The sequence below is a fragment of the Dasypus novemcinctus genome, chromosome 18 (assembly GCF_030445035.2).
Source record: "Dasypus novemcinctus isolate mDasNov1 chromosome 18, mDasNov1.1.hap2, whole genome shotgun sequence".
Lineage (NCBI taxonomy): Eukaryota > Metazoa > Chordata > Mammalia > Cingulata > Dasypodidae > Dasypus > Dasypus novemcinctus.
This window is the reverse complement of record NC_080690.1, coordinates 53,585,161-53,657,249: the sequence shown is the minus strand read 5'-3', so window position 1 is coordinate 53,657,249 and position 72,089 is coordinate 53,585,161. Positions and strand designations below refer to the sequence as shown.

Below are 72,089 nucleotides of genomic sequence, written 5' to 3'. Positions count from 1 at the left end.
GAACTAACACCAGTCTTGCTGAAACGCTTCCAAAAAATCAAAACAGAAGCAACATTGCCTAACTCATTCTATGATGCCAATATTACTCTAGTACCAAAGCCAAACAAAGACACCACAAGAAAGGAAAATTACAGACCAATCTCTCTAATGAACCTAATGAACCTAGAAAATGAACCTAATGAACCTAGAAAATCCTCAACAAAAATACTTGCTAATTGTATTCAACAACACATTAAGTAAATTATACACCATGACCAAGTGGGATTCATTCCTAGTATGCAGGATGGTTCAACATAAGAAAATCAATTAATGTAATACACAATATAAAGAGATTGAAGGAAAAAAATCACATGATCATATCTATAGAAGCAGAAAAAGCATTTAACAAAAATACAGCACCCTTTCTTGATAAAAACACTGCAAAAGATTGGAATAGAAGGAAATTTTCTGAACATGATAAAGGCTGTATATGAAAAACCCACAGCTGACATCATTTACAATGGTGAAATCCTAAAATCTTTCCCTCTAAGATCAGGAAAAAGACAAAGATGCCCACTATCACCCCTTCTATTTAACATTGTGTTAGAAGTACTTGCTCAAGCACTGAGGCAAGAACCAGATATGGAAGGCATCCAAATTGGAAAGGAAGAAGTCAAAATTTCATTATTTGCAGATGACATGATCCTATACATAGAAAACCCTAAGAAGTCTACAACAAAACTTCTAGAACTCATAAATGAGCTCAGTAAAGTTGCAGGTTATAAGGTCAATGGGCAAAAATCAGTAGCATTTCTGAACACCAATAATGAGCAATCCCAGGAGGAATCAAGAAACAAATAACATTTACAATAGTATATTTAAAAATCAAATACCTAGGAATAAATTTAACTAAAGATGTAAAAGACTTATACTGAGAGAACTACACAATACTGTTCAAGGAAATCAAAGAAGAGCTAAATAAATGGAAGAATATTCCCTGTTCATGGATAGGAAGACTAAATATTATTAAGATGTCTACCCTACCAAAACTGATCTACACATTCAATACAATCCCAATAAAAATCAATACAGCATTCTTTTATTTTAAAGATTTATTTTATTTATTTCTCTCCCCTTCCCTCCTGCCCCAGTTGTCTGTTCTCTGTGTCTGTTTGCTGTGTGTTGTTCTTTGTCTGCTTCCATTGTTGTCAGCAGCATGGGAATCTGTGTTTCTTTTTGTTGCATCATCTTGTTGTGTCAGCTCTCTGTGTGTGTGGTGCCATTCCTGGACAGGCTGCACTTCTTTCATGCTGGGCAGCTCTCCTAATGGGGCACACTCCTTGCGCTTGGGGCTCCCCTACACGGGGGTCACCCCTGTGTGGCAGGGCACTCCTTGAACACATCAGCACTACATGTGGGCCAGCTCCACATGAGTCAAGGAGGCCTGGGGATTGAACTGCAGACCTCCCATGTGGTAGACAGACACCCTATCCACTGGGCCAAGTCTACTTCCCAATATAGCATTCTTTAACGAACTAAAAAATTAGCTATGAAATTTATTTGGAAAGGAAAGAGGCCCTGAATATCCAAAAACATACTGAAAAAGAAAAATGAAATTGGAGGAATCACACTACCTGACTTCAAAACATACTACAAAGCTACAGTAGTGAAAACGTCATGGTAGTGGCACAAGGATAGACACACTGACCAATGGAACCGAATTGAAAGTTCTGATTTAGATCCTCATATATACAGTCAAATAATATTCAACAAGGCCACCAAACCCACTCAACTGGGAGAGAATGGCCTCTTCAACAAATTGTGCCTGGAGAACTGGATATCCATATGTAAAAAGTGACACCTTACTCACACCTTATACAAAAATCAACTGAAGATGGATCAAAGACCTAAATATAAGAGCCAAGACCATAAAGACTTTGGAAAGCAATGTAGGGAAGCATCTACAGGACCTTGTAATAGGAAATGGTTTCATGAACTTCACACCCAAAGCATGAGGAGCAAAAGAATAAATAGATAAATGGGACTTCCTCAAAATTAAAGCCTCCTGCACCTCAAAGGAGTTTGTCAAGAAAGTGAAAAGAGAGCCAACACAATGGGAGAAAATATTTGGTAACCATATATCTGATAGGAGATATATCCTGCATATATAAAGAACTCCTATATCTTGAAAATAAAAAGACAACAACTCATTTTAAAAATGGGGAAAAGATTTGAACAGACACTTCTCCAAAGAAGAAATACAAATGGCTAAAAAGGACATGAAAAAATGCTCAAAATCACTAGCTATTAGGGAAATACAAATCAAAACTATAATGAGATACCATCTTACTCCTATAAAATTGGCAGCTATGAAAAAAACAGAAAACTACAAATGCTGGAGAGGATGTGGAGGAATGGGAACACTCATCCACTGCCACTGCTGGTGGGAATGCAGAAGGATCCAGCCATTCTGGAGGACAGTTTGGTGATTTCTCAAAAAACTAGCTATTGATTTGCCATATGACCCAGCAATTCCACTTCTGGGTATATACCCAGTAGAACTGAAAACAAGGACACCAACCAATATATGCACACCAATGTTCATAGCAGCACTATTCACTATTGCCAAAAGTTGGAACCAACCCAAATGCTCATCAGCAGATGAATGGATAAATAAAATGTGGTATATACATACAATGGAATACTACTCAGCTAAAGAATGAATACAGTACAAACACAAGTGATAACATGGATGAATCTTGAGAACCTTATGTTGAGTAAAGCAACCCAGGCATTGAAGAACTAATTCTGCATGACCTCACTAATATGAAATAAGTAAACCAAGCTGTCTTAGAGAGCTAGCAACTGGATGATAGGCTTAAAAGAATTTGGGGGGTAGAGGAAGGTTTTGAGCTGACACCTACCTGGGTGAAATCTATAATAAGCTGGAGGTAAGTATTTGTACAGGGAAGGGATACAATGGGGGCATAGGGATACCTTTGGGTAGGGCTTTGCAGGCTTGAGGGGGGCTAGGGATGGGATGATAGGTAAGATGGGATGGGATGATGGGTAAGATGGCCCAAAAATTTGGGGGGAGGGTGATGGCACATTTGAACATAGGAGATTGTCAGGTATGTGGTTGAAAGTATAAAGTTGAGAAAAACTTTTCAAAAATATAATAAGGAAGGTTACCTGTTTAAGATGCTTAAAGGGGAGAATCTGACACAGGGAAGGCTTCTAGGGAGTGTGTGAGTGCTCATTTTGTCACAGTGGGTTATATCATTGGATGGAGACCCATACAATGAGAGTGAAGGTATACCCACATCCTGGGGAGGACTTATGTTCTCAAATAGAGGGAAATATATCTCTCGAGAGAATTGGTGTCTCCCAATGGGTTAGGGCAGTTGAGCACGTGAAGCCCTCAACATTGTATCTCTGAATATGGCCCTTCAAGTAATGAAGATTGATTGTCACTGTGGGCCCCAAGGGGAGGGGGAAAGAGGTATTGAATAGATGGAATCACTGTAACTGTGGGGCAATGGAAGTGTTCCACAAGATTATGCAAAGATGGACATAGAACATGTTAAATTACACCAGAAATATATAAAAGCCTATAGGCTAAAATGTAAACCATAAGGTAAAACGTAAGATAACTAAAAATTTAGAAAATTATATAGTCTAAAATATAAACCATGATGTAAACCCAAGTGTAACCATGTTTGAAAGCTATTGTCTCAATATCTGTACATCACTTGCAACAAATAAAATATGAACAGGTAAAAAGATCATTGCTGAGGAAGGGACAAATTGTTTGATGTTGGATATGTGGGAATACCGTATATTGTATATATGAATTACTATGATCTAAAACTTTTGTGAAGACAAACTTAATAATTTTTTAAAAAAGAAAAAGAAAGGATGTAGGCACTGAGGAAGAAATGGAAGAAATTGCCTTGCCACTGTACATACAAGGCAACACTTATTGCAGTGATAGAAGGCAAAACATCAAAAACGAAGCTTTTTCATTTTTAAATTTTTTGATACCCAATTTATTTTTACTTTAATTTTTCTAAAGTAGTATGTATTCTATATCTAACTTTTAAACCCATCACTATATTCCATTTTACTATTAATGGAACCTGGTGATATATTAGGCTTCAATTTCAAAGAAGTTTTGGACCACAGAGAGGTTCAACTATGGCAGGGTGGAATACTGGTGTGGGGTGTTATTGATGGGGGGCACATGGCTGGGAGGGATTTCTCCAGGGCATGTATATAAGGTATATAAAAATGCTCATTTATTTGTTGGGTATTTTCATAGTAGTTACAGTTACAAATGACAACTGAGGAAGTGCTGAGTTCCTAGCCAGGGGAGCTCTATCACATTCCCCAATGGAACACAACAATCCCCCAAGTGCAATGGCTAAGACAAATAAAGAAGGATGGTCCAACAATGACTCATTGATACTAATGACTATGCTTGTGAGCCTGTGCATCTGAAATAAGAGCTAGGCTTAGAGCTGCACGGTGCCTAAGAGTTACCTCCTGAGAGCCTCCATGTTGCTCAAATGTGGCCACTCTCTAAGCCAAACTCAGCATGTAAATGCATTACCTTTCCCACTGTGTGGGACATGACTCCCGGGGATTAACCTCTCTGTTGCCAAGGGATTACTACCAAATACCAGCAGGTGATGTAACTAGAAAATGACCTTGAATAAATGGGTCAACTCAGACCAGCAGACTATCTCAGGCTACATGCAATATCAGGTGTTAAAAATGCTTTTTTACCTTGAATAAAAGGAAAAATGGAAAGGACAAATGAGTTTATATGGCTATGAGTCTCCAAAAAAGATTTGGGAGGTCATCAGAGGGGTCGCCTTTACACCATGCCTAAGCAAGGTCCCAGAGACAGCCAAAGTAGATACAAGCTACAGAGACCCATAGGTTCTATGGTCATGGCAGATGGAGTTCAGTGCCATGTCAGTTGGCCCTACTTTGGAGTTTGTGTTCCTGAGTGTGATGGAGTTGGACTGAGATGTGATCTTTGTTCACAAGCCTCTCCTGTTACTTTTACTGGGCCTATGGCTGGCACTGGGGTTTGGTGTATACTCACGGGACCTGAATCTCTGGACTGTCCATGTGATAGCCAGGCCCTGAGCCTCAACAGACTTGCAACTCCTACCCTTTGGTTTATTGGACTTACCCCAGCCAGCTAACAGGGAGGTGAAGAAGGTCAAGCACCACACCAGGGAGCCAAGAGTGCCTACAACTGCAAGCAGGAGAATTGTATCCATCACCCATGTAGAATCTAAGCCCCCTCTCGATACAGAGGTGGAGTGGACATAACCATCCCAGGGTCCACAGGCTGGAAGAATAAAGTATGGATTAGAGTGGACTTACTGATATTCTATCCTGGAACTCTTGTGACTAGTAATGGAAGAAAATGTAGCATTGATGTCAAGAAAATAGCCACAGTAGCTGCTAAGGACAGGAACAGGGAAGAAGAGACATGATGTGGGGGCATTTTCAGGACTTGGAGTTGTCCTGGGTGGTACTGCAGGGGCAGTTGCTGGACATTGTATGTCCTGTCATGGCCCATTGGGTGGACTGGGGGAAAGTGTAAACAATAATGTAAACCATTATCCATGTTGTGCAGCAGTGCTCTAAAATGTATTCTGGTTATACTGTAATTTATTTAAACAGTGCCCTATTTGTAGATGCTTTTCCCATGAAAAAGTACAGTAATGAAATTCCTGAAAAATACTATTTGTGCACGTGTGGAAATTTTTCCTTTGGACCAGATAAGTAGATGCTGAGTTGCAGTGTTATGAGCTATGTGTGTTTTAAACTTCACAAGATACAGATCCCCAGCTATAATCCTAAGCAGACCAATATGAGCTTACAGGTTTATGTTACCAACTCTTCCTTGTCTAGTTCATTTTCTTCAAGTCCATCTGTGATAGTTTGAAGTGTATGGACCCCAGAAAAGCATGTTCTTAAAGCTAAAGCATGTTCTTAAAGCTAATCCATTTCTATGGATATAAACCTATTGCAAGTAGGGCCTTTGCTTAGATAACTTCAGTTAAGATGTGGCTCAGGGTGGGTCTTAATTCTCTTACTGGAGTCCTTTATAATCAGGGGAGAGAGAGAGGGAGAGAGGGAGAGAGGGAGAGAGGGAGAGAGGGAGAGAGGGAGCGCGCCTTGGAAGCAAGAAGCTGAAAGCAAAGAAACCCAGAAGAGAAGATGCTGGCATGAGCCTTGCCTTGTGACAGAGGAGTCCAGAATTGCTGGCAGCCAGTCTTCAGGAAGAAAGTATTGCCTGATTTGGACATTTTTCTCAGCCTCAAAACTGTAAGCTTGTGTGGCAGTTTGAGATTATTTATGAATCCCCAAAAACAGGGAAAAATTATTTTTGTAAACTGGTCTGTTCCTCTGAGTGTGATACCCTTTGATTGTATTAAATTCCAAGGTTTTAAGTTTATTTTATAAAAGATTAAGGCTTTGATTCAATCACATCAGTAGGGCATGACTCAGAGTTAAGTCACCACCCCCTTAATGGGCTGATATAAATGGACACTCACTCAAGAAGACACATGGTGGAGAGAGAGAACAATAGACAAGAGAGGAGAGAACTTGGTCATTTCGATCCTGCCTGCCATGTGTCAGAAAGAAGTCTCAATCAGCTAAAGCTTTGTGGACAGATGGGCCATTTGCCTGATAGTTTACAGCAAGACCTTGGGAAGACAGGTAAGACTGATAGAGGAAGCCCTGAGAGACAAGCCCAAATGGGGAGCCTGAACTCTCCTGGAGATCAGCAATCATCTTGTGCTTTAACATGTGGCAACTGACTTTGGTGAGAAAGCAACCTTGAGTTGAACTCTTTAGGGCCTTATACCTGTAAACTTTTATCCCAAATAAATACCCTTTATAAAAGTCAACAAATTTCTGGTACTTTGCATCAGCACTTCTTTGACTGACCAATACAACTTGTAAGTTAATAAATTCAAACAGTAAAAGCCAACCAGTTCTGGTATACTTCTGGTATACTGCTTCCAACAGCCTAGCAAACTAGAACACCATCTTATTGAGTCATAGTTATGTAAATATAAAATGGCACAGTGTCCAGTGTCAATAACTTTTGAAAAAAAATATGCAGTCATGTAATAACTACTGAAATCAAGAACATTTCCATCACTCTAACAAATTAGCTTATATCCCTTTGCAATCAATCTTTCTCTGTCCCTCCAGTCCCTGGCAATCATTGATATGATTTCTGTTAACTTACAGTGTGCATTTTCTAGAATTCATATGAAAAAAATCTTATAGGTCATCATGGATTCTTTCACTTATAATGCTTTTAATATTTGTTCTTTTTTTATATATCAATTGTACATTTCTTTTTATTGCTGAGTAGTCTATGTGGACATACTACAATGTATTCATCTACTTACCTCTTGATAAACTTTAGGCTGTTTCCAGTTTGAGGCTATTCTGAATAAAATGCCCATATATATTCATAAACAATTCTTTCTGAGAACATATTTTTTCATTTCTCTTGGGTAAATACTTGGGTGAGGATGCAGTCAATGTTTAAAGATTTGAATACATTTGGTTTGTTTTCCTTAAGTTTATATGTTGTAATTGTCTCCTGGGGTATAATTATTTAGAGGTATGTTGATTTCTTAACTCTTAAAGAGAACTGATTTTTAAAAAAATAATTTAGTAAATTCAGCATTAAAAAAAAATAGTGGTAAGTCTCCATATATACACATGAAATCTCTTTGAACATAAAAAGGATCTCTCCTCAGAATTAAGTGCCTGCTGCAGCATTAGATTGTACTGCTGGATCATGGGAACAAGTGGTTTAACCTCTTTGAGCCCCATGTCCTCATCCATAAAATAAAGACATTAGCAAACACTTATATGATACTAAGTGCCAGGCATACCTCTTCTTTTTTTGTTAACTTTCTTAACAAAGAGCCTATAAGCTGATGGTCATATCTTAGTTGGAACAAAAATTTTTGGTGGTCCCTGGCAGGAGGGAACTTGAGATAGAAACTAAACAGTAAAAGCTGATTATAACATTCACCTGATCCCCTAAGAGACAGATATGAGGACTCAGAGGTCCCAAAATGCAGAAAATTGAGAGAAACCATGATGGGCATCTACTGGGATATTACTTTCACAGTCCTTGTCCCAGTTATCTGTTTGCATTTGTTTGTATGACTTCTTTATGAATGCCTGTCTCCTTCACTAGGAACTTACTGGGATTTTGTTCCTTACTGGACTAGCATAGTTCCCAGAACATATTAAATGTTAGACAGCATTATTTGAATAAATAAATATTGAATACTTGCTTGGTAAAAGCAAGGGTGATTCAGTTCCAACGTGAAGGAGAGCTTCCAGAGAAGAAACATATTCTCTCATTCTTTCTCTCAAAGTGCCCATTTTTCCCTGTCCCCTCCCCACCCCCAAAGGAGTCAGTTATGACTAGGTAACTATAATATGGGCTTAAGCACAGGAACCTGCAGAGTGTCCATATACTCATTCAACAAATAATCCTGAGCCCTACTGTGTATTAAGCCCTGTGCTGTTGCCTGGGGAAGAGCACTGTGAGTGGATGTTAACAATCATGGTGCCTGCCATCAAGAAGTCTCAGTCAGATGGGGAAGCAGAAATTCAATACATAAACATTAATTTGGAAACAGGAAGTAGGTAGAACTCTGAATGAAACAAAACAAATGTTAACTGTGACATATACTACTTTAAATTTGTATTCAGGGAAAATCTGAGTAGGTGCCATACTGAGGCATGTTTCAGGTAGAAGGACTGTACTACAAAGCACCTGGACAGGAATAGGCTCGGCTCACCTGAGGAACGTGAATGAGAGCCCTGTGGTGCAGTGTGCCTGGTAGAGAAGCAAGGGATGAAGCCAGGAATTGCCCCGGCCCACGGGACGGCAACGAGGGCTCGAAACCTGCCGAGAAAGAATGGTGGGACAAGAGACACGAAGAACGACAGCAAGACAGGGTTCTGATCAAGCTGCGAATTTTATTGAGGGAACAAAGCATATATACTCTTGGGAAGGGGAAGGGCAGTGGGTGGAGGTGGAAGCTAGGGATTGGCTACTTCTGTTGCTGAGGTAGAAGGTGGACTTCAGTTTCACGTCTTGCGCCTGCACACTATCTTATCAGTCTGGGCAGTGGTGGGAAACGGAGAACAAAGGAGCAGGGAGGGAGAAGAACAAGGAAGTGACAGGGCAGATTTGAGTTCTGCCATGATGTGGGACCCGCCATGTTGTGGTGAACTAATTATAGTTTACTCAAATGAGAAAGTTGGCTCCTCTCTGGCAGCTGTGCTGCAGGCTCTGCTGAGTTCGGCGTGTACTTTATTTTGACTGCTCCCAACAAGGAATCAGGTCATGTAGGATCCTATAAACTGGCATGAGGAGTCTGAATGTTATTCTGAGCCTGATGGGAAGCTGCAGGATGAGTTCATTGCTCAGAACAAGGCACAGGATGATGATGTCTGTAAGCAGGTGCTGAGTTGTCAGGACCTTTCCAGGTGATGGAATGGCAATTCAGAAAAAGAAGGCAGTGTGGACAACATGATCAGCACTTATCCAGATGTTGTTTAAGCTTCAAGAGCCTGGATGTGACTTTGACCCTATCAGGCGGGCTAGTGGAAAAGTCTGTACTGAACTCCAAGGGGCTCTGTTCTGGGGCCCTGAATCCTTGGCAAAAGAACAAATGGCTGATACTGTGGATGCCATTGTGGGTGGCAGACTATGTGTCAGAACATTTTCACTTTTAGGCACTGATGTGCTGATAAATATTTAGCAATAGACTTTCTGGTACAAAAAGAGCCTGTTGATAATATTTGCTGATTTCCTGGTTATATTCTTTCCTGGCTAATTCTAAGCTACCAACATGATGTCATTGAACAGTGAACTCAGAAATTGGAACAGATGTACAGTAGTATACCAGTATACAGTATTTCTACCATATAGATACAGTAGACATAAATAATCTCAAGAGTGTAGATAACGGTAAAATCAAGAAGTAATGTGCTTTGTGTATTTATTATCTCTGTTTTTAATATTTATGTAATTGTAAGTTTATATAGTTTAATTTTTAATAATGGCTATATTTAACAACTCGTTCACAAAATACCTCAACCTGTAGCAATAAGCTCTCACAAACCAGTATTGATCAATGGCAGGATATCAAGCTTCCAGGTGACAAAAGGCCTACTTAAAATAACTTCAACAAAAAAAGAAAACCATGTATTGGTTCCTAAAGTCAAAGTCCACAGGAATTTACACCATTAGACAAGAGATTCTTCCACAGATCTTTCCTTGATAATCCTATCTCTATTCCTGGATTCTGTTGAGATGTTTGAAGAGAGATCCATGAGTCACTTGCCAGATCTCTTCCACACTAGGAAAAGATTGTCCAGCCACACCTTTGGAATTCTCTTCAGTGCACATTTTTCTAACAATGCATCCCATAATTTTAACATCTTTTGCAATTTGGAAATTTCCCAAATCGTCAAGACTTGAGTCCTTTTTGCTTAACAGTTCTTCTCTCGAATTTTCACTTTGCCTCTTGCACTTTACTATGAGTGGCAAGAAGAAACCAGGCTGCCCTTTCAACACTTTGTTTAGAAATCTCCTCAGCTAAATATCCAAATTCATTGCTTACCTGGTCTGCTTTCCACACAACTCAGGGACACAAACAAGGCTTTTTATCATTACATAAAAGTGGTTTCCTCTAGTTTCCAATAACATGTTAGTCATGACAATTAGTAATCTAAAATTATTAAATGAATAAATAAATCCTATATAGTTTCCTCCTTGGAGAGACAGCTTTCATAATTCTATAAAAGCAAAAATTGAAGAAGCAAAAATGGACAAAATAGTAATGACAGAAACTACCTATAACTGAATGTACAGAAACAGGTAAAATATATACTTGAGGGTACTACGTGCTATGATGTGGTAGGGCATTTGAAACTCCAGTGGAGGTGATGCTTTCCCACCCAAATTCAAATTGCCAAATGTATCTGAAGATGAAGTAAAAAGCTTGAATAAATCCCTTATCAAAGTGACACTTAGACAACAGTAATTAGGTTCCAAGGTCTCAGATCAGAGGGATTCAGAGCTGAGTGTACAAACAGTGTTGGCCAAAATTTCCAATTCTATTTACACTGTTCTAACTTCCTAGATAATCGTATAGGATCAAATTTATAAGACAAAAGAATTCTTTCTTAAGACATATATTCAGATTTAAAGTAAGGTGTTAGTAAATAGACTCAAGCAAAGTTTGAAAACAAACAATTTTAAAGAAAGATGTTTTGTTTCAGGAATACAACAGATAGTCATGATTAGTAAATAGATCAGCCTATTCCATAATATCAAAATTTAAAGAAAGATGAAGCATGGTTTTGTGAATAATGGTGAACATGCTTTTGATGGTACTTGGCTGTTACTCCACGTAACGTTTCCTGGTGAAATAGGAATCAATGGATATTCCTTAAATCTAATGATGACTATTGACTAACAAAACCATGTAACCAAAAAATAACAAACCATGTCAATAAAATTTAAGAGCTGGTCTTGTTTAAAGGTGGTCAAGACTCTAGCATATTACAGTAAGATAATATGATGTGAATTGAATATAATAGAAATAAAGTCATGTATGTATGGTGAAAATATGAATGAATAGCTAGAACACCTAAAATAATCTATCAAATGAAGCAGAATTAATGAAATAGTTTGGCCAGTTTTCTAAATAAAAGATACATATAGGGGAGTGGGTGTAGCTCAGTGGTTGAGCACCTTCTTTGCATGTATGAGGTCATGGGTTCAATCCCTAGTACCTCCGGGAAAAAAAACAAATAAAACTTAAAAAAATATATGCTCCCCATAGGGAATATAGGAATATATCCACGTTGACTGTGACATTACCAAATATTGTTTATACATTACCAAAACTTTTCCATCATCCCAAATAGAGGTGCTGTACATTTTAAGCCTTAACTCCCTATTCCCAGCCCTACCCCATCCCCCATATTCTACATTCTGATGCTGAGTTTGCTTATTCTAATTATTTCATATCAGTGAAGTCACTCAATATTTGTCCTTTACTGCCTACCTGATTTCTTTTTTTCTCTTTTTTGTTTTCTATCTTTTTTTAAAATTTACACCTACCTTATTTCATTCATCATGATACCTTGAAAGGTCATCCATATTGTCACATGTATTAGGAATTCATTCTTTTTACAGTTGAATAATATTCCATTATGTTTATATGCAACATTCTGTTTATCAGTTCATCAGTTGATGGACACTGGGGTTGCTTTCATCTTTTGGCAATTGTGAATAATGCTGCTATGAACACTGGTGTGCAAATATATGTTTGAGTCCCTGCTTTCAATTCTTTTGGGTGTATACCTAGAAGTGAGATGGCCAGGTCATACGGTAATTTTATACTTAGCTTTCTAAGGAACTGAGAAACTGTCATCCACAGTGCCTGCACCATTTTACTTTCCCAACATCAGTGAACGAATGCTGCTATTTCCCCACAGCCTCGCCAACATAATTTTCTTTTTTAAAAAATAGTAGCCATTTCAGTGGGTGTGAAATGGTATCTCTGTGGTTTTGATTTGCATTTCCCTGATGGCTAATGATATTAAACAACTTTTCATGTACTTTTTGGCCCTTTGTACATCTTCATTGGAGAAATGTCTATTCAGGTATTTTGCCCATTTTTAAATTGGGTTGCCTTTTTGTTGTTAAGTTGAAGAATTTCTTTATATACTCTGGATATTAATTTTTTTTGGACATATGCTTTCTAAGTATTTTCTCCCACTGTGAAGGTTGTTTTGCTTTCATCATAAAGGACTTTGAGGAACAAAATATTTTAATTTTGATAAGGTCCCATATCTGTTTTTTCTTTTGTTACTTGTGCTTTGGGTGTAAAGTCTAAGAAACCATTACCTGACATGAGGTCCTGAAGTTGCTTCCCTATATTTTCTTCCAGGAGTTTTATAGTTCTGGCTCTTATATTTAGGTCTTTGCTTCATTTTGAGTTGCTTTTTGTATATGGTGTAAAGTAGGGGTCCACCTTCTTTTTTTTTTTCAAAAGGAGATCCAGTTTTCCCAGCATCATTTGTGAAAGAGACTCTTCTTTCCCAATTGAATGGTATTTGCTATCTTGTCAAAAATCAGCTGGCCATATTTGTGAGGATTGATTTCTGAACTCTCAATTTGATTCAACTGTCTTCGTACCAGTATCATGCCGTTTTTATTAGTATGGCTTTGTAATAAGTTTTAAAATCAGTAAGTGTGAATTCTCCAACTTTATTCTTTCTTTTCAATATTGCTTTGGCTATTTGGAGCCCCTTACCCTCCCACATAAATTTGATTGACTTTTCCATTTCTGCAAAGAAGGTTGTTGGAATTTTGAGTGGAACTGTATTGAATCTGTAAGTCCTTTTGGGTAAAATTGACATATTAACAATATTTAGCCTCCCAATCCATGAACACAGAATGTCTTTCCATTTAGGTAGGTCTTTGATTTCCTTTAGCAATGTCTTGTAGTTTTCTGTGTACAAGTCCTTTACATTCTTGGTTAGATTTATTCCTAGATATTTAAGTCTTTTAGTTGCTAATATAAATGAAATCTTTTGTCTTGAGTTCTTCTGACTGTTCATTACTAGTGTAGAGAAACACTACTGATTTTTGCATGCTGATTTTGTATCCTGCCACTTTACTGAAGTCATTTATTAGCTCTAGGAGCTTTGTTGTAGATTTTTCAGGATTTTCTCTGTATAGGATCATGTCATCTGCAAATTGGGAAAGTTTTACTTCTTTTATTTACAATTTCATTTTATTTCTCTTTCTTGCCTAATTCTTCTGGATAGAATCTCCAGTATGATGTTGAAAAACAATGGTAGCAGTGATCATCCTTGTCTTGTTCCTGATCTTACAGAGAAATCTTTTAGTCTTTCACTATTACTTAGCTGTTAGCTGTGGACTTTTCATATATGCCCTTTTTCATGTTGAGTTTCCTTCTATTCCTAGTTTTCTCATTGTTTTTAGCAAGAGGTCCTGGATTTTGTCAGATTCCTTTTCTACATCAATTGAGATGGTCATGAGGTTTTTTCTCCTTTCATTCAGTTAATGTGGTATATTACATTGATTGATATTCTTATGTTGAACCACCCTTGCATACCTGGGATAAATCTCACTCGACCAAGGTGATTAATTCTTTAAATGTGCTGTTGGATTTTTGCAGCTGTATTAATAAAAGATAATGGTCTATAATTTTCTTTTATTGTAGTATATTTATCTGGTTTTCATATGAGAGTGGGTGTTGGCATCATAGAATGAGTTAGATAGTCTTCCTTCCTCTTCAATTTTTTTGGAAGAATTCAAGCAGAATTCTTCTTGGAATGTTTAGTAAAATTCACCTGTAAAGACATCTGGTCCTGGGCTTTCTTTGTTAAGAGGTTTTGATTACAGATTCAATTTGTTTACTAGTTATTTTTTTGTTAACTTCTATTTCTTCTTGAGTTAGTGTAGGTATTTGTGTGTTTCTAGGAATTTGTCCATTCATCTAGGTTATCTAATTTATTGGCAATGGTTTTTCATAGTATCCTTTTCTGGTCCTTTTTATTTCAGTGGGATCAGTATTTCCCTGATCAGTAAAATCATTTCTGATTTTAATCATTTGGGTCCTCTCTCTTTTTTCTTCATCAGTCTAGCTAAAGGTTTGCCAATTTTATTGACATTTTCAAAGAAACTACTTTTGGTTTTATTGATTCTATCTTTTTTTTAATACTCTATTTCATTTATTTCTGGTCTAATCTTTGTTATTTCCTTCCTTCTGTTCCCTTTGGGTTTAATTTGCTCTTTCTTTTCTAGTTCTTCCAGTTTTAAAGTTAGGTTTATGATTTGAAATCTTTCTTCTTTTATAATGTAAACATTAAGAGCTATAAATTTCCCTCTCAGTGCAGCCTTGGCTACATCCCATAAGTTTCAGTATGTTGTATTTTTTTTTCCTCATCTGAGTTTACTCCCTCATCTATTTCCTCATTTTTTGCTCATTGTCTTTTTTCTTTAAGAGGCTCTGGGAACTGAACCCAGAACCTCTGATGTGGGAGGGGGAGCTCAACTGCTTGACTCACACCCACTCTTGATCATTTTGTTTTTCTCATTGTCTGCTCATTGTTTTGCTTGTTATCTGCTCATTGTTTTTGCTCATTGCTTATTATTTTTGCTCATTGTCTACTCATTGTTTTGTTTTCTTTAGGAGGCACCAGGAACCAAACCTGGGACCTCCTGTATGGGAGGCAGGCACTCAAATGCTTGAACTACATTCGCTCCCTGTTGTAGTTTAATTTTCATTGGCCTCAAGAAATTTTCTAAATTTCCTTGTGATTTCATCTCTAAGGCAATGGGTTTTTAAAGAATATGTAGTTTAATTTCCATATATTTGTGAATTTTCCTTTTCTCCCTCTGTTATTGATTTTGAGCTTTATTCTGTTGTGGTTGGAGAGGATGTATTGTATGATTTCAATACTTTTCAATTTATTGAGGCTTGTTTTGTAACCTAAGATATGTTTTATTCTGGAGAATGATATGTACTTGAGAAAAACATGTATTCTATTGTTGTTGGGTGAATTTTTCTATATATGTCAATTATGTCTAGTTGCTTGTAGCAGTTTAACATTATTGATGAATTCCAAAAAGAAATATTGGATTATGTTTGTAAACTGGTCTTTTCCTCTGGTCATATTAATTATGTTGGATTCATAGGTTTACTTCATTAAGTAATTACATAAATCTCTTGTGCCAGTAGGGCATTATGTCCCCACCCTTTGGTGGGTGGGGACTCACAGATAAAAGGCATGGCAAAGGACAGAGTTGAGGGTTCTTAATGTTGGAGTTTTTGATGTTGGAGTTTAATGCTGAAGCTGGAGCCCAAACCCTGAACCCAGAGAGAAGCAAGACCCTTGAAGGGAGGAACTCAGGAAACCTGAACCCTCACAGATGTTGGCAGCCATCTTGCTCCACCATGTGAAAATAGACTTTGGCAAGGGAAGTAACTTATGCTTTATGGCCCAGTATCTGAAAGTTCCTACCCCAAATCAATACCCATTATAAAAACCAACCAATTTCTGGTATTTTGCATCACAACCCATTGCTTTAAAGTGCTATTCAAGTCTTGTATTTCCTTATTGATCTTCTGTCTAGATGTTGGATCTATTATTGAAAGTGGTGTACTAAAGTCTCCTATTATTGATATAGAATTGTTAAATTCTCCCTTGAAATTTGTCAGTATTTGCATTACAAATTTTGGGGTTCTGCTGTTAGATGCAAATATATCTTTAACTGTTATGTTTTCTTGTTGAATTGCCCCCTTCATCAATATATAATAACTGTCATTATCCCTTATATCTGTTTTTGACTTAAAGTCTATTTTATCTGATATTAGCTCTCTTTGATAACTATTTGCATAGTATATTTTTTCCATCTTTCCACTTTCAACATACTTGTATCTTTGAATTTAAGGTGAGTCTTTTGTATGCAGCATATAATTGAGTCACACTTTTTTATCCATTCTGCCAATCTCTGCCTTTTGATTACAGAGTTTAATCCATTTACATTTGAAGTCGCTATGGATAATGCAGGACTGTCTTCTGCCATTTTGCTATAAGTTTTATACATTTTTTATCCCTTATTCTTCCATTAATTCCTACTTTCATATTTACTGGATCTTTTTTGTATTATACCTTATTGAATCCCTTCTCATTTCTATCTGGATATATTTTTCATATATTTTCTTTGTGGTTACCATGGAGCTAAAATTTAACATCCTAAACCTATAACAATCATATTTCATTTGATACCAGCTTAACTTCAGTAGTATATGCATGTGCTGTTCCTATACCCTTCCATCCCACCTTTTTGTACTTGTTTACAAATCATATCTTTGTACATTGTATGTCCAAAACCATAGATTTATCATTACCTTTTATGCATTGGTATTTTAGCAACTGTAGGAAGGAAGAAATGGAATTACAGTTTAAAAATGCAATAAAATAGTACTGGCGTTTAGAAATAACCAAATCATTACCTTGTGGTGTCCTTTCCTTTCGGTCTGAAAACCCCCCTTTAGCATTGATGATGAATTCCCTCAGCTTGTATTTATCTGGACTGTCTACATCTAGCCCTCATTTTGTGAGGAGGAGTAGGCAAGGGAGTAAAGAGTTTATTAAGAAACAATAAGAGATAATTACATTATCTGAGACATGGATTGCAGGCATGCTACAGGATGAGTTGCACATGTGGGGCCCCAGGTTAGGCCTTTTAAAGACCTTTCCTCCTTCCCCTTCCTAATGTTGGAGAGGGCCCTCAGCTGTTTGTTGTTCTGATTGGTTGCTTTATAATGGCTTCTTCTTTACCCTGTAAATAGTTCCAAATGGGACCTCACGGTCAGGGTCTTGGCGGGGTCCTTCCTGCATTATTTTTGTTTTTGTTTTTGTTTTTTGGTTTACATTATGGTTTATTTTTTATTTTTATTTTTTTTAAAGATTTATTTTTATTTATTTAATTCCCCTCCCCTCCCCCGGTTGTCTGTTTTCTGTGTCTTTTTGCTGCGTCTTGTTTCTTTGTCCGCTTCTGTTGTCGTCAGCGGCACGGGAAGTGTGGGCGGCGCCATTCCTCGGCAGGCTGCTCCCTCCTTCGGGCTGGGCACTGCGCTTGGGCCAGCTCCACACGGGCCCGGGGCTTGAACTGCGGACCTCCCATGTGGTAGATGGACGCCCTAACCACTGGGCCAAAGTCCGTTTCCCATGGTTTATTTTTTAGACTGTATACATTTCCAAATTAATTTTAATTACATATGCTTTACATTATGGTTACATTTTAGACTTTACACGTTTATAAATCTGTGGTGAAATGTATCATGTCCTATATCCATCATTACCAGATCTTGTGGAACACTTCCATTGCCCCCCAGTTACCCTTACTTCCATCTATTCTATTCCTTTCTAGCCCCTCCCCGCAGAGCCCACAATGACAACCAAGCTTCACTGATTGACGGATCAGATTCATAGATTCTTGCAACAATGCTGAGGGCTTGACACACTACACTGTCCTCCCCTATTGGGAGCCACCAATGCTCTCAAGAGACACCCTTCCCTCTGTTGGAGAATATTAGGCCTCCCCAGGATGGGGGTACACCTTCCCACTCATTGTATGGGTCTCCACACAATGATATAACACACTATGACAAGATGAGTACTCACACACTCCCTAGAAGCCTGACTCTGTGCCAGATGCCCCCTGTTAAGCACCTTAAACAAGTAGCCCTTCCTTATATTTTCTAAAGAGTTTTCTCATCATTATTGTTTCAACCACATACCTGACAATCTCCCATGTTCATCTGCTCCCCCTAACTGTCCCCCCAATTTCTTGGACCATCTGACCCATCCGCCCAACCATAGTCCCCCTCAAGCCTGCAAAGCCCCACCCAATAGTATCCCTATGCCCCCATCTTATCCCTCCCCTGCACAACTACTTACCTCTGCTTTATCATAGATTTTGCCCATGTAGGCATCAGCTCACAACCTTCCCCCCACCTCCAATTTCCTGCAAGTCTATCATCCAGTCTCTAGCTCTCTGAAACAGCTTTATTTGCTTATTCCATATCAGAGAGGTCATGTAGTATTTGTCCTTCAATGCCTGGCTTGCTTCACTCAATATAAGCTCCTCAAGATTCATCCATGTTATCCCATTTGATAACAGGGATGAATCTTGAGGTCCTGCTTTGTTTTTAAGCAGGAGGTTTCTGGGTGGGGTCTCACAGCCATGTTCTCTGTCAACTCTTAGCTGCAACTTGGGTCTCAGCTGTGACTTTTCTTCCTTCTTTTCCTACACTAACCTGCAACTCCCCCTCAGAGAGTTTATACCCTTATTCTTAAGGGGGAGCTTAAGGGTGATGATCATTCTTCTGTAGCTGCTTCTTGCTGGTTAGGGGGAGTAGGCCCTACCTGATGAAGTATAAAACCCTCTGGGTATTCTACTGAGATTGATGGAAGATGGGTCTGCACAATAAATGAAGCTGGATGAAATCTTCGCATGAGTAATATCTTGTTCTGGAAGATGTTGATTCTGGAAGAAATAAACTTAGAATTTTGAAGACACTAAAAGGACAAAGAAGATGGTGGTAAGCTGCCCCATAAAGGGGCCCAGTCATGACATACTGGACCACAAGAGTGAGAAAGGCCAGATGCCTTCAAAGGCTGCATCCTCCCAAAGTTGATAAGAAACAGCATTCTTCCTTGTTTTTTTTTTTAAATTCTGTTGGCTAACTCTAGGGAGAGATTGTAGTAGACCTGCTGAGTTTGGTATAAACTGCCAACCGCAGTTCCCACAGAAGTGGTTATGCCTAGGATAGCTAGGAGGGGTATGAAGAGAGGCACCTACCCTAGACATAAACTCACAAAGACAGTATGGGCAGCAACAAAATTAACATTTGACAAGCAAAATATAGACAGCACTTTAAAAGAGCCATTCCTTTATTTTATAGACGTGTTCATTAATTACTTGGAAAATGAATTAAATTTACCAAGAGTTTTAGTATGTTCAATATTCTTCTGCATATTATCTAGAACAAAAGAGGTACTATCTTCATCAGATATATAAGTACAGTACTTAATACTAGTTAATGCACTAGTTCCTTTCTGAACTGCAGTTAATATTACAGATGTAAGCCCCAGGTTTGCAATACCATACAGGCTGTGTCTCCATGGGAGCAGGCCATAATGCCAACTGTGTTTTAAGTTCTACTCACATTACTCTGGTGGTTGTTGCTCCACTTGGTATGCCCTTCACAGAGCCAGCATGCTGCTGTACTGTTGGCCCTTGGAGAAAATCTCCAGTGTTTCACTGGCCTGGTGCATATTGCCCTTCATCACTATGAAATAGAGCCAGTCTGAAGGCAATGTCCATTGTAAATGTGGGCATATCGAATCATTGCTGGCTGCTGCAGGCATACAAAATTGCAACATACTCTCCATCAACTTCAAGAGCGTGCCCAGATGGGGTAGACACTTTTATTGTTTTAGGGGTCATAGCAACTGACCCAGCCAATAACTCAAATGAAGAGACACTATATAGGGTACTAAAGGCCTGGTTTGCATGCACAGTAGAGTTGAACAATACTGACAATATTGAAATCTATCTCTTAATTTATATACAATACTTCAATGCAGTTTATGACATATCAGGCGAATTTAACTATTTTAGTACTTTACTTTTTACTTCTACATTTTTACCATGATTACATTAACAGTTATTTTACTCTTTTAGTACAGGAAAAAATTACTTTCTCCATTATTTTATGAAAACCTAAGATTCCCAATGCAATCAAGATTATCTTTCCCTTACCACCACCTTAACATGCAGATTGAGGTGGTCTCCTCTGACAGGTTTCCTTATTATGTATTTACTTTTTTTTTTTAAGATTTATTTATTTATTTCTCTCCCCTTCCCCCTGACCCCGGTTGTCTGTTCTCTGTGTCTATTTGCTGCGTCTTCTTTGTTTGCTTCTGTTGTTATCAGCGGCACAGGAATCTGTTTCTTTTTGCTGCGTCATCTTGTGTCATTTCTCCATGTGGGCAGTGCCATTCCTGGGCAGGCTGCACTTTCTTTCATGCTGGGCAGCTCTCCTTATGGGGCGCACTCCTTGCGCGTGGGGCTCCCCTACGTGGGGGACACCCCTGTGTGGCACGGCACTCCTTGCGCGCATCAGCACTGTGCATGGGCCAGCTCCACACGGGTCAAGGAGGCCTGGGGTTTGAACCGCGGACCTCCCATGTGGTAGACGGATGCCCTAACTTCTGGGCCAAGTCTGCTTCCCTGTATTTACTTTTTGTTATCATCAATAAGTTTAGGTTTCTAATTAATAATAGCTTCCTGGAATTAGCCATTAAGTACTTCAATTTAGACAATGCTTTTGCAAACTCCTTATAATTAACCATAACCACATAGACTACTTACTATACCTTTAAATAAGCTTATTAAATTTCAGTTATCAGCCAATGAAATTTGCTTTATCCATTTAAGTCTTGCATTTCTCATTCTGTTCTGTGAAAACTACTCATTTCACTTTAGGACAGACGTACATTTCTTAAACAAAAACTTGCAATTTTCATTTTAAAAATTTAATACATATAATGCTAGCTTATTTAATTGGTATTCTATAAACCTAGGGAGATTAATTTTTGTGGTAACCTCTCGGGCTGAAGTGTGGTTTGCTGGCCTGGTGGGGGAGCGGCCGCGGTAGGCCTAATTCTGCTGCCCCCATAATAGGGTGGTTGGTCGGGCCCACCGCCACCCCTGAAAGAAGCTCGGCATGGGCACAGAGTGCCCTCGGGTCTCCCCTTCTCGGCAGCCATGCTTCCGCGGCCACCCCTCCTCCCGGATGGCGCCACACGATGCCTGTGGGGCGGCACCCTTCTTCTTTCTCCCTGCGCAGGCGCAGGGCGGAAAATTCCAGTCTGCCCTTTTCCCCTCCCCCGACAGCAGCAATAGCCAGGCGTGGGCGGAAAATTCCAGTCTGCCCTTTTCCCCTCCCCTGACAGCAGCAACAGCCAGGTGTGGGCGGAAAAATCCAGTCTGCCCTTTTCCCTCCCCCCGACAGCAGCAACAGCCAGGCATGGGTGGGAAACTCAAGTCTGCCCTCCACCCCAGCAACAGCAGCCACCAATCCCTAAACCCTGCCCCTTCCCCCAGCAACAGCGACAGCCAATCCCTAATCACCACTCCTCCCCCGTCCAGTACCGCCCACTGACCTTTCGCCAGCAACCAATCAGAACAGGGCATGGCTTCGACCAATCAGCCTTCCCCAGTCCCTATAAAACTGTTGCCTCTCCCTCAATAAAGTTGGACTTGCGTGTTTACCTTGTCTCCGCGGTAGTTCTTCTGCCATGCGCCCTCCAGTCCTGAGAGCCCCCGACAAGGGCCTGGCCTCCCTTGTCCCCAGTTCATCGCCTGCTTCTCCGGGTGACCCCTTCATCACCGGCTTTGCCGGGCGACCCCGTCAGCCGAACCGCGCAACCCCTGTGAGACCGATCCCTCGTCTGCTGCCGGACCGACCCCTTGTCCCAAGCGGGACCGACCCCTCATCCAGAGCTGGACCGACCCCTCGTCTGCAGCCAGACCCCACCTCTACCGACCGAGCAAGCCGCCGCAGTTGGCGCCCAACGTGGGGCAAGGCAACTCCACCACAGCCTCACTCCATAACCTGGCAGCCCCCCCCCCTCCTCTCTTCTCACCTTGGGACTTCTCTCGTGCAACATTGCTGCTACCTGAGCCTTGGCTACCTCATATGATCCACGGCGGTCTGGGAGAATCGCTGGATGGCTTTCTCCTTCCATGTCAGGGGCTTATACTGACCCGCTATGATTAAGAGGAGCCTTGGGTTTCTCAGGAGCGCGCGCTTGCACGTCTGAAGTAACCCTACCACAGCCCTACGCCCTCCTCTCTTCTCACCCCTATCTTTTCGCTCTGTATTGCTGCTCCTGAACCTTGGTGACCTCATATGATCCACGGCGGTCTGGGAGAATCGCTGGATGGCTTTCTCCTTCCATGTCGGGGGCTTATACCGGCCCGCTATGATTAAGAGGCACCAATAAAACTCTCAGGAGCGCGTGCCTGAGCACCTCCACCCCTGCCTTCACCTCTGCCTCCTCCCCTCCGCACTTGCTCCCCTTTGCCTTGCTCCACTGCTCGTCGATCCGCCCTCCCCTCGTCGGGGCCTTCTCTTGGCCCGCGACCACCGTCGGAGCCCCACCGGCTCCGACCCCTCGTCTCACCGCGCACCTCGGCTCCCATCGCCGCGCTCTCAAGGTAAGGGCCCCTTCTCTTATCGGTTTCAAAAGGCCATTAGCAATGGGTAACATCCTATCTGCTAAGCAAGCCCCGCAAGTTCGGGCCCTCGCCGGTCTCCTAGACACTCACCGGTGTAAGATCTCTTTGAAACAGCCCCAAGTCTTCTGTAACCGCGGCCCCCCATGCCGCCATCGCTCTCAAGCAGCTCCAGCCCCGCTAAACGGCCCGCAACCCGCTTTCCCCGGCCCGCGGCCTGCTTTCTAGCATCTAATAACGTTTCTGCTTTTGCCTCCCCATACTTCTGTGGAGCTTCCTCCTGTCTCGACCTCACTCCTCTTCTCAGCCATCCAAAGCGTCCTTTCTCATCCCCCGCCCCCCTCCTTTTTTTTGCTTGAACCCCCATTGCGTTGCAGATTGGGCCGCCTCATGTCGGCCCGCCCCATTAACATCGGCCTCTCTGGCGCCCGTGGAGGCTTTGGCCTTCTTGTTGTCCTCGCCTATGTCTCCACCACTCCCGACGCTGCCACCACCACCGTCGCTGGTGCCCTGACGCGACTTGTCCTCACAGCTGCGATCCTCCAGACCATCACACAGTCTGCCTCTACCGCTCTTCGCTGCCAAGAAGAGATCAACTACCTGTAATGCGCTGTCATTCTGGACTTTTAACAGCAGATGGACCTTATAGCCACCGAGATCAAGAATTGGACATTGGCCACCCTTGTTTGCAATGGCAAGATACCGCCCCCCCAAATTGTACATTTATATCCCCATCATACTCACCTCCCTCTTCAGCCCCGCTTCCCTCATTGCTTACTGCCTCTTGGGCCTCAGCTACTTGTTGCTGCTGCCATCCTGGCCCTTATTTGAAAAGAAGGGGGAAATGCAGTCACCCCTCGGGCTGAAGTGTGGTTTGCTGGCCTGGTGGGGGAGCGGCCGCGGTAGGCCTAATTCTGCTGCCCCCATAATAGGGTGGTTGGTCGGGCCCACCGCCACCCCTGAAGGAAGCTCGGCATGGGCGCAGAGTGCCCTCGGGTCTCCCCTTCTCGGCAGCCATGCTTCCGCGGCCACCCCTCCTCCCGGATGGCACCACACGATGCCTGTGGGGCGGCACCCTTCTTCTTCTTTCTCCCTGCGCAGGCGCAGGGCGGAAAATTCCAGTCTGCCCTTTTCCCCTCCCCCGACAGCAGCAACAGCCAGGCATGGGCGGAAAAATCCAGTCTGCCCTTTTCCCTCCCCCCGACAGCAGCAACAGCCAGGCGTGGGCGGGAAACTCAAGTCTGCCCTCCACCCCAGCAACAGCAGCCACCAATCCCTAAACCCTGCCCCTTCCCCCAGCAACAGCGACAGCCAATCCCTAATCACCACCCCTCCCCCGTCCAGTACCGCCCACTGACCTTTCGCCAGCAACCAATCAGAACAGGGCGTGGCTTCGACCAATCAGCCTTCCCCAGTCCCTATAAAACTGTTGCCTCTCCCTCAATAAAGTTGGACTTGTGTGTTTACCTTGTCTCCGCGGTAGTTCTTCTGCCATGCGCCCTCCAGTCCTGAGAGCCCCCGACAAGGGCCTGGCCTCCCTTGTCCCCAGTTCATTGCCTGCTTCTCCGGGCGACCCCTTCGTCGCCAGCTTTGCCGGGCGACCCCGTCAGCCGAACCGCGCAACCCCTGTGAGACCGACCCCTCGTCTGCTGCCGGACCGACCCCTCATCCCAAGTGGGACCGACCCCTCGTCCCAAGCGGGACCGACCCCTCGTCCAAAGCTGGACCGACCCCTCGTCCGCAGCCAGACCCCACCTCTACCGACTGAGCAAGCCGCCGCAAATTTTAACCTAAATAAAGTTGAAACAATTACAGTTTATGCAAGAAATGCTTTTTTTCCTTCCTTCACGGCAGGCTAAAACCTCTTTTTTCTTTAATAAAATTCTAAAATTGTGGATAACCTTAAAAACATACTGACTTCTACATTCTGGAATATAATTGTTTAATTTGTTTTAACTAGAATTTAGAAAAGTTCTTCCATAACTTTCAAGGACTTTTGCTTTACTAAACTTTGGTAATTGGATTTTTTTTTAAGATTTATTTTTTACTTATTTCTCTCCCCTTCAACCCCCTCCCCCCCCCAGTTATCTGCTCTCTGTGTCCATTCACTGTGTGTTCTTCTGTATATGCTTGTATTCTTGTTGGTGGCACTGGGAAACTGCATCTCTTTTTTGTTGCATCATCTTGCTGTGTCAGCTCTCCATGTGTGCGGTGTCACTCCTGGGTAGGCTGCACATTTTATGCATGGGGTGGCTCTCCTTATGGGGCACTCTCCTTGCATGTGGGACTCCCTTGCATGGCGGACACCCCTGCATGGCACAGTACTCCTTGCACACATCAGCACTGTGCATGGGCCAGCTCACCACATGGGTCAGGTGGCCCTGGGTTTGAACCCTGGACCTCCCATGTGGTAGGTGGATGCTCTATCAGTTGAGCCAAATCCACTTCCCTAATTGGATTATTAATTGCTCTCATTTTAAGGCTATTAAAAGGTTTAAGTTGGGGAATTACAAGAGAAGCTATATGATTCTTAATTTCCCAGTCTAGAGGATTGAGTTTTAATCTGTCACACCTTGCAAAGAGAAGGCCCTGGGGGCTGGGTAGGTCAAAGAGTTTAGGAAAAACTTTTTCCCTTTTCCAATAGTTTCTATCTTCAGATTTCTATATGACTTTTCCATCCTGATTAGCCTAATTTGAGCTCCAGGAATATTCATTCACACATATAAATGTGTATTTAATTTTTAACAATTTCAATAAAGTTCTTTTAAGGACTTTGATTTGTTATTTGATATTACCATCCTGATGCATGCTTAATTGATAACGTATGAGGAGGTTCCTTATTCTATAGAGGTGAGGTTTAATAAATGGCCTAGATCTTGATTCCCCTTTCACTCCCCTTATTAGGCACAGCCAGGGCTAAAGAGGTCCTGAGTGGCAGGTTAGGTCCAAATAAAGTGGCTCCCATGTTAATTAAGAAATGAACAATCTTACTAATGCTCCTTCTGGTTGATGGTTCACATGTGGTTTCAGGCCCCTTCCGTCCTCCCCTGGGGGCAAGGCCCCTGTGATCCAGATGGTGAGGCAGCTTGAGGCAGGTTCCTGTTGACATGGAGCCTGGATTTGAGTCGCCCTGATGTGGTGGTGCCTTTAATGGTGGCAGCTAAAAGTTAAGCCTATCCGTGACCCTGGATAGGGGTCCATCTTGGTGGTGTGGTCTTGATTACTGAAAACTTAGAAGGCTGTTTCTAAAAGGGAATTAATGGATGTCCAGGGTCCCAGGGAAAGTTTCTGCAGCTTTCTACAGATATCTGAGGCAGAGTGGCTAATAAAATGAGTTCCTAGGAGGATCTGTCCTTCCCTAGAGTCAGGAACTACCAGAGGATTTCTTATTGCCGCTACCAGCTTTCCTTAAAATAAGGCTGGGTTTTCTGTCTTGCCTCTGAGTAATTTTGCTGAACTTACTAAAATTGACCATTTTGATAGTACATTTCCTCACCCCTTTAAGGAGACATGACTGCATGGTCTCTGACCCTCAGATCTGCCTGTCCCCTTTTCCTCTTACACAGGTTTATTCAGGGTCCCATACAGTGGCTATCTTGGCCATATTGCAGCCACATGGCATAATAGGAAAACATTAGCCTCTTCCTTTTTAGACCATCAGTAGGCAGGTAGACCCGATTCCTGAGAAGACACCCCAGTGGAGAGTTTGCTGAATGCTAGAAAAGCCATACCCATTGTTCTAAGAAGAAGTGGAAAAAAAACCTGTCAACCAACCTAGCATCCCATATCCAGGCCTGACTGAACTTTTAGCCTCCAAATCAAAGCTCCCAAGTTGCTTAAGTCTTGGGGGACATTTGGACCTAATCTCCAAACCAAAGTGCACAAGTTGGTTAAGTCTTGGGGGACATTTGGAGTTGCTTCCCTTGTTCCCAGCATCCTGGAAATCACAGGGACCATACACCCAGGCATCCCCAAGGTGAACTAGGACTTGAGAGATGTCTGGATCTAGGTTCTATACTGAAGCTGCTGAGTTGAAATTTTTTTTCCTGGAAGAGGGTTGGCTTGAAACCTGTCTGTTGGCCTACTCTTGCAGAAATCTTAGAAAGGTTGGCTGTGAGAGAGGCCACTGCCAGGGACCAAGTTTATCAGTTAAACCCAGACATTAAGAGGTACATTAAAAAGCTGAAGACTGATAGTTCTGCAGCTTCAAGGGAAACAGCCTTGGGGGCCCTAGGAGTAATGGATTAAGAGGAACCTCAGGACCTCCTAGGGGCTGAGTAAGAAACAAACCCCAAGCACAGCCCAGGGTGAGAGGCTCAGGGACCTAGCTAATAAAAAAAAGAGGGCACAGACAAGCTTTAATTAAAAACTCACCAGTCTTTAGCAAAGGTCAGGGAGTGTTGCTTGTCTCTTTGTCTCCTGGCTTGGCTCACCAAATAAGGTAACAGAATGCTCTAGGTTCTGGGATTCTAGATTCTTGGCTATGTCACATAAAAGAATTTAAGAACATGCCATAGGGTAGGCAAGGAAGTAAAGAGTTTAATAAGAAACAAGAAAAGAGATAACTGCACAATCTGAGACATGGATTATGGGAAAGCTACAGGATGAGTCATCTCTCCATCATTTTTGAAAGAATGTCTTGCTGGTTATAAAATCTTTGGTTGTCAATTGTTTTCTTTTAGCACTTTAAGTATCACTGCCTTCTTGCCTCCATTGTTTCTGATGAAAAATTTGCATTTAATCTGAGACTTGCTTGTACATAATACATTACTTTTCTCTTTCAGCTTTCAGAATTCTCTACTTGTCCTTTGCATTCAATAGTTTGGTCAATATGTGACAGGTGGCAAGATGTATTTTTCTTCAGGTTTAGTGTTCTCTGTGTTTCTTGTTTGTGCTTGTTCACCTCTTTGGCTAAGTTTGGGAAGTTTTCTGTCATTGTTTCTTTAAATACCTTTCCTGCCTGTTTCTCTCATACTTACCCTTCTGGGACTTCTGTAATTCTTATGTTGGTACACTTGATGTCCTAGAGCTGACTTTTTTTAGTTATCCAAGTGGGTGTGAAATACTTACTGGGGTTTTTATTTATATTTCCTAATGACTTATGATGTTATGCATCTTTTCATGCTCTTATTGACCATTTGTATATCTTTTTTGGGAAAATATCTGTTCAAATCCTTTGTTCATTTTTTTTAAAGCTTTTAAAAAAGTGTTGAGGGTTGAATCATGTCCCCACAAAAGGGGTCCTGGTCCTATGGGTGTGAACCCATTTGTAAATAGGACCTTTGGAGACATTAGTAATTAAGGTATCCCAGATTGAATGAGGGTGGGACTTAATTCAATATGGCTGAAGACCTTATAAGCAAAGGAAATTGGATACAGAAAGAGAAGCCACAAGATAAAGAAGATGCTGGAAGTCAGCAGAACACAGAAGAGAAAGGAAAAGATGCTGTCGTGTGTATTGCCATGTTAAAGAAAAGCCACAGAACCCCAGAGATGGCTGGGCTGTCAGAAGATACCAACCCTGGGAAGAAGCAAGCCTTTGACCCTCTGAATCCATGAGCAAGTAAATTCCTGTTGTTAAGCCAACCTATTGTATGGCATTTGTTTTAGCACCTGGGAAACTTAAACAACATGGTTATTATTTATACTACATTTTTATAATCCTAAACTCCCTGTATTAGTCAGGCTTCTCTAGGGAAACAGAATCAACAAGAGATATCCATCAGTAGTATGCAATTCTGTAAGAGTCTCTCATACAGCCATAGGGATGCACAAGTCCAGGTTCCAAAGGCAGGCTGCAACCAACGGCTGCAATGAAAGTCGGATGAAGGTTCTTGATAAGTTCTGGGAGATGTTCGCTGTCCAAAGACAAACTGGGAAATTCTCTCTCAATGCTGGAATCACTTCTCCTTTTAAGGCATTCAATGGATTGGGTTAAGCGTCACTCATTGCTGATGACAATCTGTCTGATTGATGTAATTATAACCAGCTATCCACGATTTACCACTGCAGTAAATTCAGTGGTGACTAAAGTCCATAAATGCCCTTGTATTACAGTTAGCCCAGCTCTTCCTTGACCAAACAACTGGACAGAGTTGACACAATAGCCTAACCATCACAGTCCGCCCCTTGTCAACTCAGCAACCATACACATTACCTTAAACCATACTTAGTCTCTACGTAAAAACAATAACAGACATGCATATATATATATATATATATATATATATATATATATATATATGTCCAACTCTTCTGCATACAACTGGAAATGATTAATTCCATACAGAATAGGGTGCAAGTTCTGGGGTAATATTCACTCTCAAACTTGACATCCTCAAATATTGTGACATGAAATGGATATGACTTGTTATATGATAAGGGAAAAGTTTGGGGAAGAAGATAAAGAAATTTGTTCTGTGTACATATACAATCATCATCATAATGAAACAAGGAAGAAATATTTATGACCATCACAGTCATCATTTTTGTAATTGGTCACATGGTCAAAGTTCATATTTATCAATACCTTCTTCTACTATCCAGTCTATGTTTCCATTACTCTCAGCCAGCACTTCAGCTGGCCATGGTTCTTTGGCCTGGTGGAGTGACCCAAACTTTCATTCCTGAAGATTCTGAGCCATTGTTAATCCTGCTTGGATTGGGTTGTTGGAATTTTCCATTGACTTCAATCATAGGACATGGCAGTACTAAGAGATGCCCTAGAGGAGCTCCTGTATTCCAGGCAAATTCTTCTTCACCCCCATTATGTAGGTGCAGTCTTATTTCCCCTTGATAGTCAGGATCAATATCCGAAGCCAGTACAGCAATTCCTTTTTCTGACTGTTGATTCAGAGATAAGAGGAGCCCAAAGTGGCCAGGTGGCAATTTTAACTTCCAGTTCAATGGAATTGTGTTCCCTGGTGACAGCATTCCTCCTTTTGGAACTAAAACCTGTAGACCAGCAGAGTTGGAGGTTGCAGGGACAGGAAGCAAAAATTTCCCTAGTGGGTCACTAAGGGTAATAGTGAGTGGTGCCACTTACATATCTACTCCTTGATTCCTGGACCCCAGTTATGGGAGAAACAGCACCATAGAGTGGATGCTGATTTAAAGTATACACAGCTTCTTGGAGAACACTGTCCCAGCCCTGCAAGATATTGCCACCTACCTGGCACCATTATAGAGTCTTCAAAAGGCCATTCACCTTTCTATCAATCCAGCTGCTTCAGGGTGATGGGGAACATGGTAAGACCAGTGAATTCCATGGGCACATGTCCATTCCCACACATCATTTGCTGTGAAATGGGATCCTTGATTGGAAGCAATGCTGTGTGGAATGCCATGGCAGTGGATAAAACATTCAGTAAGTCCACAGATGGTAGTTTTGGAAGAAGCATTGCATGCAGGAAATGCAAACTCATATCCAGAGTATGTGTCTATTCCAGTTAAAACAAATTGTGGCCCCTTCCATGGTGGAAGTCGTCCAATGTAGTCAACCTGCCACCAGGGAGCAGGCTGGTCACCTCGAGGAATGGTGCTATATTGGGGGCTGAGTGTGGGTCTCTGCTGCTGGCAGATTGGGCACTAAGCGGTAGCTGTAGCCAAGTCAGCCTTAGTAAGCATAAGTTCATGTTGCTGAACCCATGTATAACTTCTATCCCTATCTCCATGGCCATTTTGTTCATGAGCCCACTGGGCAATGAAAGCAGTGGTTGGGGAAAGAGGCTGAGCATTAGCCACAGAGCAGGTCATCTTATCCACTTGATTATTAAAAGCTTCCTCTACTTAAGTTACCCTCTGATGAGCATTCATATGGGACACAAAGCTTCTCATGTTTTTTGCCCACTCGAAAAGTTCAATCCACATACCTCTTCCCCAGACCTCTTTGTCACCAGTTTTCCAATCATGTTCCTTCCAAGTCCCTGATCATCCAGTCAGACTACTGGCAACAGCCCATAAATCAGTGTACAAATGCACCTCTGGCCATTTCTTCTTCCAAGCAAAATGAACAACCAGGTGTGCTGCTCAAAGTTCTGCACACTGTGAGGATTTGTCCTCACCACTGTCCTTCAGGGATGTCCCAGAAAGGGGCTGCAGTGCTGCAGCTGTCCACTTTCAGGTGGCACCTGCATATCATGCGGAACCATCTGTAAACCAGATCTGAGTTTTCTTTTCATCAGTCAACTGATGGTAAGGAGCTCCCCAAGAGGCCAAAGCTGTGGGCTGGGAAAGATAAGGTAATATGGCAGGGGTAGTGACCATGGGCATTTGGGCTACTTCCTCATATAACTTACTTGTGTTTTCAGGACACTCTGGAGCCCTATCTTGTATATACCATTTCCACTTTATTATAGACTGCTGCTGTGCACACCCAACTTTATGACTTGGTGGGTCAGATAACACCCAGCTCATGATAGGCAACTCAGGTCTCACAGTAACTTGATGGCCCATGGTTAAGCATTCAGTCTCTACTAAGGCCCAGTAGCAGGGAAAAAGCTGTTTCTCAAAAGGGGAGTAGTTATCTGCAGAGGACGGCAGGGTTTTGCTCCAAAATCCTAAAGGTCTGCGTTGTGATTCTCCTAATGGGGGCCTGCCAAAGGCTCCAGACAGCATCTCTATTTGCCACTGAAACTTCCAGCAACATTAGATCTGCTGGATCATATGGCTCAAGTGGTAGTACAGCTTGCAGAGCAGCCTGGACCTGATGCAGAGCCTCTTCTTGTTCCAGTTCCCAATCAAAACTAGCAGCTTTTCTGGCCACCCAGTAAATGGGTCAGAGTAGCACACCCAAATGAAGACTATGTGGTGTCCAAAATCCAAAGAGACCAACTAAGTGTTGTGCCTCTTTTCTGGTTGTAGGAAGAGACAGATGCAACAGCTTATCCTTCCCTTTAGAAGGGATATCTTGACATGCCCCACACCACTGAACACCTAGAAATTTCACTGAGGCGGAAGGACCTTGTATTTCAGTTGGATTTATGTCCCATCCTCTCTCATACAAATGCCTACTAGAATCTAGAGTCTTTGCTACTTCTTGTTCGCTAGGTCCTATCAACATAATACCATCAATATAATGGACCAGTCTGATGTCTTCTTTGAGGGAGAGATGATCAAGACCCCTGTGAATAATATTATGACATAGGGCTGGAGAGTTGATATACCCCTGAGACAAGACAGTGAGACAAGACAACTGAAAGCAAACTGTTTCTGATGGTTCTTACCAATAGCAATTGAGAAAAAAGCATTTGCCAAATCAAAAGCTGCATACCAGGTACCAGGGGACATGTTGATTTGCTCAAGCAATGATAACACATCTGGGACAGCAGCTGCAATTGGAGTCACCACCTGGTTAAGTTTACAATAGTTTACTGTTATTCACCAAGATCCATCTGTTTTCTGTACAGGCCAAATAGGAGAGTTGAATGGAGTTATGGTGGGAATCACCACCCATGCAATCCTTCAAATCCTTGATGGTGTCACTAATTTCTGCAATCCCTCCAGGAATCTGGTATTGCTTTTGGTTTACTATTTTGCTAGGTAGAGGCATTTCTAGTGGCTTCCACTTGGCCTTTCCAACCATAATAGCTCTCATTCCACAAGACAGGGATGCAATGTGGTGATTCTGCCAGTTACTGAGTGTGTTTATTCCAATTATGCATTCTGGAACTGGAGAAATAACCACAGAATGGGTCTGGGGACCCACTGAACCAACTCTGAGATGGACCTGAGCTAAAATTCCATTAATCACCTGCCTTCATAAGCCCCTACTCTGACTGGCAGACCACAGTTAAGGTTTGGGTCTCCTGGAATTAATGTCACTTCTGAACCAGTGTCTAATAATCCCTGAAATGTCTGATCATTTCCTTTTCCCCAATGCACAGTTACTCCAGTAAAAGGCCATAGACCTCCTTGGGGAAAGGTGGGATGAAGATTAACAGTATAAATTTTGGGCAGTTTTATTGAGAAATAGGAGAGCATGACCTTGCAGGGGATATCTAATGAACCACTCCTGCCTCCTGCTTCTATTAATCCACCCTCAAGAGCATGACCTTGCAAGAGACTATCTAATGGACCACTTCTGCCTTCTACTTCTGTAACTCCCTTGCAAGAACATGACCTTGAAAGAAACTATCTTAATTGACCACTCTTGCTTTCCACTTCTGTAACCCCACTTGCATATTACAGTAGAAAATTTGCCCTCCAGCCCAGCAATGCATTAGTCAATGAGTGAGAGCCATGCTAATTCTACATAAGACACTATATAAACCTGTGAAAACTGTGAAACGGGGCTCAGAATTTGGAAATTTATTCTCCTCTGGGCCTCTGCATAATAAAATTGTTCCTCCATCTCTCCAAGTGCCATTTGGATTTCTCTGCCACTCAGTTCTTCTGGGTTTGCTGCAATAGTTTAACAGGATCCTTCCCCAAGAAGACCTGGCCTCCTCCTCATTCAAGGAGTTCTGGGTCTGTAAACTGTCTCAAGTCTGGGAATTGATTACAGGGCTGTGATTCCATGCATCTGTAATTTGAATTAGGGTTTTGTTCACTCAATCTAGAACTCTTCTGTTTATACAGATACAGAAAATTTAGTAGCCTACTTGTCTATTTCACTGCTAGGTACTCCATGATGTATTAGCCAACACCATAACTCTACACAACTCAGACTATTTTGATTGCTTTTTTGAATCTGCCTTTTGTTGTGATAGCCACGCCCACCTTGACTTTGGTGATTAACTACTGATACTTGACTTATACCAGACCAACATCCAATCATCCCCATAATGTTTAAGGATTCTAATTGCATCACAGCCCTCCTTACAGTAATATTTGGACTAAAGAGAAGAGCAACCACAGAACTCTTCAGGGAAGATGGAGTTAGTCTTACAAATTTATTCCTCACAGTCCTGGTTAAAGGTGTGTCCTCTGGACATTCCTGGGTGGGTGGGCAGCTCTCAAATGGTAAATTCATTCTAGCATTCCAATCTCCCTACGCCTTTGAATTCCCTCTTCTACTGTGTACTAGGGCAAATCCAGCATCTCAACCTCAGACATGCCAGGCCATCTTTTGGCCCATGTTTTGATCAGCCACCCAAACAAACTGTTAGAGTCCTTTCTAACCCCTCAAGTTACAGTATTGAATCCAGAATTTCTGCTTAGTGGGCCCATATCAATAAATTCAGCCTGATTCAACTTTTTATTCCTTCCACCATTATCGCACACCCTTAGTATCCACTCCTACACATATTCCCCTGATTTCTATCTATATAAGTTGGAAAACTCATGCAGTTCTTTCTGAGTATACCTTATTTCCTCATGGGTCACACTTTATATTTCACATTTGGAGGCTTGTTGTGATTTTAGTCTAGTATTAGGTCTCAAAGACAAGAGAGGTGGTGGGGGTGGGTAAGGAGAAGGATTAGAAATGCCTTGCAAGCTACTGACAGGAGGGTATTCCCTTGCATTTTCTTCTCGTGAGACAGGATTAATCTCTTCAGGCAGGGGTTGGAAGGCAGTTTCCACAGGGAAGACTGGAGAGCAGTGCATGCTGCAGTTTGGCTGATATGTTCCTCGGGGCTGGGAGGAGGTCCAGACTCCCTGGGGCAGGCCAGAGGCTAGGCCAGGCAGGCTTCAGTGTGGCTGGTACCCACCTCAGGGCTGGAAGTTGTTTCAGGCTCCCTGGAGCAGGCTGGAGGCTGGATGATACAAGGTTGACAAGGTGTGGCCTGGACAGGGCAGGCCATGTCAGGCTTATCTGGTAAAGTCTCAGCAGAATTCAGGGTTCCAATGTCTCCATCAATATTATCATCATCCCATATATTTCCATCCCAATTCTCTGGATTCCATGCTTTTCTAATCAATGCCTTCACTTCAACTGCAGAAACCCTGTGGAGTTGAGATTTTAGTTTCCTTTGTAACTCTGCTACAATGAGAGTAGGAGTCTGGTTCTCAGATATTTTGAGCCTGTGGCTATAGGAAACAAGATTTTCTTTCAGAGCATACATAGAAACTTCTGCATCATCCATTCGGTGTTTAAGTTTCAAATTTAAAGCCTTTAACTCATCTCTTTCTTTTGTAACAGTATGCAGAGTATCTAGGAGGAGTCAGCCAATGTCCTTATACCATTTGACTCCATAAAACTCTGTTAAGGTGTTTGAAAACACTCTCACCCAGATCCTTGCTTCTTATAGGCATGGAAGAAGGAGAATCCAGTGATGCTATTTTGTGTATCTCAATTGCCAACTTGTGCCATGGGTTGTTAGCAGGCTCTTCATTATTGGAAAGGGAGTCATCAGTACATTGAGTCCAATTACAGTAGAGGCAATTGCAAAACTCCCAGAACCACCTCAGACACCCCATGTTTAAAACTCTGTTCCTCAAGAGCCACTCCCAGTACCAAGCTGTATTAGTCATGGTTCAGCAAGAGATATTTCTCAATAGTATCTGATTCTATAAGAGTCTCTCATGCAGCAGTGGGGATGCACAAGTCCAGGTTCCACAGGCAGGCTGCAACCAGGGGCTGCAATGAAAGTCCGATAAAGGTTCTTGATAAGTTCTGGGAGATGCTGGCTGTCCAAGGAAGAGCTGGGAAATTCTCACTCAATGCTGGAATCACTTTCCCTTTTAAGGCATGCAGCTGATAGGGTTAAACAGCACTCATTGCTGATGGTAATCTCCTTGACTGATGTAATTATAACCAGCTATCTATGATTTACCACTGCAGTAAAGTCAATGGTGATTAAAGTCCATAAATGCCCTTGTATTATAGTTAGCCCAGGGCTTGCTTGACCAAACAACTGGGCACAATTACCTAGCCGAATTGACACAATAACGTAACCATCACACTCCCCATTTTTTTAATTTAATTTTTATTTACACTTTATACAGTCTAAACAATAACTCCTCCTTCTCCACTCCTCCCATCCTCTGGCAACCTCTAATCTACTTTATGTCTTTGCTTTTTCTATATATCTCAATGTGACATAATATAATATTTGTACTTATTTGCATTGCTTATTTCACTCAGCATGTTTTCAAGGTCTATGCATACTGCATCATGCCTCAGAACTTAATTACTTCTTAGGAATGGATAATACTCCATTGTATGTACGTACTGCATTTTGTTTATCCACCCATCTGCTGCTGGACACTTGGGTTGTTTCCCTTTTTTAATTATTTTGATTAATGCTGCTATGAACATTGGTGTATAAGTATCTCTGTAAGTCCCTGTTTTTACTTTCTATTGTATATACATAGGAGTGGAATTGCTAGATCATATAGTAATTCTATATTTAACTTTTTGAAGAACTGTGCTATTACTTTCCACACTGGCTGCATCATTTTTAAATTACACTTTTTTTCTTTTTTTAAAGATACTTAGATTATATAAAAAATATAGGGGATTCCCATATGCCCTGCTCCCTACCCTTCCCACATTTTCCCATATTAACAACACCCTTCATTAGTGTGGTACATTTGTTACAATTGATAAACATGTTTTGGAGCATTGCCACCAAGCGTGGATTACATTGCAGTTTACACTCTCTTCCGCACAGTTTTGTAAGTTATGGCAAGATACCTGTATCCGTCATTGCAAAGTCATTCAGGACAATTCCTAAGTCCTGAAAATGCCCCTATATTACACCTGTTTTTCCCTCTCCCTCTCCTCAGAACCTTCTCCACGTTAATTATATAAGTTCTGACATTGCTAGAATAACAATAAGTCTATAGTAGAATACCAGTAAGTCTAGTCTAGTCCATCGTTCATTCCCCAGTCTTGATTCTGGGATGGTGATGCCCACTCCACCTCTAATTGAGAGGGGCTTAGATCCATGGGAAAGATGGATAGGACTATCTTGCTTGCAGTTGCAGACTCTCTCTGTTCCTTGGGATGTTATCCATCATCATCTCCTTGTTATTTGTCCTGGGTGAGTGCAATGAACTGGAGAGTAGGGACTGCACCATTTTACATTCCCGCCAACAATGCACTAGAGATCCAGTTTTTCCACATCCTGTCCAACACTCGTTTATTTACCAATTTTAAAAAATAATAGTCATCTTTGCAGGAGTAAGGAGTTATCTCATGGTTTTCATTTGCATTTCCCTAATGGCTAATGATGCTGCACATCTTTTCATATACTTATTGACTATTGGTCTACCCTCTTTGGAAAAATGTTCAATTCCATTGCCCATTTTAAAAATGGATTGCTCAACTTTTTGTTGTTGCATTGTAAATTTTCTTTATATAGTCTGGTTATTAAGCACTTATCAGTTACATGGTTTGCAACTGATTGCAAACCATTTTTACCATTTTGTAAGTTGTCTTTTCATTTTCTTGGAAAAGTCCTTTGAAATGGAAAGGTTTTTTATTTTAATGAAGTCAAACTCATCTTTTGTTTCTGGTGCTTTTGGTGTTGTATATAAGAATCCCAAGTCATGAAGATTAGCACCAATGTGGCCTTCTAAAAGTATCATGATTTTAGCTCTTATATTTAGGTCCAAGATCCATTTTAAGCTAACTTTTGTCTATGGTGTAAGGTAAAGGTCTACCTTCTTTCTTTTGCATGTGGATATCCAGTTTGCTTACACCATTTGTTGAAGAAACTATTCTTTCCCCATTGCGTGTTCTTGGCACTTCTGTCACAAATGAGTTGGGAAAAAAATCAATTGGCTATAGACATATGGGTCTATTTCTAGACTTTCAATTCTATTCCATATCACACTGTTTTGATTACTGTAGCTGTGGTGCTTATTGAAATTAGGAAATGTGAATCCTCCAAATTTGTTTTCCGTTTTCAAAATCATTTTTGCTTTTCAGGGCCCCTTGTACTTCCAAACAAATTTGAGCATCAGCTTTTCAATTTCTGCAAAAACACTGCTGGAATTTTGATAGGGATTTGTGGTGGTTAAATTCCTATGTCAAGTTGGCTAGGTTATGATGTCCAATTGTTTGGTCATGCAAACCCTGGCCTGGTATTACTGTAAGGGCATTTTTGTGAATTTAAATCATTAGTCAGTTGATTGCATCTGTGGCTGATTATATCTACAGTGAACAAAGGTTATTGCCATTGGCAGTAAGAGAAGTCTCCTCCAGTCAGATGAAGGTCTTAAAGAAAGAACTGATGATTTCAGCAGTCAGAAATAATTTCTATTACTACTTCAACCATCCAGCTTCTCCTGGAGAATTCATTTAAACCATCATTGGATTTCCCAACTTGTAGCATGACCAGTAGAATTTGGACTTGCCAACAGAAATTGAATTTGCCAATTCCCATAATCATGTGAGCCATTTCCAATAATAAATCTCACTATTTATATCATGTCAGTTCTGTTTCCTTGGAGAACCCTCAATAATACAGATTTGGTACCAAGCATAGTTCTTGAGAAACAGAATCTTAAAGAGGAGATTTCTGAATTGGTTCTGAGGTTTTGGGAATTGGTTCTCTAATCTGATTAGATTAAAAGCCAGTGATGGTCAAGCTGGCACTAATAGTCCATTGCATGAATTGGCAGTATAGCTATGCAAAATACATCCTTTGAGACTACTGTTCAAAGACTTATAAAAGGCTTAGCTTTGGGTGACAGTGTATTTGATACCATAACAGAGTTTTGAGGAATTAAAAAGGGTAACGGTATTAGCCGATTGTTCCTAAATATGCTGGGTACAGTTGTTAAGGACAGGGATGAACTCAAGAGTTCCAGTTCCTAGCTCAAGCACTACATAAAGGACATGAAAGTTTCTATGTATGCACCTAAAGAAATTCTTACTTCTTGTAGCCACAGAGTTGAGATTTTTGAAAACCAGACCCGAAGTCTCACCATGCAGCTGGCTTAATTACAACGTGAACCTTGCAGTGTGTCTGCTGTTAAAGTGTTATTGGAGAAGGAATGGGATCCTTAAAATTGGAATAGGGACATATGGACTAATAATGATGATGATTGGGACATTGAAACCCTAGGTTCTGCTGAGTTTTATTTTCCAGATAAAACTGAATTGATATTCCTTGAGGAAGAGCCATCTGACCTTCAGGCTGCGCTGAGGAATCAGCCACCCAACTTCCAGTAAATCCTGATAAATCAACCTCCATCCTCCACCTGGAGAGATTAACTCTACCTGATAAAACCTGTAATCACATCCCCTGAGGAAACAAAACCTCACATCTCTGTCTGAAGAGATGAACAATGTTTCATCAAATGAAACTGTAATAGAATGCCAAGGTACTTGGCTTGCAAAACACTGCAAATTATTGTCATAACCCACCCTCACAACCCCTCTCTCCTTCCAGACTTAAATTAGACTGAAGTTCCAAAATGCCTGGGATGGTGAGGAACAAACTGTGACCCATACGGAAGTATGTTACACTCCAAAATAACTGCATAATTTTTCCAATGATATAGTCAGGAATCAGGAAAATACATGTGAGAATGGGTGTGAGATAACGGTAGAAAGGACAAAAAGTTGGATTGGGCTGAACTTATTGATATGTTTCCACTAATCAGACATTCTGGATTCAATATTGTAGCTTGATGAGTTATAAAGAGCTCTAACAGTTTGCTCAGGTGGTTAGTTCAAGCATAGACCAACAGGGGGCCTACTTTACCTGAAGTCGAAACGCCAGAACTGCCCTGGTATAATATAGATGAGGCAATCCAATGGCTTAAAGTTTGGCATGTTAGAGTAGATTTATCAAGTAAAACCTTATTCACCCCAGGAGAATTCTCTGGAAGATAGCATATCTCAACTTCCTTTATGTTTTTGAGTCCATGTAAATGAGTTGTGGGCAATGGAAGATGAACAAAAGTGATTGTGAAATTGTCTTTATTGTGTTTTCTCATTTGTGCTCTTTCCTGGGATTGCCTCGAAACTGTCCCCAAAATACCCTTGTTTTTCTTAAAAAAACCTTCTTTGCTTGCTCACTTTTGGCTATAGCAGATTTACTTGTTATTATAGCTATCTTATAGTAACTGAATGATTTGTTGCATTGCTATAGCACACTGCTTCCCTTGCCCTACTGTAGCAGTTTGGCATTGTTTATGAATTCCAAACATAACTATTGGATTATTTTTGTAATTTGGTCTGCCGGAGGTATCACTTTTAATTGACTAAGTTATGATTAGGACTTTGATTGGACTACAGCAGTAGGCTGGGGACTCACAGAAAAAAGACATGGCAAAGGACAGAGTTGGGAGTTTTTGAGCTAGAAGTAAACACACAGAGGAGCAGAGCTGCTGAGCCAGGAGAGAATTGAGCCCCGGAGAGAGAGACAGAACCAGTCACCTGATAGTCTCCAGCTGGCCTTGTGGAGAGCAGGGGCAGCTGAGCCCAGAGAGAAAAAGGCCCACGAAAGAGAGGAACCCAGGAAGCCTGAACCCTTCCAGACGTCAGCAGCCACCTTGCTCCAACACATGGCAACAGACTTGGGTAAGGGAAGGACCTTATGTTTATGGCCTGGTAACCATAAGCTTCTACCCCAAATAAATACCCTTTATAAAAAACCAACAGATTTCTGGTATTTTGCATCAGCACACCTTTGGCTGACTAATACACCCACCTTTGCAGCCAGTTTGTGATTGCCCTAGCTAGCTTTAATCTGTTCTCAAGGACTTCCCAAGCACTTGCTTGTGCATTTCCTACTAAAAGTGACCCAAAGTAACCCCCAAACATAAAGCATCCCATAAGTGGAACCAAAATAAGCAGACAACAAAAAAGAAACAAGAGATCCTAAAAGGAAGTGAGAGGTCCAATAAACAAGTTCCAGCAGTGGCACAGCCCATGCCTTAGAAAAAGCAGCCAATTACCAGCAGACACATCCCAGCTAAGTGCCACCTTATAGCAGACTCTACCCCAAATTACCTTTAAAATTCCTTACCCCTCCAACTTAGGGAGTCAGAGCTGAGCTTGTTGCTCCTGTCTACTACTTGATGCCTAGAAATAAAACCTCTTTATCTCTTTGAAAACTCAATGTCACTGGATTAGTCTTTCATGTGCATTGGGCATGAACCTAGCATGCAACAATTTGGTGACTCTAGTGCAAGAAATGGAGATTAGTTTAGTTTTCACATAAAGGAAGAAAATATTAATTAATGTAACCTGGCAACCTATTGCCTAAGTCTCCCACTCCCGGGTTAAGTAGGAACAAAGGAAACCAGCTTAAGCCAGTCCTATAACCAGTAAAAAGGATGCACAAGAAAGGGCTAAGTCAATACCAGTTCAGCACCAAATTCCGTTCCTTATTTGGCAAAAGGAGCAGGTAAAAGCTAAAATGGTTGGAATGTGATGGGGAAAGCGGTTAATCAAAAACTTTTGTGTGGGAAAGTTAGACTTCTCAGATAGGCTGTAACCTCTGAATCCAATCTACGGAGAACAGAGGAAGGGCTTGCGTGCTAGGCTTAGGGGTATAAATTGTGTCATTTTTCTTTGTTTGGGCACCAGCCACATTTTCTGGTTGTGCACCCCTTCTTGCAAGATTGATAATAAATTTTTTTCTTCTCCACAATCAGATAAGCCTTATTTTCTTCCAAAAGGAGATTTCTTTCTTAGAGTAAGGCCTGGAGAATCCATAAGTCTGACTGCTGGAGGCACTGGAGCCCAGTTGGATGGGTGAATACACTAATCTAGTCTGTATGGCCACCTAGACTCCTTTGTCCAGAGGCTCATTGGCCAGATTTCTCCCATCCCACAGGTGTTCCAGACTTGTTGGTGCTTCTGTATTTTCAAGGAGAAAAACGGTACCAGGTCCAGACATCTGAGTGGGTAGGTCATCAAGGTGGAAGTAGGCTGGGAAGGAAGAACAGGGTTCAAGGCCCTAGGTCCCACTTCCAGAACAGCCTCCCTTGACCACAGCACTTTTCCTGATTCTAGTTCTGGTACATTATGACTCTGGCTGATACTTGATTATATAGGAATGTGTTTATATTGTATAATTATTGTATGTAATTGTCGTTTGTTGTTTAGAAAGGATGGGGAATATTAACAGTGTCCCTGAAAGCAGCCCATTAGGATGCATCCTGAAAAATTGGATGATATTTAGTTATGAGCCTATGAAAAAGCAAAGGATGATTTTTAAAATAATACTATTGTACACAATATGAATTGGAATCAGATGAAAAATGGCCAGAAAATGGGTCCCTGAACCCTAATACTATATTACAATGGAGCTATTCTGTAAAAGGGAGGAGAAATGGGACAAAGTGATGTATATTCAATTCTTTATCACTTTATCACAACAGGAAAACCTCCAGAGGAAATGTAAACTCTTACCTTTAAAGGAGAAAAAGGCAGTTGTTCTCCCTGATTCAAACTGGGAGGATCCCGTTGATCTTCTGTTAAGCCCTCCATCAGCTCTGCCTCAGTATGCACAGGGAGTGGCTGCTCCAGGGCATGATGAGGCACCACCTCCTCCCCCTGCAGATAGACCCCCCAGTTCCGGACCTTGGAATGCTGGGAAGAATGGTCTCTCCACCACATGCCCAATTCAGCCCAGGGATCTGACCTGTCCTATCACCAGAAACACCAGGAGGACTCCTTCCCTTATGGCAGGTGCCAATAGGATGAGTTGGGAAGTCCATGGGGATTTGTATATGTACATACCCCATTTTCAACATCAGATTTATTTAATTAGAAAAATAATAATCCAACCTATAGGGAAAACCCTAAGAAAATGGAGAATTTAGTAGCCTCAGTATCTGCTACTCATACCTCCAGTTAGACCAATATCGAAGTCTTGCTGAATACCTTACTTACAGTAGAAAAAAGGAGGATAGTGATAGCAAAAGCAAAGCAAGAGGCTGACAGAAAACAAGGTGATCACCCCCAATAACCCGGTATATATAGGAGCAAACTTAGCTGCACCAACCACCAATCCTAACTGGGACCCTAATGAAATTGGTGTTCGAAATAAATTAGAACATTATAAAGAATGCATTGTTACAGGACTGAGAAATGATCTTTCTAGATAAAGGGCTCAATGGATATTGGCAATATACTGATACAGATCCTGAAAATCAGGAGAACTCTCAAATTATTAATATGACTTTAATAAGTCAGTGTTACCCCAACATTACAATAACAGGATGGCAGGCCTAGCCTTCCAACTTCAAGATGAGTTGAGACTGCATTTAAGGCTTATAACAATCAAGATCAGGGCAAGGAAAACTAATACTTGAGGAAACAGTCTTTGATTGGAAAGATCATGGATCAGAGAAACCCAGGAGGGAGTACAGAGAAGGTAAGACCCCAGGGTCCCACAGATTTTCCTCAAGCTGTTAGGACTAAATCAATGTGCCTACTGCAGGAGGGAGGGTACTGGAGGAGGGACCGTTCCAGCTGCCCTTGGAGTCGGCCCTCAAGGCCAACTGGGATGTCAAGTTCCAGATGCCCCAGGGAAATGCCAAGACCGTGATTTGGAATGAAAGGGCCCAGGGGCTCTTCTAATAGAGATCCCTCTACTTCTTATCTCCCACCAAGAGCCTTGGGTAACAATGCAAGTGGGAAAACAATTAATTGGCTTTCTTCTAGATATAGGAGCAACTTAATAGTGAATGAAAAACCCAATGTGATTTCTAATCATTCAATTGCTATAACTGGAGTATCAGATAAAAGTACACACAAGTCATTCCTAAAGCCTCTGGATCCTACATTTTGGACTGATGTCAAACCATTATATAAGGTCAGATCACGAGCCCTTAAAATGGACAAATGAATGTAAAAATGCATTTCAGATAATAAAAGAAAAACTCAAGACAGTGTCTTCCTTCAGCCTCCTGATCCAAGGAAGCCTTTTGCTCTGTTTGTACATGAAAGACAAGGTATTGGGCTAGGTGTCTTTATTCAAGACCTAGGAAATCTTAAGCATCTGGTAGCCTACTTTTTAAAACAATCAGACAACACTACCAAGGGATGGCCCATTTGCCTGACAGGAGTGGCAGCCACACATGATAGCTTGAAGGAAAGTGAGAAATTTGCCTTGGGACAGACTATCACGTTCAAACCCCACATTATGTTTTACTTCTGCTAGAACAAAAGGGAGGATACTAGTTCACTGCTGGCAGGTTAGGAAAATACCAAGCGATTTTACTAAATAACCCAACTATAACTTTAAAAGCATCTTCCTGTCTGAATCCTGCCACTTTACTCCCTAGTGATAAAAGTGAACCAATATATGATTGTATTCAAATAATTGATGTTTATTCGAGCATTCCTACCCTTTTGGATCTGCCCATCAAGGGTCCTGATAAAGAAATATTTACTGATGGAAGCAGTTTTTATGGAACCAGGACTTCAGAAAGCTGGATATGTGGTGAAAATGTTATCTAAAACAGATCCGAGAGTGGAGCCCTGTCCTCAGGTATGTCTGCACAGGGAGGCAGAACTTATTGGACTTATTAGAGGTCTACATCTGGGAGAGGGACAGTGAATAAGAGGGACACGGATTCTAAGTATGCTTTCAGTATCATGTATACTCACGGGGCTATTTGGAGAGAAAGATTTTTAACATCTGGTAAAAAGGACATCAGACATGCAGATACAATTTTAGCTTTAATGAAGGCAGTGATGCAACCTAAAGAATTAGCCATAATACATTGTCTTAGCCATCAAAAATGGAATACAGACGTAATCAAAGGAAATAAAGCAGCTGACCTTAAAGTTAAAACAGATGCAAGGTCACAACTGCCTAAACCAGTAATAATCTCAACCCTCATACCAGATATGCAAATAAGAGATTTCAACCCCAAATATTCTTCTTATGATCTACTGAGAGCTAATGAATGGGGATTTGAACAAGAAGAAAATGAACTAGGATATGACTCTCAAGTTTCCCCAAAATACAATTAATGAGGGATGGATTTATAACAAAGAGGGATAATTTTAATCCCTGAACACTTAATGGAAAGAGTACTCACCTATTTGCATCAAAGCACTCACTATGGAAGAGCTACCCTCTACTAATGCTGCAAAGATAATAGTAGGATGTTAGACACAAAGTACTAGTCAAAAGATTTCCTAAAACTGTATAACATGTGCCAAAAATAATCCAAAAATCAAGTCCACCACTCCAATAAATGGAACACAAGCCAGGGGCATACAACCTGGGCAAGAATGACAAATAGACTTTACTGTCACATCTAGAGGTTCTGGAAATTATATATACCTTTTAGTCTTTTTTTTTTTTTAAGATTTATTTATTTATTTATTTCTCTCCCCTTCCCCCCAACCCCGGTTGTCTGTTCTCTGTGTCTATTTGCTGCGTCTTCTTTGTCTGCTTCTGTTGTCAGCGGCACGGGAATCTGTGTTTCTTTTTGTTGTGTCATCTTGTTGTGTCAGCTCTCTGTGTGGGCGGCGCCATTCTTAGGCAGGCTGCACTTTCTTTCGCACTGGGGAGCTCTCCTTATGGGGCGCACTTCTTGCACGTGGGGCTTTCCTACTCAGGGACACCCCTGCGTGGCAGGGCACTCCTTACGCATATCAACACTGCGCATGGGCCAGCTGAACATGGGTCAAGGAGGCCCGGGGTTTGAACCATGGACCTCCCATGTGGTAGACAGATGCCCTAACCACTGGGCCAAGTTCGCCTTTTAGTCTTTGTAGACATGTTTACAGGATGGGTAGAAGCTTTTCCAGGTAGGACAGAAAAGGCCTCTGAAGTTGCCAAGGCTCCCCTGAAAGAAATCATTCCCAAATTTGGACTTCCATTCTCAATCCATAGTGACAGTAGTAGAGCCTTCATATCAAAGGTCTCACAAGAACTGTCATGTGCCTTGGGCATAAACTGGAAAGTAAGTGCATCATGGAAACCACAATCAACAGGTAGAACCGAGAAAATGAACCATACTCTAAAGAAGACAATAGCTAAATTGTGACAGGAAACCAACCTCACCTAGGACAAGGTATTACCAGTAGTTCTGATGTGGGAAAGAGAAGCCCCTAGAAATAAGTTTCTTTTGAGCCACTTTGAAATGGTATATGTGAGGCCATTCCTTAAACAAGGAGGTATGTATTCCTGGACTGAACAAATCCAAAAATTAGGAACAAAAAGAAGTATTCAGTCCTTAGGAGCCACATTAGAGGCAGTTCACCAATATGCCTCAGGTCAGCTCTCCTTTTCCACTGATGCACCTCTACATCATATTAAGCCTTTTAAATAAATGGCAACATCGGCACCCATCAGACCAGTTAAAGACAAGATGGAAGGGTCCATATGAAGTGCTATTGACAATTTGCTCCTCCATCAAATTGCAGGGAGTAAAATGCTAGGACCATCACACTGGTATTAAATCATTCCCTTTTAATACCTCTTCTATCCTCAAGCCTTTTCCCAGGTACACCACCAGAAATGAGTTTGAAAGACACTACAAGGAGCAAGAAGTATTTGATGAGCCTCCAGTAATCAAATACAGGTGTGAGCCACTGGAAGACCTGAAACTCACCTTCAATAATACAGGAATAACAAATATTGACTACTCTGCTTGGCTTTATGCTTTTATTTCTACTTGCTTGTATTACTATGATAATATATTATGCACTCATGACATTGTGCTTTTTACCTCTAGAATGGATCATGTTCTCTATTGTGATCAGTAATATGGAAAATTGGTCCTCATGAGTCTTAAAATCTTTCACCATGTACTCTCCCTTTTTGTTTTATATCTTCTTATATAATTATCTTATTTTTATTCACTCACAAGATAATGTTTTTCTCCAATGTGCACATTCCTATGCTTCATCAGTGAATCAATCCAACTGTTAGGTATGTAGTCAGCTCCCATTATCTAGTTCTTCTGGCTTACCTGGGTGGGTTTGGCCCCTCCAAGGAACTGACTGGACAGCCTTGCAAACCCTTATTAAGGAAGAACAAAAACAGAATCCAGTTCTCAGAACAAATGATATAACTAAAACCCATCCAAATGGTAGGCCAGTTAACATTCATACCCCAGGACATAGAATAATTTTTTCTTACAAAGCAACTATAATGGTAACAACTCAGCATGTAGAACAACTATTTAAATTCTCAAATCTACCTGAAAAACGAAGGACATTTGCAGCTCTGGGATAGAATAGTATGGTTAACCCTAGGGTATGGTCATTTATACCAGAAGGCCCCCCATTTATTGGGAATGAAAAAATCATTCTAGTCAGAATGATCCATATTACACCTGGAAAATAGGTTGGTTACCCTCCTACCAATGTTATTAAACTATTATACTAAAAGAAAGTGATTGGCTTAGAACTGATTGGTCAGGAAGACCTGATATTTATTGGACAGCCCCAAATAGAGCTCAGTGGGAATGTGGTAAAAATTTATGGCCTTGGTTACCCTCAGCGTAGTTAGGGCAATGTGCATTAGGGTTACCTTGGACCCAAGGGATCATTCATAATATCCTATCCTCAGCAGTAAACTTACCATTATTAAAAGCTAGATGGGCATGTCCAATATTTCATTGGTATGATCACCTTGCAGCCATATTTCATTCCATCAATAAGTATGGAAGATATTGTTTGTATTGAAGCTCTCAATACTCGACAACCTTAAATGACAGCTTCTATAGAATTACTTTACTAAATACAGAAGTCTCTCTCATGTACAAGGCTATCCTCCAGAATCAAATTACTTTAGACATTTTCACTCCTTTCCAAGGTGGAACCTGTGCTATCTGAATGTTGTGCTTTTATATCTGATGCATCTATGAACAGCACAACAATCTAAACTCATGAGAAATGAAATAATGCTATAGATACTTCTCCTTTATTCAATTTATATGATTTGATTATAAGATGTGTTAGAGGCTTGCAATAATTAACAAACTGTAGCTCAGTTTCCCCTGATATGCACTGGGGAAAGGCTAACCCCATCTGCCATAAGCCTACGTGTCCAAGGGCACGACACTTCCCCACAGATTAAACAAATAAACCATGTAGAGACGGGAGTAAAGGGAAATGGAGACCTTCACTACCTGCATATCAGAGGGAGATTAAAAAAGCCTTTAATCCCTACAGATCAAAGAAACATCTGCTCCTGCAGCATTCCAAGAAACTGTAATTCCCTAAATCACTATTCCGTAGTCATTATCAGGGAAAATTTTCACCTCTAGGTTTTCCTATTGGTCCCTGCACCTCACTTGGACTCTCAACCCCCCTCCCACTAACTGTAATTTCCCTGCCTAGAAAAACTCTGTATAAATTCAAGTTCCCTCTTCCAGGAGTGGGCTGAAGTCTCTCTTCAGACCCCCACCATGCTGTTGGGAGAACTGAAGTCTGCTCTTCAGACCCCCTCCATTGAGGGGCTGCCTGTGGTGATATCAGTCTCCGCGTTTTGGTAAGTACCGTTTTTCTCCAACAAGATGGTAATCAGTTCTTTTTAGAACCATATTACAGATAGGATTATCTATACTTATTTTAATTATCATTGGTATTCTTATCTTTAAATTTTGTCTGTGTATTTTGTCTAAGCTCAACAAAGGAAAAACTGTCAACTGAATAATGATAGGCCCACCAGAATCCTGAGTATACAAACACCTGCAAGCAAAGCAGTTCCATTCCTCTCCTCCATGATGTCTATGACCCTCCTCAGTACAAAGTAGTTAGAATGGTCATCAACACTATCTCTCAAGATTGAGGAATGGAACAACAAAAGGGAGGACTGACACCGCCCCCCAAATGTCCTTTTCTAAAAACCCTTCTTTGCTCACTTTTGACTACAGCAGATTTATGGTTATTATAGTTATCTTATATTAACTGAACAATTTGTAACACTGCTATGGCCCTCTGCTTCCCTAGTCCCTCCTTTGCAGTGAGTTTGTGATTGCCCCAGCTTGCTTTAGTCAGTTCTCAAGGAATTCCTGAGCCCATGCTTGAGCATTCCATACTAACAATGACCAAAAGTAACCCCAGAACATAAAGCATCCTGTAAGTGGAACCAAAGTAAGCAGAGACAACAGGAAGAAGAAGCATCAGACCCGAAAAAGAAGTGAGAGGTTGGAAAAACAGAAATTACGGCAACATCACAGCTCATGCCTCAGAAAGAGCAGGAAATTAGCAACAGACATCCCAGCTAAGTGCCATCTTATAGCAGTCCCTACCCCAAATTAGCTTTAAAAGTCCTTTACCCCTCCAACCCTGGGTTGGATCTGAGTTTGTTGTTACTCTCTCCTACTTGATGCCTAGTAATAAATTCTCTCTTCAAAAACCCCGTGTCCCTGGATTAGTCTTTTTTGCACATTGGGAGTGAGCCTACCTCAGCAACAGCCTCTCTGGACACAAAGCTTTAAATTTGCAAAACCTCCAAGGTTTATTTCTCCCTCATGGGCTACAGATTCAGGTGATGGACCAAAGGTAGCTTGATGAGAAAAAGACCTGGTGACTCAGTCACTGGACCTCAGGCTGGGCCATCTAATGGTCACACATTTCTGCCTGTGTCTGACTGCTCTGCAGGCTATTGGGTGGCAAGAGAGGTGTGACTTCCTGGTTTCTGTGAATTAGAGATGAAGAATGGCATGTAATCTTAAAACACAAGCTAGAAAACATATCAACTCCACTCTCCAGTTAGGGCTGCATATTCCTAAGTGTTGACTCATGTGACCTGTAAGAATGTATCCCATGAACAATTGGTTTGCCAATAGATTATGAAACCCTCCTGCATGTTATGTTAATTTTTAAAAATCATATGTATCAAATGATATGGAAGGGTTGAGGCAGTCTAGTAGATTAGGAATCAATAGACAGATCTGGAACCTGGCAGAAAAACTGCCACCATTGAACACATAGCCACAATACACCACAAGATGGCTGCTGGAGAAACTTGTGAAACCAGGAGAAGCCCCAGATATTCTCCAGGGCCTTATCACTGGGTCCCCCGGGGGATTGATGGTTGGGGTAATCAATCAAAACAGCAAACAGCTGGGATTCCACCCCTGTCATTAGCAAAGGGACAGAGTAATTAATGGTCCAAAAAGCAACTGCAAAAGCCAAACCAACCCCGCATCCCCCCACACCACTCTTGCCTTCTTCCTCCCTGCCTGGAACAACATGTAAGTAAAACTTGCGCATTTGTAATCTGTAACGGGGAGTCTTAGTTTGTAAATCAGCCCTCCTTATCTCTTTTTACCCTCTTCCTCTCTATCTGGAACCCCTAATCTGCTATTTTCTCCCATTTCTCTTCCCTCCCTTCCTTAATAAATTACTGCCTAACTAAACTGGCTTGCACTTAAAATTCGTTTTTTGTAGCTTACACAAGAACATACAGAAAATCTGACAACATTGTGGTCTTGTGTAAAAATTTTAAACTTTTTACTTATGAGGCTACATGTTGAGTCAGGGAGTCCATGTATTTTATGTTTTGACAAATATCACACATGACTCTGCCAAGAAGTTCTCCCACAGCACTGGGGGTTGTGTCATCATAACATCCTTGTGATGATATTGCCAATAATAATATAAAGTAACAATAAATAACAATAATCTTAGCAGTAGTTCTTATGTATTTAGCATTATGTTCCAGGCCCAGTGCCAAGTACATTTTATTTACCTCTTAGGTATTTTTATTTTTCTCGTTTATTCACTGGAATTCAAAGAGTACAAGTTCTTAAACTTGTTGGAGTGTCAAATCCTCTATCACAGAGCTGAGGTGGGGCCTGAGAATCTGCATTTCTAACAAATTCTCAGGTGATGCCAATTTGGTCTGTGGTTTGGAAACTGCTGATTAGAGAAACACAATATACTTTATAAAGTCCCTCGAATAAAGGACTATCTTCATTTTTCATTGTAAGTCATGGTCCACATGAATTCGAGTTGCAAAATGCTCAGGCAGGGTTACACAGGGAGGAAGGTCAAGGCGCTGTTGAGACTTGAAGGCGAGGAATTGCCCCAAGTGGCCACAGAAATCGAATGCATCTCCTTGATGAGGGAGCCAAACAAAGCCCAGGTCTTTGGAACCTTGGGACATTATTTCACTAAAACCAGGAAGGGCTCCACTTGTAGCAACCAAATGCATGTCAGAAACTACATTACCCAGAAGGCAGTTCCTCGATCCTCGGAGCCGGGCACTAGACCCACCGGGGAACGGAGAACTCCGTTTCCCGCCTTGCGTGGGTGGGACTTCTGGTCCAGCGTTTCGGGCCGTCTGCGGGTCTCGCGTCTGTTGTTAGCAATTTTACGGAGTGGTCGGCTGAGCTCGGTGCTCGGCGGGGACCGCGTCTCTGGCGGCCAGGACAGTGAGGAGACTAGGACCCGCCTTCGTGCGTTCCTACGAGCCCCGATCACCCTCCTCCTCTGTAACGGGCTTGTACTACGGGCTCTCCCGCCTTCGGCCCCCGCGCTCCTGGAGGCGGCGCCCTCAGCCTCGTGCTTATTCTCCTCAGCGTGGACTGACGGCGGGGCCACCCCACGAAGGCTGGAGCGAGGGGTCGGCTGCGCTCGTTGGACCGGGGTTTGCCGCCCCCTCACGGCCCCGCTGCGCCCACAGGGTCCCATGGCGGCGCCGGCGCTGGTGAGTGAGGGATCCGCAGCCCCGCACCCGCTCGGACTCTCGCCGGCACGGCCCCAGGCACTGTGATCAACGAATTTTGTTGCCCCGGGACTCTACTCCTGTACCCCTTGGTGCGCTTGGGTATAGAGGCCCTGGCAAGAGAGGACAGAGGTCATCACTTCCAGCCCAGGGTCCTGAATCCAGGCCAGGGACTGTAAGGAGAGGACCCCTCTTCTGGTTCTAACCCTAAACTTGTCCCCTCGCCGCCTTTGACCTCCGTTCGCTCGTGTCTAAAATGAGAAAGTGAACGGTTTTCTCCAGGTTAAGAGTACTGAAGAGAGCACGAGTGACGTGCGTCGTTCAATGCTCGGCGCGACCCCGGAGAGCATCACTGTGGATGCTGTTCCTGGGAGGGATGGACCCAGGTCCTGCGATGAACGATGAACGTAGGGTCTCACCCAGCAGGAGTCTGGCCCTCAGGCCTCCTTGCCTCAAGCCTATACCCAGCTGAAAGCTAGGAGAGGGGATGAGAGCCATGGGGGCAAAGGTGAGGTGGTAACAGCGTGTTTTGGAATTGCTGCTCCTGTGATAGAGGAGAAATGCCCGTGGACAGGCTGGAGGACTGGTAGGTCACTGGATTTATCTTTGCAGGTGCCTGTTCATTACAAACTGGCTTGCCACTTACAGCAGTGAATCCCTTTTCCTGTTTAGCATGTTTACCTTTGAGTGAATCTGCTACAAAGGAATGGCATTGTGCAGGAACATTGTGTCTCTTTGGATATAAACACACAGCCGGCTCATGGATTACTCTTGAGCATGTCACCCTATTTACTCTTGTCATGTCTCCATTAGGACTTGTCTTATTCATTTTTCTTCCATGTGGTTCATTCCTACCTGATTCCAGGGTGCTCTCCTCAGAGAGGCCCTCCCTGGTCGCGCCATCTAAAGTCTCCCATAGCCTTTGTGGTCATCTCGCTCTTTTTTGTTTTCTGAGCCCTTAGGGCCATCTGACTTTATCTTGCTCATTTTATTAGTTCCTTGGTCTGTTTCCAACCTTGAAACATGAGCTCCTGTTCTTTACTCTGTCCCAGGGTTAGAAAAGTGCTGGGCTTATTACCAGGTGCTCATCAAATGGTTGATGAATGAAAGATTCTATCCTCTGGGACTCCCATCATACTTAGATTAGACCCTAAACCACCATCCACTGGACCGCTCTACCCAATCCACCTGGCCACCCCATTCTGTCCTCTCCTTATATTCTTCCCTTATTCACTGCCCCCTGGTCACCAGTATAACCGCAACATGCCCACCTTATTCCCACTGCCCAGCCTGTGCCCTTGCAAAGCCTCTTTGAGGCTGCCCTTTTGAATTATGCTTCACTGAGTTTTCTCAGGGTGCTGGGGAGCAAATAGGAAAAATACTAATAATGTAACAACAGTAATAGCTGGTCTTCATTGAGCCCTTGGTATGTGCTGAGGAACAGTTTGTACATATTACCTCATTTATTTATCTCTACCTCATCAATTAGGTTCTTTCATTATGTTCACTTTACAGAGGAGGAACTGGAGACTCAGGTTAGGTTACCTGCCCAAGGTCACATAGTTCATAAGCAACAGAAACTCATATCCAGAACATAGACCCCCAGAGCCTGCGGTTTTTGTTTGTTTGTTTGTTTTTTAGGAGGTACTGGGGATTGAACTCAGGACCTCGTATATGAGAAGCAGGCGCTTAACCAGTGAGCTACATCTGCTCCCAAGAGTCTGCATTCTTAACCAACAGTACCGCAGTGGGCTAGGGAGGCCTGGGGATGACACCTAAAGTAAGCTCTGCAAAGGGAGGCAGGCTTTTCTTTGTCAGGTGGGCTTGGAAATAAGGGGGTTTGCTGCAGGAAACATTCCAAATGGGGGGAATAGTGTGGGCAAAGGCAGAGTATTTGTGCCCGGAGGCACCAGAGAGGTTCCAGAGGCTTCCACCACCTGCTGAGATGTGTCAGCAGGGTGGTGGTGTGGTCTTCTGATGGATGTTCATCTCATCCTCACCCAGCACAGACATCACAGTCTATGATTGCTGCCTGTTTGTATGACCACAACCTGCACTATCGTTGGCCTCTAATGTTGTCTGGTACTTAAGTAACAATACTTCAGGGAAAAGTGGTAACAGCCACTCAGAAAGAAAAGATGAGGCTGGTGGCTCATTATGGAATCTCCCTGGGAGTCTGCAATTCCCAGATGCAGCTCAGAGGACAGGAAGAGCTCTTCCAGGCCCTTTCAAGCCCCAGGCAGGTGGCACTGTGAGACAGGTGATAGCTTTGCCCTTCTGTCAATATCTTTGGAAGATGTTCATGGGTGAAGAAATGGATTTAGCTGTAGGAGTTATTAGAAATGTTCTCACCCTTGTCACTGTGGCTTCACTATCGCAATAGAGGAGTATAGGTCTTACATAGACCCTGGACTCACTCAAAAGTAAGTATTGTATGATGTAGTAATGGACTGAAATAAATGAAGAAACATTATATGGCATGTGATGGTTCAAGAGGTTGAATTTAAACCCCAGGAGTCTGGCTGCAGACCTCAAGACTTTTAGTTGCTTTAGCATGGTAGTAAGGCCAAGCTAAGTATAAAACAGTGCCGATCAGTGCTGTTGCTGCTGCTATCAACATTTGAATTGCTGTTATCATTTTTTTCCCCATTCCTGTAGTGTCCAGAGCACTCACTCTGCTCCTCACAGTCCACATGGTACTTTCATTGTCTTGCTCTCTCCAGTGGTTTCCCAAATAGGAGACTTTTTCTCTCCCACACTTTTGTATTCTGTCAAAGACAGCATCTGCTTCTTCTTTGATCCCAGCACAGGGCTAGGTTCTCAGGAAGTGCTTGGTGATTGAGGTCTTGAGTCTCTTGACCTTTGCCAGTAATAAGCTCTAACCCCATCCAAAAGCCCCATAGCCCACCCCACTGCCTCTGTTTGATTTTCCAGGCGTTGGTATCATTTGAAGACGTGGCTGTGACCTTCACTGGAGAGGAATGGCAGCAGCTGGACCTGGCCCAGAGAACACTGTACCAGGAGGTGATGCTGGAGACCTGTGGGCTCCTGGTCTCACTCGGTAAGGGCTCATCTTTCCCCTGTAGGGTATCCCCAGCTTCTTTCATTCCTCCCTCTCTAGGCATGATTGGTTGAGAAGGCCCCAGGAGCCTGCCTTCCCTTCTCCCTGCACCCTCAATGTGTTCTGGTCTGACCTGCTTGATTGGATCATTGTGTAAGAAACATAGTCCTTCTCATAACACTCTCAGCCCAGTTCCCAGCACAGGCTGTCCTGAGTCTGATGTCCTTGTTCCAGATTCCCACAAGGGGGAAGGTGACTGGCCCAGCTTCATTGGGTCGCATATCTCCACAGCCCATTTAGCAGGACCTGCCGGTAATGGAATGTTCTCTAAGAAGGGGATGAGTCAGACAGGCAGCAAGAAGGTGCTGTCAGTGCTACCAGTATTTTTCTATGCAACACAATCTTAGTTAAAAGGTTTCTTTGGCCCCTGGGTCAAACCTGCATGGTTGTCTCTTGTTTTTTAAGGCCTGGACCACAGTCCTCCTCTTGTATGGGAGATGACTTAAGAAGGTACACAGACACCTCCCTCCCCCCCCCCCCCCCACCTCCTGATTATTGTCAAGAAAACGTCCTGGATCAGGGCCAAGTCTATAGCAGCTGTGTGTGTGGAGGAGGTGCATAGCTGTAGGTAATTTCCCTTTCAATGGAGGGAGCAGGCTCAGCCTTGAGCAGGCAGAATGAGCTTGCTGGGACTTAATTCCACTGTTTTGATTTTCCTTTTGTATTTTCATAGTAACCATCCATTTATGGCAAGTGAACTAAAATCTGTAAAGCTCTTAGAACAGAACTCTGCTCGTAGCAAGTGCCACCCAGGCATTTGTTATATATCGTAAATGAATAAATCCTGAATGTTCTCCTACCTAAACCTTCAATGGCCAATTTACCCAGAAATTGGTCTGAACGGGAATTGAATTGAAGTTCCTGCGGTCTCTCTTTTCCCAAATATCCACTGGCCATCTCTGACAGGGCTCCCTCAGCCTTGCAGCCACCCAGTCTCTCCTGGGAAATCAGTCATCAACCCAGTCAATACAATGCTGTTTTATGACCACTGTGATTGGTTGTAAGGGGAACTGCATTCCAGGTGGAGCAGGGTGCTTGAGTCCTTCACAGAGGTGAAGTCAGGCCTGATTCACCTTTTCCACTGGCTCATGATGGAGCTCCATGATGGCATGTAACCCGTGTCAGTGAACATTTACTGAATGACAACTGGATGAATTCTGGCCTGTACTGCAGGATCTTCTTTTTAAGGCTTCTGTGGATCCTGATGCTTTAGTCATTGACTTTTCTCCAGAATCCTCTTGGCTTTTATCTGTCACATTTGGCAAAATGTGTTTGACTATGTGTAACAGAAGATCACCTCAAACTGCTTTTACCCTGAGAAAACTTTACTCCCTCACCTAATGTGCACTGAGCTGGCACTGACTCCCAGGTTGGTGAATACTCAGGGTCATTTGGTCTTGTTGGCCCAGGTTATCAAGCCAGCACCCTCATGGAGGCCGCAGAACGTTGCAGCGGCCACTGTGGCAGCAGGCCCGCATGTTTAGCCCTCTCCTCCCAACCTGGAATAAAGGCTTTCTCTTCAGAATGGGTGCCTGGTTTAGGTTACCTACTTCACTCAGTTGTCAGTTGATTCAGTCCAGTGTTTTTCAGCCATCCCTGGACACCAAAATTATTAAATCTAAGGCTCAATTCTTAGGCCCAGAGATTTGGTTTCATTTGTTCTGTATTTGGAACCAGGCATCTCCAACTATTTTTGATGCACAGGGAGTTTGCATCTTTATGCAGGGAACACCTGCTTGAAAGAAGGGTCCCCTTGTAGAGTTTCATGGTAGTATATTAAAGATGTATACTCATATATACTTAAGATTTTCCTTTTATCATTACCTCTTTACCCATGCCTTATTTATTCCTCCATAAACAGGGCATCCTTTTCCCAAACCAGAGCTGCTCTACTTACTGGAGCATGGGCAGGAGCTGTGGATGCTAAAGAGAGTTCTCTCACAAAACACCTATCCAGGTGGGTGGCTAAGAGTCTAGCAGGTGGATGTCATGGCAGGCAGCCTGCAGCTTACCAATGGATTGCTGTATCTGAAATTATGTGGAAAGCTTCATTTTGTGATCTCCATGGGGTCTTGGGTGGTTATGGAGTCCTTTGCACTGTGAGCCCCCTGTTTCCCTACCCGCATCATACCTTTCACCTTTTTTGGGGTTGGAATGTGGTAGCAGGTAGACTCTAGGCTCTAAATGCTTGGTCTTAAAATCTTGCTTTGCCACACTCATCAGCCTCGTGACCTTAGGGTAGTTGTATGATCTTGCTGTGTCTTTAGTATACAAGTCAGGCTGAATTAATGCTAGCTGCTCTAGCAGATAAGCTCTAGAATCTTGGTGGTTTAACAGATTGAGGTTTTTTTCTCATTCATGCCATGACCTAATATGGCTCAGCAGGGGACTTCTATATCCACAAATATTCAGGGATCTAGGTGTGTTCTGTCATCACTGTGTGGCTTTAAGGTTGCCCTGACATCGTCCAGGTGGCCAAGAATGGGAGAGAAGGGGAATAGTCACTTCCATTCACATTCCATTGACAAGAACTGGGTAGTAGGCGACATGTAGTTGAACCAGACTGGGAGATGTGGTTTAGCTTTGTACCCAAGGAGAAAAGCTCATGGGTATAATAAATATATACTTCCTGGCATACTGCCTGATGTACTTGGCTCAACAGGGGTACCTATTAGTAATATTCATGTATTACTGGACATTGTAAGTTGTACTAAGATCACAGATTTCCTTCTGGATTCAGAAACAGCTCTCCCTTTTTCAGCAGATTACTACCTTCAGCTATACTTTGCATACCCCCCTCTACTTTTCCACTTTCTCCATCTAATCATATATACATACATACATACGTGCATGCATATATCCATCCTTGTGAATCAGCCACTCAAAAGTGGTCCTTAGCCTATTGTCTTCTTGCTCTTCTGCCCTGTAAAATCTCCGGGTGGCATTTGCCTTTGCCTCATATCTCGACTGCTAAGGAGTGCTGGAGCCATCCACTGGGTGGATTGGCACCAACACAGAGTCGTGATCTTTCTTTTTTAGTGGTCTTTGGGCTGCTCAGCCAGTCTATGGATATCTCTGGCCAACCCCCATCCACAGCCCTTCAGAGTTTGTCCCAAACCTTCTTCCTTCTTCCCAGGCTCCCATATTTGCTTGAATGTCTCAAAGCCATTTCATACTCACATTCCTAAAAAGGACCTTTCCCTTTCCATTCCTCCCATCTCCCCATTTTTAGTTAATGACCTAGCCGTCCAATAAGATGAGAAAGTCAGAAACAAACTTAGATAATCCCTCAACAGATCCATCACCACCAATTCCATTAGCTCCCACATTAAGACCCTAGTCCAAGCTATCATAATCTCTTGCCTGTATCCTTTTAACAAATTCTGAATTGGTCTCCCCACATAAGCTAATGATCAATTCCTTCTCATATACCCACTTCCCCAGCCACTCACACCTTATTCCAAACATTACCACCTCCGTAGTTGCTGATGTCTTAGCATATGGTTTACGTCATTTGAAAATAGAGGTTACATCTTTGTCTTTCTTGCTCTTTAACCCTTACAGACTCATCCAAGTCTACTCATCCCTGTAGCTTCCTTTTCACCTCTGTGGAAGAGCTCTTGCCCCCAGCCATGACTTATTCCTGCAGCAAAGTCTAGTTCACACATACTCCTACATATTACCACAAACAGAGATGTTTAAAACATCACACTTAATGTTCTGTATTATCTGTGGATCAGAAGTCTAGGCATAGCTCAGCAGGATCCTTTGCAAGGCTACAGTCATAGGCAAGGCACGTTAGTGTACTGCTTCAAATCCAGCAAGAGTGTGAGAGACTACAGCAAGGTGGACATGACAATCCTATTTAATCACATTCTTAACCATTACATCTCATCGCCTCTGCTATATTATTTTCTTAGAAGCAAATTAAGGTCCTGCCAGCACTCAGGTGGAGGGGATCATACAGGGTGGGAACACCAGGAGGTGGGGGTCATGGAAAACATCAGGGAACATGCTCTTTCATTTATTTCTTCCCTCTTCTATGTCTTCATTCTCTCTCTACTCAACATATATTACTGAGATTTATGATGCATGTGTCTGTAGGTCATTCATTTTTTTCTGATATAGTGACTGCATGAATTTAACACAGTGTACTCATCCATTTTCAGGGATGTTTATTAATCTCCAGTTTTTTGTTCTTACAAACAGTGCTGCAATGAAATCATATACATGTGTCCTCCTACACCTATGTAGGAATTTCTGTCAGTAATGCTCCTAGAACTAGAATTTTTAGATTACAAGGTAAGTGAAAGAAAACTTTACAAAATAGTGCCCCATTGTTTCTAAAATGCTTATACCAATGTATACATCACCTGCATTGTATGAATGATTCCATGAATATACATCCTCTTTAACACTTTTTGGATTGTCAGGCTCCTAAACTTTTTCAAAGGATATAAAAAGGTATCCCACTGAGAGCTTAATTTGGATTTCCCTTATTACCAAGAAAGTTGAACATCTCTTAATATGTTGGTTGGTCATTGTGTACCTTCTGTGAAATATCAGTTCTTAATCTTATGTCCATTTTTCTATTAAGTTTGCTCTTCTCTCTGTGATTTGTCAGAGTCCTTTATATATTCTTGATATCATTCTCTTATCAATTACATGTGCTGCAAATATAGTTTTCTAGCTTTTAGCTTGTCTTTTTATTTTCTCTTTAATGTATCATTTATATAAAAGAAGTTTATGTATTTATTAATTTTTTTGGAAGACCCAGTCTTTGTTTTATTGATTTTTCTTTATTTTTCCCTATTTTTAATTTTATTGGTATCTGTTATCTTTATTCTTTCCTTCTTTCAGTTTTTTCCAGGTATATTTTCTTCTTTTTGTTTCTTGAGATAGGAGTGAGATTATTATTTGAGATCTTTCCTCTTTTACAATGTAAGCATTTAATTCTATGAATTTTCCTCTCAGCACGACTTTAGCCGCACCTCACATACAATGATTTATTTTCATTTTTATTCAGTTCTATGTATTGTTTTAATTTCCTTTGAGACTTTTGACTTATGTGTTCTTTAGAAATGTTAATTTCCAAGTGTTTAGTAATTTTCCACTTATCTTTCTGTTAATGATTTCTAATTTATTCTATTATGGTCAGAGAACATATACTCTGTATGATTAAATTCTCTTAAATTTGTTGAGACCTGTTTTATGGCCCAGGATGTAATCCATCTGGGTGAATGTTCCATAGGTGCTTAAAAAATGCTGTTACTGAGTATACTGTTCTGTATATGTCAATTAGATACTGTTTATCAATTAATTTGTTCAGATCTTCTGTATTCTTGCTGGTTTTCTGCCTAGTCATTGTATCAGATGGTAATCAGGGTTGGGAGACAGAGCACTGAAGTCCCCAGTTATAATTGTGGATTTGTCTATTTCTTTCAGTTCAGTTTTTCAGTCATAAATTCGAAGCTGTGTTTGGTATATACACATTTAGGATTATTATATCTTCTTGGCCATTTGATATTTTTTATCATGTATATAATGTCCTCTTTGTCCCATTTTCTTAGCTCTGTAGTCTACTTTATCTGATACAAATATAGGCATCTTTGTTTGCCTTTTTGTATTTGAATAATTATATTTAGTTTCATCAAATTGATTCATTTTTTTTAATGGTTAATGCCTTTATGTCTTGTTTAGGAAATTTTCCTCTTCCCCAGTATCAAAAAGATATTTATTTGTGTTATCTAAAAGTTTTTATGTTTAGCTTCTGATTTAAAAGGCTTAATTAATCTGTAGTTGATTGTATGTACAACTTCATGTTTTCCTCATAGGATGAACCAATTTTTCTACCTTTATTTGTTGACTAGTTCCTCCTTTTCCCACTGATCTTCTCTTTTGTTTCTGTCATATATCAAAGCTTCATATATACATGTATTAGCTCTCTATTCCATTTTTTCCTTTGACAGTTTGACACTTTATCTTATGCTTACATCACATTGCCTTGATATATATAATTTCATCAGAATCCTAATTCCTAACAGGGTCAGTCTCCTTGCTTTCTTCTTCTTCTTCAAAGATATCCTTTTGTCTTTGCACTTTTATGTAAATTCCATAATCAGCTTGTCAATTTCCCTGAATAACCCTATTGGAATTTTATTTGGTATTGTATTGAATTTATAAATGGATTTAGGGAAAATTGACAGCTTTATATTACTAATCTCTTTTCATATAGATCTTTTCTAATGTTTTGTTTCATAATTTTATTCATCTAGATATATATTTTATTTCTGTGCACCTGGTATTTAATTCAGGCATAGCAGACTCAATCCATTCTCCATATACTACTCACCCTCCCTCACTTTCACCCAAGCCAAAATCCTAACAGTCTCCTTCCCTTCTGCCCCAGCCTGCCTCTCCATCTTCACTTTGCCTGGCATTCGTTATTCTCTAGACTCTGAGACATTTATACTCTGTCTTCTTTTATTGCAATCTCCCTCCCAATTTCTCTGTCTGGCAATTCCTACTTCTTTAGAAGTCACTTACATGTACCTTTTCCTGGTAGCCTTCCCTGATCTCTTTCTCGCATTAGGGCCATGTTTGGTGCCCTCCCTTGTGCTCACATGTGGTATGAAATGTCCTCTCCTAGAGTGCGTGCATTGCACACAGTGTGGTCAGTACTCTGCTCAACCTTCCAGTTCTAGTCTATGAGGACATGTCCATTCAGATTCTCAGTTGTCTACCCCAGCTTCTTCTCCTGGGTTTCCATTTAAACAATGCCAAGAGTCCCAAGAATTAGGAAGGAAAGAAATTACAAACCTGGTTTAAAAGAGATAAAAACGCAGGAGGTATGCGAGGCACTATTTTCATCTTCACTCTTCAGCTAACTGGTGATTTTGTTTTTTCCATGTTGGCATTACTAATAGGTTCCTTTTCTGTACCGGATTCCCTTCAGGTGAACAAGCAAAACATGAAACCACAGAGCCTACTTCTTCTCAGCCAGTCTTCTCTGAGGAATCCTCTTTCTGGAAGTGGCTGGCATATGAAGCCCCAAGGGATTCCAGGTTTGGGCAAGCCAGAGATCAGGAAGGGCCATCAGAAATGAAGGTAGGAAACTTGAGATCAGGAACAGAACCACACAAGATGTGCCCTGGGAAGCTGAGCCATGCACATGATGATTTGGGGAGCCATGATACTCTGTGCTTAAAGGTTTTACAGGAGCAAGTCACTCCAGGAAATGCTCTCCATAAACATGACTCCCATGGGCCAGGCAAAGACCCCATGGTTAATGCAAGTAATAACCCATTCAGATGCAAGGAATGCGGAAAAGGGTTTAGCAAGAATTGGGCTCTTGTTCGGCATCAGCAGATTCATGCTGGAGTAAAGCCCTATGAATGCCATGAGTGTGGGAAAGCCTCTCGTTATATGGCAGACTTCATTCGACATATGAGATTTCATACTGGGGAGAAACCATACAAGTGTATCGAGTGTGGAAAAGCCTTCAAACGCAGGTCTCACCTCACAGAGCACCAGCGTGTTCATACTGGAGAGAAGCCCTATGAGTGCAAAGAATGTGGGAAAGCTTTCACCCATCGCTCCTCTTTTATCCAGCATAATATGACCCACACTAGAGAAAAACCCTTTTTGTGCAAAGAATGTGGGAAAGTTTTTTCCTACAGCTCTTCCTTTGCTCAACACATGAGGATCCATACAGGAAAGAAACTCTATGAGTGCAATGAGTGTGGAAAGGCCTTTACCCATCGCTCCACTTTTATCCAGCATAATATGACCCACACAGGAGAAAAACCCTTTATGTGCAAGGAATGTGGGAAAACCTTTTGCCTCAGCTCATCCTTCACTCAACACATGAGAATTCACACTGGAGAGAAGCCCTATGAGTGCAGTGAATGTGGAAAGGCCTTTACTCACCGATCCACTTTTATCCGGCATGGTAGGACCCATACTGGAGAGAAGCCCTTTGAGTGCAAAGAATGTGGGAGGGCCTTTTGTGACAGCTCCTCCTTAGTTCAGCACATGAGGATTCATACCGGAGAGAAGCCCTATGAGTGCAGCAAATGTGGAAAGACTTTTACCCACCACTCTGTTTTTATCCGACATAATAGGACCCACAGTGGAGAAAAACCCTTGGAATGCAAAGAATGTGCAAAAGCCTTTTACTACAGCTCTTCCTTCTCTAGACATATGAGGATTCACACGGGAGAGAAACCGTATATGTGCAGAGAATGTGGAAAAGCCTTTACCCAACTTGCAAATTTTGTGCGGCATAATAGGATCCACACAGGAGAAAAACCCTTTGAGTGCAAAGAATGTGAGAAAGCCTTTTGTGACAACTTTGCCTTAACTGAACACATGAGAAGTCACACCGGAGAGAAGCCCTTTGAATGCGGCGTGTGTGGAAAGGCCTTTAGTCACAGTTCATCCTTTACTCACCATCGAAAGATACACAGTGGAGTTTAAAAGATACAGGAAGGCCTTTTGCAAATGGGTTTATTTTAGTCAACTTGAATGAACTTATATTGGTGAAATACTTTTTGAATATATCTATTATGGAAAATCTTTTGGTCAGAAAAATATGTAAGCATTCATACTAAAGGGAAACATAATTGCCATACATGTGAGAAAGCTTTTTGTGGCAGGTTGTCACTTGTCATCTATATGAGAAATTGACCCAGCCTAGAACTTTATGCTACACCTGAGAATCATCCAGGAAAGATACCCTGTGGTTGTTATGCATAGGAAAACTTTCAGCAACAGCTATCTCCTTAGTAGAGGAGGAGACATAGAAGACAAAGATCTTCTAGAAGCATGCGTGGCTTCTTTCAGACTTCCCTGCCACGCCTATGAGAATTTGTCATTTTTTCATTTAGTCTGTTTTTTGAGAAGGTTTAGAGGATGAGAGGTAAAAGTCCTCATCTCATTTATGTATTTTTAATATATGTTTGTTACCATGCAGTGGTCGGTAGAGTTGGACTGTTGAGGGCAGCTCTGTAAACAATATTGAAAGTATTCTTCATTCCAAAATATTTTCTCTACCATTGAGGAGCATAAGTCTTTGGAGAAACAGGAAGCCTTACATCATGAAATAAGAATTTAGAAAACTGAAAATACTGTTAACCATATTTTATTTCGTAACTAAGGATAACAGACGCCACAACCAATAGTCACATTTCTCTACCACTTAAATCTCTTTAAGGTTTTGATTTTTCACAAAATCAAACCTTTCCTGAGGTTTTGAATGACCAGCAGTCTCTTTCTGGATTCTGGTCTACTTGCTTATTTACTTTACATTTTCTCTGGCATGGGGATGCCCGTGTAGTAGTGCGCCCTAGCTAAGAGTCTTGATTCATTCTTGTGACTGGGACTTGTCAAGCTCTTTAATTCTGTGTAAAAGGACATCTCTACTTCAGCCTTAGCAGTTTTTTCGCAATTTAAATTACAGATTAAAAAAAACAATAAAATGCTGCCAAGTTAAAATTTTCAAAAAAAACAAAGCATGAAACACAAGGAATCTCATTGTCTAATTTTATGAAACACTGTATCAGAAGTTGCTATAAAGTGACTGGAATTTAACAGACCAAGGTATAGTCATGTAGGTATGTACAGTTTGAAAATTATCACATGGGCTTATTCCCACGGTGATGTCATCAGTCAGGATGATTGAAACTTCCTCCTTTGGGGTTGCCGTTGCTGCTACTTTTGAACTATGTAGATTATCATTGTTACCTCTAGCTAAAAAATGTATACAAAGATACAAAAATAACCATGCCCTCACTCTGTGCCTTCCTCAGTCTTGTTAGTAACCATATGCATAATTTTACATCACTATTGTGGTCAGAATCTACTCTCTTACTTTAGCACATATTATTGTGCATGAATCACTCATACAGTATTCTCTAAGTTTGTTTTCACATGTATACTTTTTCATAAAGTTGTTTTTATAATGACAGCATGAATAGTTTTCTACAAATTGTGAAAGCATTGCCTCTTAAAGACCCCATCTTCCTTCAAGAGGGCCATCTGTCCTATAGCCATAGCTATAGGTGGCTAAGAGCTTAGGGTCTGGTGATGGACTGGGATTTCAGACCATCTGTACTTAGTTGACCTCAGTCATGTCACTTCTTCTGAACCTCAGTGTTCTTCTTGGTAAGAGTGAGGAGAACATTAAATCTTAAAGCACAAGAAGGCTAACCAGTAGTAAACAAGATCATATTCCGGTCCAGGAAGGATACATGAGCCCTAGCCAGGTTCACAGGTAGAGAATAGTAATCCGGGAAAAGAACACCAACCACATATGCCAAGTCCCCAATGCTGGCAAGAGCTTGGTTTGTTGGAGGAACCAGCTCAAGGCTGGTATGCCTTGATGGGGAAAATGGCAAGTGACAAGATGGAGTGGGGAAGGAGGGCCAGAGGCACAGGTAGGGTACCATAGAAATTTGGATTTCATTCTAATTGATCTGGGAAGTCATGGGATGCTTTTAGCAGGAACAAAAAGATTTGCTTCTGTTTTGTTTGTTTCCCTAAAATTTTGTAGTTAGGTGTTTCACATTTGGGTCAGGGTTTCTCAGCCTTCTAAAGGTGTAAGCTTGTCATTAATTTGATACCTTTTTTCTTTTGTAATATAGAAATTTAGTGTGATACATTTCATTCTAAATACCACTTTAGTAGCATCCTGTAAATTTTGACATCATGTATTTTAATTTTCAGTCAGTTCTAAATAATTAGAAATTTCTATTTTGATTTCTTTGATTCATGGGTGGATCCATCCAAAATTTACACTCAGTGGCTCTGAGTTTCATCACAGAGTTGTGTTGTCATCCCCCAGGCAATTTTAAATGTTTTCATTATTCCAAAAAGACAAATCCCCTACCTGCTGAAACCCCCATATTGACGACTCTTGGCATTGATATAGTACCTTTGTTGCCCTTGATACAAAAATACTACATTGTTACTGTATTTTTTACTGTAACATAGTCCATAAATTATATTAGTTGTGTTTTCCCCCTGTAGCACCATATTCTTAACACCTCGTAATGTACATTTAATCTAGTTCATAAAAGAACATTTTTGGTTTTGTATAATCCTCATGCATAAAGTACAGGGTTCCCATATACCACCCCGCATCAGTGTGGAGCATTAGTTAAAATTGATGAGAGTACATTTTTATAATTGTACTCTTAAATATAATCCATATTTTATCTTAGGGTTTACTGGTTGTGTTGTGCAGTTCCATGGATTTTTAAAAAAAATTTATTCTGTTACCTTATATACAACCTAACATTTCCCCTTTTAACCATATTCAGATATAAATTTCACTGCTGTTAATTACTTTCACAATGTTGTGCTACCATCACCACCATCCATTACCAAAACATTTTCTTCATTCCAAATAGGAACCCTGTACATTTTAAGCCTTAATTTCCCATTCCCCATACCCACCCCATCTCCTGGTAACCTATATTCTAGATTCCACCTTGAAGCATTTACTTATTATAACTTTCAAATCAATGAGCTCATGAAATATTCGTCCTTTTGTGTCTGGCTTATTTCACTCAACAAGCTGTCTTCAAGGTCTGTCAGAGTCGGTGACCTGAGGGTATCGGGAATGAAAGACAAAGAAAGATTGGGTTCAGGGGATCTGAGAGCATTGATTTCTCAAGTTCATCAGACAACTTTATTGAGTCGAGGGGCTAGTATATATACCCCTAACATACATGACATTCAGCATAAAATCAAGTTACCTATTACCCTTACCTCATTCTATATTAACTAGTGATTGATGAACACCAACAAACTTTACTGGAACTATTATTATAAAAATCAGTAACTGTACTCATAAATCTTGTTACTCAGGTCATTCCGTTCTATATGTTATTGTTCTGCCTATAGGTGTACTTTCCCAGCCATGATTGTGATCCGCACTGATAATCATAAGGGACAGCTTGACTCAGTGGTCAAGAAAGTAACTTGCCTCCATGGAAACAACATGCCTTTGTTTCCCACATTTCCCCCTTTTTGTTTTAGGGTGACTGTGCCTGTCTTAGGTTGCCCCTCAGGGGTTCTTACCCGTCATTGACTACCAGCCAAGCTCACTGACTATGGGGTACTATTGTAGTGTTTTAGCAAGTACTAAGTTATTAGCCTGTCCCATTGTGTCCACATGGTGCAATCTCTGGCAAACACCTTTACCCAGGCAAGCGACAACCATGAGCAACAGGATTAATACACATATCCCTATTCCTAAGGCAGATAAGAAATGCTGAGACTTCCACCAATCAACAGGATTAAACTTATTTATGTGAAATCAATTCATTAAAGATGTCCTTATCATTATCTACGTATATCTGATTATGAGACATTTCTAAAATCTTTTTCTGCAATTCTTCAATTTCTAATGACATATTTCCTTTGTGTCCTAACAAATGATTTCTGATCTTATTCCATGGAAACATAGAAATGTTATAATCCAAAGGAGTAATACAAAAATTACTTTCATTCCAATCACATTTCAATCCTTTTAACAAATTCAAATTATAAACTTGATCTCCTAAGTGTAAAACAGCAGATTCCAAATCACTAACTCTGTCATTAAGTCCTTCATCAATATGCTCTTGACTATGCCATAAGTCACTTGCATTCTTGTGCCAATCATGCACATATTGCTGTGTTTGCACCATCTCATGCAATGCAACAGCAGCAGTGACAGCAGCAGTGATGACACCAATGAGGCCAAGAATGCCAGCTATGAGAAGTCCCAAAAATCTCTTAGATCGTTTCAACAGTCCTTGAGCCAGGTGAAAAAGAAGATGACTTTCAGGAGATGACTGCCATATCCAATTCATATTCACCGGGATCCACACTCCTCATCTTCTGTGAGCCATGGTGATAATATCTCCATTCTGTAAAATATTCTCAGACAAGCAAGTATACAAAGCGCCATCCTTATAAAATAAAGCATTTTCAGTAATGGTAACCTTCCCTACCACAAATACATATGGATCTCTGATACATGATTGAAAATGATGAATTTGATCTAATTGTAAATATTGTCCATCCATACTTTTATTACCTTTCCATTCAGAAGTAGATGCCACTCCTAAGAAGACTTTCCATATTTGTTTTTGATCATGGACTCCAGTGCTATTGCACCATGGAAAAGGAACTCATTTCCCTATATTTTTCCAATCACTATTATTTTTAGTAAAAATTATTTTTTCATCAAGAAAGATTCATGGAAAGGATATTGTACATTACTAACTTGTTGTCCTTTGCTATTTAAACCATACCAAATAAATCTGCCCTTATATTTGTTGGGATTCCCCATAGGGGCACTTTCCCAAACTATTCCATAGGAATCATTAAAAACGACAGATCCTCTTCCCATATGGCATTCATACCATCTTTGCATATCACCAGCATTCTTCTTAGGACAACTATAACTTGGATACTTATATTCTTGGTATTGATAGGATGGGAATAAAGTTGCCAAAGATTTAGTAGTATTATGGCTAAAATTGATCATAGTTCTATTTTTCACAGCCATACATGGTGGGCGATTGCCAATGCAAAGAGGTCAGAAATCAAATGGAAGAAGGAGAGTATAAATCCTTTGTCCTTCTTCTTGTGACTTAAGTGGTAGTCCATCATCCACAGGTCCAGGAAATATATGAGTTTTATTCAAATAAACAGGAAAAGAAAGATCTTTCCAGGTTAATACTCGAAGTAATGGGGGATTAGGGATATAAGCCCAATATGTGTAATTACCATTGCCAGTTTCACTCACTATCAGTAGGATCCACATGTGTAGAAGACTCCACTTCTTCAGTCCTAGGTTTAATCCTTTTTGCCGGAAGCCAGATTTCTTCTCCATTTTCTGAAATGATGAGAGCATAACCTCGCCTCCATACTTTAACCCTGCCTTGTTTCCATTCATTACTTAAAACATCTTTCCAAAATACTGGTTGATTCTCAGATTCTGCAATTTCTGTGGATGTTTGAGAATGTCCAAAATGACATTCAGCCGGTGTCATAGAATCATAAATGTTAAGAAAATTTAAGGTAAATAAAGCTTTAGCCAATTGGTCTTTAGGTGATATCATACCATCATCTCCCCCTTTTTGTTTTAAAAGCATAGTCTTGAGGGTATGATGGCATCTTTCAACAATAGCTTGACCTGTAGGATTATGGGGAATGCTGGTAACATGTTCAATAGCATATTTCCTACAAAAGGAAGCAAAGGATTTACTAACGTGAGAGGGTCCATTATCAGTTTTAATTTTTAAAGGGCATCCCATTACAGCAAAAGCAGACCAGAGATGTGAGCGAACATGATGAAACCGTTCCCCACTTTGAGCAGTAGCCCACATGAAATGAGAATAAGTGTCAATACAAACATGAACATATTGTAGTTTACCAAAGGATGGAATGTGAGTAACATCCATCTGCCATAATTGATTAGGAGTCAGGCCTCTGGGATTAGTTCCAGCCTGAAAAGGCACTGCTGTTAGTGGTCCACAGGTAGGACAAGTATGAATAATTTCCTGCGCTTGTAGTCTTGTTAAGTTTTGATATTTATTTCGCAGGCCTTTAGCATTAATGTGAGTTAAAGCATGGTAATCACGAGCACCTTGTAAACACCCTACTAATAAATCAGCTCGAGCATTACTTGCTGTCATAGGACCAGGCAAAGATGTATGAGAATGTATAGTGTAATGTAAATAGGATGCTGTCTTAATCTAATGAGATGTTGCAAATCAGCAAAAAGTTGAGAAAATTCATCAGTAACAAAAATATGAGCTGTTTCAATATGCTTAACAGTAAGGCATACATATTCAGAATCAGAGATAATATTCAAAGTTTCCTTAAATATTGTAAACACCTTAATGATGGCAGCAAGTTCAGTACACTGAGCAGACGTGAATGGAGTCTGCCAAGACTGTTCTTTTCGAGAAGTAACGTATGCTGTTTATTACTGTTACTATCAGTAAATACTGTACAAGATAGTGGGGCTATGTACATAGCCCTGAAAAGCACTGCAAAAGTTTATTGTTGGGTTTTTTATAGATAGAGGAATGCAGCTGGCTTAATTTGTCTAAGAAGACACTAAAGAAAGTCTTAGCAAGTTTTAAAACAAAGTGATAGCAACACAGCTGGACATTAACTTTTTGCAATAAACTAGCAGTGTTTGGGATTGCTGCATACTACAGTGTTGTTACTTTAATCTATGATAAGAGGTTGTTTCTGTGACACATACTCTTTTATAATAATTAAAACCATAATTAACCACATTGTACTTTTCTTTTTAATATTATACTGAAATATTGGTTACTTTATACACTTCTAAGCATTTATAGAAACCTTTTACTCATACAACTAATTAACAGAGGGTTAAAGGAAAGAAAAAACTTGTTAATTTTATAACACTTTGAAACACCTTTTATTCAACTTATAATTTTTCTTTCAAGGTAAAAAAACAAATCTTTTATAATTAGTTTGGAATAAAAGGCTACTTTTCAGGATTTGATTTTGAGAAAGCAGTTTTGAACGTTATGTTCCTTTAAAAGAAATAAAACTTTTCCTTCTTGGAACACCGAGGAAATGATGAGGTTAAAGCACAAGAAGCTATTTCGATAAAACAGACTTTCTTTGTACACTGATTATTGAGGATAAAAACTTTTACCAAAACAGATTAGTGATTTGAGAGGCTTTGAGAAAGAACAAAATTTTAACTTTGCATTAGTATACTACTTGATATTAAAGCTTTTAAAATTTTATAGATAGACCCATCAAATTTTATTTAACTTTAATTATAAAAATTTCTTTTCTATGAACCTTCTGCACTTTCAGTATTCACTCAGGTTTTGTTCCATATTTTACTCTTTCTTAATAACCAATCATTTTATTTTAGAACAAAATCATTTCCTGTTTCCTTAATAATAAAAACACATTTCATATAGCCCATATACGAAGTTATCAAGCAAACTTCTTATAATACCGTCAACACTTAAGAAGCTTGTTAAAATAATAAACTTTTCTTTACTTTAAATACTTAGTAGCATGCAATATCAGAAACAGTTTCCTAGAAGCAAGTTGTCAAAGGAGGCTGGCTGCAGCCAAGCTTTTCTGTTATAAAATTACCTTTTATTATTATTATTATTAATACAGGTTTGTTTAATAATGACCTTTTGGAATTAGCCACTTAAACACTTTAATTTAAACAATGCTTCATAAGACTTTTTATAATTATTTATAACCATATGGACTATAATTATATTATTTTAAGACAAATTTTACTTTTACAGAACACATTTTTTTTCTTTTTTACTTAAAGTTACCACAATACTTTCTATAACTTGCCACATGCATTTAAGTTCTAAGAGTTTATGAAAATTAGTCATCCTACTTTAGGGCAAAACACACTTTTTTGCAAAAACTTATTAAATTTCAATTAGCATTCTCACAAACTTTTAACCTTTTTAATATTCATTTAAGTTTTACATCCTTCATATTATCCTGTGAAGACAAATAAGTTATTCATTTCAATCTAGGCAAGAACAACTTTTTATAAAAAGACTTATAGTAATTTTGTTAATCAAGACTCATAATTTTTATCATTGTAGAGCTCTTATTAACATTTAAACTTACGTATTAATATAAGCGCTTATTTAATTTTTGGCCATTTGAATAGAGCTCTTTTATAAATTTTTATTAATTTATATTACCATCCAGAGGTATCAAAATATACACTGACATTGAACGAACAAACACAGAACAATCACAATACAGTAACAGAAACATACAGTTTACAATTAACTCATAATTCTTACTTTCTTGGTATAGCTGCCTTTAAGCTCTCCATTATATCACATTTTAAATATCACTTCTTAAGATTTCTTCTTGAATCTATGTTACCTGTAACATGCAAGCTTGTGCTTGGAAACATTTTTATTAGTTATCAGCAATCAGTTAAGATAACTTGAGCAGCATAAATGTAATTAAAACTCTAATTTAGCAGTTTAGACAGACCGTTAACACACATTTTTGGATTATTACTCTGTAAGACTATACTGAGACTTGAAGTTCAGGAGTAAACTATTGATTTAAAACTGAAAATTCCTTTTTAAACCTTGATAAAAATTTTGTACTAATTTTATTATCTTGGTTAAATAAGCCCAATTAGAATTAGCATGGAAATAAAACAGAATACCAATGTTGCCATGTTTTTCTCTTTTTTCAGTGGATTAACTCTATTAACCCCCACTAGCCCACAGCTACATTGTCATGTAGACAGCAGGGGGGTTGCAGAGTTGCTGCCAGAATAGTTTCCTTATCTTAGTTAACACTTTAACAGAGAGTTTTCTTATAAACCTGATTTCACTAACAAGGACATTATTTAGTATCTTTGCCTGTTTTAAATCTTTCAATAGTTTAAAAGTTTTTGGCTCAGGATGAAACTTGACACCCCCTTGCAGATTCTTTATATCTGATGGTATTGCATGTAATGTTACAGGGAAAGCAGATAATGATTGTT

At 40.9% G+C, this 72,089-nt stretch overlaps 1 protein-coding gene across 2 annotated transcripts; it reads left to right on the top strand.

Moving 5' to 3' along the window:
* Positions 1 to 50,929: 50,929 nt before the first annotated feature.
* On the top strand, positions 50,930 to 69,846 carry ZNF599 (zinc finger protein 599). 2 transcript variants are annotated; one of them, XM_071209527.1, is made up of 4 exons: positions 50,930 to 52,006; positions 54,355 to 54,481; positions 56,403 to 56,498; positions 61,497 to 69,846. In XM_071209527.1, the coding sequence occupies exons 2-4, from the start codon at positions 54,448 to 54,450 to the stop codon at positions 63,017 to 63,019; spliced, it is 1,653 nt and encodes a 550-aa protein (XP_071065628.1). In that variant the 5' UTR covers positions 50,930 to 52,006; positions 54,355 to 54,447; the 3' UTR covers positions 63,020 to 69,846. The 2 variants fall into 2 exon arrangements, with proteins under 2 accessions (XP_071065628.1, XP_004462323.1); XM_004462266.4 differs by having other exon boundaries at positions 50,961 to 51,402.
* Positions 69,847 to 72,089: the final 2,243 nt, after the last annotated feature.

Excerpts from the sequence above, each read along its gene's own strand:
- ZNF599 (XM_004462266.4), top strand. Across the intron at positions 54,482-56,402 it reads TGGGCTCCTGGTCTCACTCG|GGCATCCTTTTCCCAAACCA; the intron begins GTAAGGGCTCAT and ends CTCCATAAACAG. Across the intron at positions 56,499-61,496 it reads CTCACAAAACACCTATCCAG|GTGAACAAGCAAAACATGAA; the intron begins GTGGGTGGCTAA and ends GATTCCCTTCAG.